The sequence below is a fragment of the Silene latifolia genome, chromosome 2, assembly GCF_048544455.1.
Source record: "Silene latifolia isolate original U9 population chromosome 2, ASM4854445v1, whole genome shotgun sequence".
In the NCBI taxonomy this organism is placed as follows: Eukaryota; Viridiplantae; Streptophyta; class Magnoliopsida; order Caryophyllales; family Caryophyllaceae; genus Silene; species Silene latifolia.
Window position 1 is genome coordinate 184,927,367 of NC_133527.1, and position 71,490 is coordinate 184,998,856.

At 38.2% G+C, this 71,490-nt stretch overlaps 6 protein-coding genes across 6 annotated transcripts; 4 read left to right on the plus strand and 2 right to left on the minus strand.

The window, feature by feature from the left end:
- The first annotated feature begins 9,413 nt into the window (after positions 1-9,413).
- On the plus strand, positions 9,414-11,805 carry LOC141643709 (F-box protein At5g07610-like). Its single transcript, XM_074452980.1, has 2 exons — positions 9,414-9,567; positions 10,576-11,805. The coding sequence occupies exon 2, from the start codon at positions 10,577-10,579 to the stop codon at positions 11,660-11,662; it is 1,086 nt and encodes a 361-aa protein (XP_074309081.1). The 5' UTR covers positions 9,414-9,567; position 10,576; the 3' UTR covers positions 11,663-11,805.
- A 1,429-nt stretch (positions 11,806-13,234) lies between these two features.
- Positions 13,235-20,006, plus strand: LOC141643710 (U1 small nuclear ribonucleoprotein 70 kDa). The gene is made up of 10 exons (XM_074452981.1): positions 13,235-13,551; positions 14,057-14,171; positions 14,281-14,360; positions 15,202-15,277; positions 15,383-15,447; positions 15,622-15,684; positions 17,593-17,674; positions 17,760-17,922; positions 18,935-18,991; positions 19,182-20,006. The coding sequence occupies exons 1-10, from the start codon at positions 13,450-13,452 to the stop codon at positions 19,735-19,737; spliced, it is 1,359 nt and encodes a 452-aa protein (XP_074309082.1). The 5' UTR covers positions 13,235-13,449; the 3' UTR covers positions 19,738-20,006.
- A 2,003-nt stretch (positions 20,007-22,009) lies between these two features.
- Positions 22,010-24,877, plus strand: LOC141643711 (sulfite exporter TauE/SafE family protein 3-like). Its single transcript, XM_074452982.1, has 11 exons — positions 22,010-22,357; positions 22,453-22,612; positions 22,855-23,055; positions 23,154-23,221; positions 23,327-23,345; positions 23,416-23,480; positions 23,575-23,661; positions 23,738-23,788; positions 23,879-24,100; positions 24,299-24,392; positions 24,481-24,877. Exons 1-11 carry the CDS (start codon positions 22,127-22,129, stop codon positions 24,693-24,695), a joined length of 1,413 nt encoding a protein of 470 aa, XP_074309083.1. The 5' UTR covers positions 22,010-22,126; the 3' UTR covers positions 24,696-24,877.
- Positions 24,878-25,275: 398 nt separating this feature from the next.
- On the plus strand, positions 25,276-32,210 carry LOC141643712 (uncharacterized). Its single transcript, XM_074452983.1, has 8 exons — positions 25,276-25,629; positions 26,496-26,705; positions 26,816-27,069; positions 27,536-27,806; positions 27,915-27,998; positions 28,102-29,891; positions 30,042-30,228; positions 31,697-32,210. The coding sequence occupies exons 1-8, from the start codon at positions 25,399-25,401 to the stop codon at positions 31,829-31,831; spliced, it is 3,162 nt and encodes a 1,053-aa protein (XP_074309084.1). The 5' UTR covers positions 25,276-25,398; the 3' UTR covers positions 31,832-32,210.
- Positions 32,211-32,464: 254 nt separating this feature from the next.
- On the minus strand, positions 32,465-34,987 carry LOC141643714 (steroid (22S)-hydroxylase-like). The gene is made up of 7 exons (XM_074452985.1): positions 34,778-34,987; positions 34,107-34,431; positions 33,800-33,952; positions 33,375-33,629; positions 33,194-33,286; positions 32,841-33,055; positions 32,465-32,727 (listed from the first exon to the last, which is right to left on the minus strand). The coding sequence occupies exons 1-7, from the start codon at positions 34,981-34,983 to the stop codon at positions 32,496-32,498; spliced, it is 1,479 nt and encodes a 492-aa protein (XP_074309086.1). The 5' UTR covers positions 34,984-34,987; the 3' UTR covers positions 32,465-32,495.
- Positions 34,988-35,911: 924 nt separating this feature from the next.
- On the minus strand, positions 35,912-41,495 carry LOC141643713 (uncharacterized). Its single transcript, XM_074452984.1, has 11 exons — positions 41,208-41,495; positions 40,322-40,464; positions 39,451-39,637; positions 38,111-38,244; positions 37,732-37,844; positions 37,515-37,638; positions 37,281-37,430; positions 37,023-37,178; positions 36,707-36,786; positions 36,564-36,613; positions 35,912-36,308 (listed from the first exon to the last, which is right to left on the minus strand). Exons 1-11 carry the CDS (start codon positions 41,416-41,418, stop codon positions 36,169-36,171), a joined length of 1,488 nt encoding a protein of 495 aa, XP_074309085.1. The 5' UTR covers positions 41,419-41,495; the 3' UTR covers positions 35,912-36,168.
- Between the last annotated feature and the right edge of the window lie 29,995 nt (positions 41,496-71,490).

The following is a 71,490-nucleotide window of genomic DNA, read 5'->3' on the forward strand; positions in this document are numbered from 1 at the left end:
TATCATGGTAAATACCTTCACTATTACGAGTTACGAATCCACTAATTAAGTACCTTTGTCATGGTAATCTACAAATCATATAGCATCATGTATGTTATTACGTGATGGGATTGACAAACGCCACATAGTAACAACGATTTGTGTAATACTCAGTCACAACTCCTTTCATCTTACACAAGACCGATCTTTTATGAAGCTTTTTTCGAGCAATTATAGAAAATTTAATGTTTTAAACTACCAAAAATAATTTTTAATGAGAAGATACCTAGAAAATATAGATAACTACGGAATACGTATTTTAGCCATGACATACTTACACTACAGTCTACGTACGTTTCATAATTGTATACTAAGTTGAGAATAAGCCAAACTCTACCGTTGATGATTCAATAACCTACGCGATCTTCTGAGATTTTTTTTGGAGTGAATTTTGCTTCCTTCTTCATTATAAAAGCCTTAACCATGCTTCTCATAATCTCATCGTTTCATATCATATTAGAATGCATCGTATATTTTATTTATTCTACAATTTATTACTATCTTTTTTGAGTTTGTGTGATCTATGTATGTCATCCCCTTAAACTAAAAGAATAAGAGATCTCTAAAGTTTTCCCGCCTAAATGAATTAGGCTATATAAATGGGCTTCATAACATCATATCTACAACTGGGTCATCTTGATTAATTTTGACTTGGGCTTCATAATATCATACCTACAACTGGACCATACTAATTAATTTCATACAATATATAATTCTATACCATTTAATAAAGGGGATAATATTCTTTTAACTTGCATCCCCCTTATACTAGAAGAATAAGAGTTCTCAGAATTTTCCCGCCTAAATTAATTTGGCTATAATTAGGCTTTTATTATAACATATCTGTTATTGGACTTTCATTATCTTATATCTACATCTGGATGATAATGAACTTTCCTTTTCCACCGATTAATACAAAATATTAATTAATTATAATAAATTTACAATTAAATTTCAAATTGAGTTAAATATCATTTTTATTATTATTTTCTTTAATGTTTCTATCTAAAATACCGCGCATTCGCGCGGGATCTATACTAGTTGTTAATACTTGACATGATTTTCTTTAAGATCTCATATAAAATCTAATCTTTCCATTGCATTATTTTTGACTTAATGACCAAGTGTAACATATTTATCACAAGCTTTATGTCCATATACGGCTCAAAGTAGAGTTTTACCCGCACAAATAACGCAAATTCTTATTTACGACGGGTACTGTTCGTCTCAAATAAGAGACGGGCCAATTGTGACCATTTTATGAGAAAATGTGACCATTTTTTCATAGGTAACATTTTATGAACAGTTTATGAGTGGTTACATTTTATCAAAAAGTGGTCACATTTGGCCGTCTCTTATTTGTGACCGTCACAAGGGAGACTTATTGCACAAATAAATACATTTGGAACTTCTATAAAAAAAGAAGCCAGTTAATTTAATGTAACTATAATGAAAAAGAAAAATTGCTATCTATAATTTAATTTAGCCCTTACCTCAAAATAAAGTGCATGCAATGATAAAAGTTGTAATAGATTATTTGTTTTCTTGCGAGGAAAATACCCCTAAAAGTCATATTTTTGAGATCATACACTTTAACCTATTTCAGTTACTACATTATAATTTATACATGATTGAACATTGCATCTAGGCATGTGCATTGCACAGACATTAAATCTAGTCTAGTATATATATAAAAGAGAGTTTTTTCGAGCGATCTGAGAGCGTCCACATCATCAAAAAATCAATTTAGGAAAGTATAATTTTTGATGTAAAAAATAAAGTGGAAAATCTTTTAATTTTTATAATATGTATATTTCCTAAATTATATTCAAGTGATATTTCCAATTTTTATATCAAACTTTTACATTTCATTTGGCAAAAAAATATCGTTAAAAAAATTATGAAAATAATATAATTAGCTTTGTGTTAAAAAATGCTATCATTAGAGTATAAATTTCATATTATTTGCACATATTAAAGATGGTGTACTTCTTAATACGTAAAATTGTATAATTTTTATATATTTTGTCCCACATTGGAAAATAAGTAGGTGTGGTGAATATACTACATATAAATACTAGAATTGTCCCACATCGAAAGATTAGTATAAGGTGATGTGATCCTATGATTATAAATAGGATGCATATTTGGAACTTATGTATCCACCAAAAAATTTTTTAGTCTCATAAATATTGTTTTAACGAGCTCTTAAGATTTTCTATCGTTATCTACGATATGATATAAAAAATAAAGTGGAAATCGTTGGGAACTACTCGGGAAAGAGTTGAGATTATGAACAAGAAAATCAAAAAATAACTAAAGGTTGAACAAGAAAATAAAAAAATAAAAGGTTTTACTAATGGTAGTCTCCTGACACATACACTACAAAACTAATGGTTGTCTTCTGAATGCAGTAATAGAGCTTTAATGAGTCGTTATATGTCCGATGTAGAGATCCATATCTAATGATCGAGACTAAGTGGTTTTTACCTTCAAAGAAAAATAATATGTATACAATAGTGGTTTTTTAAGAAGAGACATGTATTTCCTGGTATATTATATCTTTCACATTGAAAAATAATGTAGGCATTATGAACATACTACGTCTAAATAATTAAATTATGTATCTCACATTGAAATAATAGTATACAGTAGGGTGATTCTATAAATATAAATAGGAGGTATCCTTGAAACTTAGGTATTAATCCAAAATTTTTTGATATAAAAGATATGGACTTTTTAGTATGTTATATGTCTCACATTGAAAAATAATGTAGTTGTTGTGAATATATTATGTATAAATAATAGAAATGTCCCATATATATACATTTTCTATATTATATTAAAGTGATGTTTATTATTTTGATATAAAAACTTTATATTTCATTTGAAAAAAAATATCGTATGAAAATTGTATAATTAGATTGTGACAAAAAAATGCTATCATTAGAGTGTATATTGTATTGTATTGTATTGTATTTTCTCATTATTAAATCGGGTTGATGTCAAAGTAGGTACAAAAAAATGGTGTACTTAATAGTTAGTATGTTATTTGTCCTACATTGAAAAGTAACGTAAATGTGGTGAATATACTATGTATAAATATTAAAATTGTCCCACATCGGAAGATTACCGTAAGGCATGGTGATCTTATGATTATAAATAGAAGTCATAACCCAAAATCTTTTGATTCCCTTAAGTATTGTCAGAGATAACTCTTAAAAGAGTTTATATAATATATACTATGTATTTCTTATTTTATATTCAAGTGATGTTTCTAATTTTTATATAAAAACTTTTAAATTTCATTTGACAAAATAATGTCGGTAAAAAAATTATGAAAATAATATTATTAGATTCATGGTAAGAAATGCTATCATTATATATAGATTTCATATAATTTGCACATATTAAAGATGGTGTATTTCATAGTATGTTATATCCCCCACATTGAAAAATAATATAGGTGTGATAAATATACTACATATAAAAAATAGAATTTTCCCACATCAAAATATAGTATAAGGTGGGTGATTCTATGAGCATCCTTGGAACTTAGGCATCAACCCAAAATCTTTTGAGTCGCTTAAGTATTGTCTTGGAGAGCTCTTAAAAGTTTATATCATTATATTTTCTACCTATAGATTTCCCATATTGAAAAATAATGTAGGTGTGGTAAATCCGTAAATATACAATGTTTAAATAATATAATTAGAATTGTGTTAAAAAATATTCTATCATTAGAGTATAGGTTCTTATCATTTGCACATATTTTAATTATGATAAAAAAATAGAAAACAAGCGTCCATGGTAGCATGTGTAATCTATCAAAGTTCAAGGTTACCATGAGAAATTTTCAATATTATAATGATATAGTTAATTAAATTTGCATTTAAAAGAGAGATATCCGTACCAATAAAACAATAAAAAGGGTATTATTTTTTAATTGTTATTTTATTGTCACGCCATCAAATTGAACGTCCATTTAACAACCTTTACATTAGGGGGTACCATGGGCAAAAAAATAGAACCTCAAGGGTACCATAGGCAGATTTTTAAAAGTAGGGGTAACATGGAAAATCTAACAAAACTAAGGGGTACTACGGGAAATTTCCGTATCTCAATTATTTTAAATTTTTTTTTTGAAGAAAAACAACGTACAAATATTAATGGAGAGTACTTGATCATATTATTAAATTTAAATATAACTATTAGATATAATGAGTAGCAATTGTCTGTATTCGGTATTCGAGATCTGGTTGGTTGTCGAACTAAGTGCAAAAAAAATGGTGTAATTCTGAGTATGTTATTTGTCCCACATTGAAAAATAATGCAGGTTTGATAAATATATATTACGTATAAATATTAGAATTTTTCCACATAAAAAAAAAATCCAATTTTTTTGTGAATATATTACTTATAAATAGTAGAATTATCCCACATCGAAAGATTAATATAAGGTAGGGTGATTATATAATTATAAATAAGAGTTAACCCACGTATATATTAATCTTTTTTTTTGAAAGAGATATTTTAATAATATGTAAATAAATCATTAGACATATAATGTAAACATTAAACGCTTATAACTTTTTTTTTTGCATTATAAATAAGTTAATTACCCCGTTGCAACGCACGGGCATTATTTTTTAATTGTTATTTTATTGCCACGCCATCAAACTTAGCGTCCATTTAACAGCCTTTACATTAGGAGGTACCATGGGCAAAAAAATGGAATCTCAAGGATACCATAGGCAGATTCTTAAAAGTAGGAGTAACATGGAAAATCTGACAAAATTAAGAGGTACCACGGAAAATTTCCGTATCTCAACTATGATAAAAAAAATGAAGAAAAACAACGACAAATATTAATGGAGAGTACTTGATCATATTATTAAATTTAAATATAACTATTAGATACTAATGAGTAGCAATTGTCCGTATTCGGTATTCGGGATCTGGTTGAATGTCGAACTAAGTGCAAAAAAGATGGTGTAATTCTGAGTTTGTTATTCGTCCCACATTGAAAAACAATGCAGGTTTGATGATATACTACGGATAAATAGTAGAATTGTCCCACATCAGAAAAATAATCCAAGTTTGGTGAATATATTACTTATAAATAATAGAATTCTCCCACATCGAAAGATTAGTATAAGGTGGGGTAATTATACGATTATAAATAAGAGTTAACCCACGTATATATTATATCAGAAAATTATCATAAGGTGGGGTGATCCTAAAAATTAATCTAGGAAAGTATTATGAATATTATATTTCGATGTAAAAAATAAAGTGGAGAATCTTTTAATTATTATAATATTTATTTCCTATATTATATTAAAACTTTTACATAATTTGATTCTTGGTAAAAATGATATCATTAGCGTATATATTTCATATAATTTGTACATATATAAAATCATATACTTCTTAGTATGTTATATGTCCCACATTGAAAAATAATGTGGGATTATATAAAAATAATAGAATTGTCCCACATCGAAAGATTAACATCAGGCGTGGTAGTCTTATGATTATAAATATGAGGCATCATTAGAACTTAGGTATCAACCCAACATTTTTTGCGTCTCTTAAATAAGATGTTTTGACTTTTGATCATATCTAAATAAATGATTAGACATAAGATGTAAATATTAAGACCTTATAACCAATTTTTTGTTACTAAGTTAATTACCCCGTTGCAACGCACGGGCATCCAAACTAGTCTATCTATATATATATATATATATAAAAGAGAGTTTTTTCGAGCGATCTGAGAGCGTCCACATCATCAAAAATAAATTTAGGAAAGTATAATTTTTGATGTAAAAAATAAAGTGGAGAATCTTTTAATTATTATAATATATATATTTCCTAAATTATATTCAAGTGATATTTCCAATTTTTATATCAAACTTTTACATTTCATTTGTCAAAAAAAATATCGTTAAAAAATTATGAAAATAATATAATTAGCTTTGTGGTAAAAAATGCTATCATTAGAGTATAAATTTCATATTATTTGCACATATTAAAGATGGTGTACTTCTTAATATGAAAAATTGTGTACTTTTTAGTATGTTTTGTCCCACATTGAAAAATAATATAGGTGTGGTGAACATACTACATATAAATAGTAGAATTGTCCCACATCGAACAATTGGTATAAGGTGAGTGATTCTATAATTATACATAGGAGGCATACTTGGAACTTAGGCATCAACCCAAAATCTTTTGAGTCTCTTAAGTATTGTCTTGGAGAACTCTTAAAAGTTATTTTCTACCTATAGATTTTATATATCCCACATTGAAAAATAATGTAGGTGTGGTAAATATACTACGTTTAAATAATATAATTAGAATTGTGTTAAAAAAAATTATATCATTAGAGTATAAGTTCATATCATTTGCACATATTTTAATTATGATAAAAAAACAATAAAAATTAAACGTATGAATATTAATCGATAATATAGTATTTGCTTATTATTAAATCGGGTTGGATGTCGAATTAGGTTCAAAAAATATGGTGTACTTTTAAATATGTTATTCGTCTCACATTGAAAAATAATGTAGGTGTGATAAATATATACTACTTATAAATAGTTGAATTGTCCCACATCATAAGATTATCATAAGGTGGGGTGATCCCATGATTATAAATAAGATTTATCCTTGGAACTTAGGTATCACCCCAAATATATTGAATCTCTCAAAGTATATTTATTATATAAAAGACTTTAAACATAATCTTGAATTAAATGTTAAATTTTTAAGGTTGTAACATTTTTTTCGGTGGGAGAAAGATTGATAAAATGGTCAATATTATAACGGAAATTTTTCATGGTACCCTCGAACTTTGTTACATTACACATAATACCCCTAATTTTAAGTTTATACATATAATACCCTTGTGTTTACTTTTTTCATAACGCCGTTACTCCTATGAGTAACTAGATGAGTAATTGAGCATGCCATGCAATTTGTGTTTTGTTATTTAGGTATTAAATGTTAGTTTATTAAATAAAATATGGATTTAGGAATTAGATGATGAAGTGTTTGTGTAATAGATAACAAAAGAAAAAGGCGTCAAAAGTCATAGGAGCAATGACGTTATGACGGAAGTTGTCAAATGGTATTCTGGGAAAGAAAAAGGTGAACATAGGGGTACCATTTGTAGAAACTTAAAATTAGGGGTACCATGTGTAATCTATCAAAGTTCAAGGTTACCATGAGAAATTTTCAATATTATAATGATATAGTTAATTAAATTTTCATTCAAAAGAGAGATATATGTACCAATAAAACAATAAAGAGAGTATTATTTTTTAATTGTTATTTTATTGTCACGCCATCAAACTTAACGTCCATTTAACAGCCTTTACATTAGGGGGTACCATGGTCAAAAAAATGGAACTTCAAGGATACCATAGGCGGATTCTTAAAAGTAGGAGTAACATGGAAAATCTGACAAAATTAAGGGGTACCACAGAAAATTTCCGTATCTCAATTATGATAAAAAAAATGAAGAAAAACAACGACAAATATTAGTGGAGAGTACTTGATCATATTATTAAATTTAAATATAACTATTAGATATAATGAGTAACAATTAACCGTATTCGGTATTCGGGATCTGGTTGAATGTCGAACTTAGTGCAAAAAAGATGGTGTGATTCTGAGTATGTTATTTGTCCCACATTGAAAAATAATGCAGGTTTGATGAATATATATTACCTATAAATAGTAAAATTGTCCCACATCAGAAAAATAATCCAAGTTTGGTGAATATATTACTTATAAATAGTAGAATTGTCCCACATCGAAAGATTAGTATAAGGTGGAGTGATTATATGATTATAAATAAGAGTTAACCCACGTATATATTAATCTTTTATTTTTTTCGATAGAGATATTTTAATAATATGTAAACAAATCATTAGACATAGAATGTAAACATTAAACTCTTATGTTTTTTTTTGCATTATAAATAAGTTAATTACCCCGTTGCAACGCACGGGCATCCAAACTAGTTATGCAATATAATATACTATAGAATCTAACTTGAATTATTTGTAACCTACTTATATTATATTTTTGTATGTTAAATAATTAACATCTCTATACATCTAATAAACTATAAAGTTTAATAAAATTGCATAGATTATAAATTTAATATATAATTTTAGGATGATAATAATTAATATCATAATTGTACATGTTTATACTAATTAATTATTTTATTTTAAGGAAATTAACCATCTTCTAGTCTTTTATAAATATTTAGGAAAATTACCAAACATCTTCTTTCTTCTATTCTTCTTGAGATTGACCATCTTAATTAATTATTTTATTTTAAGGAGATTGACCATGTTTAGGAAAATTACCAAGCTTCTATATAATTTAATTTTAACCCAACTTATATAATATTTGCATTGAGGACCCTCAATTGGGTCTATCACACGGTGTTATTGATTTAAAACTATATAGTATAATTAATTTGTATAACTTTCTTTAATTACATTGAAGTCCCTTGGTTTCTGGATTTAATATATAGTATTGATTGATTGATTACATAATTTTTTCGATTTGATTTAATTCATATATGTAATATATTTATATATATAAATATATAATCTTCTTAAAATTGCATGTCTAAGTAGTAAAAGTAATTTCGTCAGTAAAGAAAAGAATTGTAGTAACATTGGATATAGTTATATGATAGTAATCACTCATTTGAATAGTAAAAGTAACAATATTATCAACGAGATTGGTGAGAGTGGTAGAAACAACAACGGGAGTAGTGAAATAATCAATATTAATGCGGCAATAGTGAAAGTAACAATAATTACGCCGGGAGTAGTGAAAGTAACAATGATTACGGGCAAGTAGTGAAATGTTATTACTATTGTTTCATTAATAAGAGTAAAATATTAATAGCGGGAGTATTGAATTTGTCTCAAAATTTATTTCATCGTAATTTTAGAATATGTTATAAAAAATATATTAATGATGAATTTATGGGTTATGCAACTTTAAGTAATTTTATTTAATGAAAAAAAATTGAATGGTAAGTAGAGATAGTCCGGGCGAAGCCGGACACCAATACTAGTCATATATAAAAAATGTTTGACATATTAACTCAAAACATAGTTAATTTTTAGTGAAAAAATTAGGGAAAATAATATGATAATTATTTAATATTATAGATTTAAGGGGTAAAAAAAGAAAATTAAATTAGATCAAGTATCTTATTTTTTACTCATAAATGTTACCTTGTGAGTTACTGAGTTGTGATAATATTTGGATTTGTTTTAAAGACAAAGTAGATACTCCGTCTTAAAATAGATCGGAAATCCACCAAAATTATTACACTTGGTGAGAATATTTGAATCCGTTTTAAAGATAAAACCGTATTCCATCTTATCGGAAGCCCAAATAAAAAAAATCAACAGTGTAAAAAGTATCCACTCATCCAGTAGGCAGAATTGCAGAAACCCTGAACAGTTGAGTAGCAGATTTCAGGTACGATTGGCTCTCTCTTCACTCTCAATTCCTCTTTCCCCATTCCCTTAGCTTCTGTCTTGTAATCAGTTATCACCCATTTCTTCCCGTAAGTCTTGCTTGCTTAAGACGAGTATCCGTCTTCAATCTTAAGACGAGTCAAATACTACCCTATGGCAGTAATAAAGACAACAATTTTGGCATGTCCAAGGGAACTAGTCAGAAGTCATGTGATTTGGTATATATTTGACCCGTTTTAAGCTTAAGACGGATAATGCTCGTCTTAAATGAGAATTTGTGACTTCTTTAATCTTCTATTTCAGCATATAATTGTGCCTCATGTTTTTGATATGGAATACTAATTGCTAGATTAGTAAGCATTAATTGTTAATAAACAAATTTAGTTCCCCTAATTATAATTTATCTATGACCTGGGATTTTGGTTTGTTGTTTATATCTGGGTTTCTTGTATAATGCAAATTGGTAATTCCAATTTCCGATTTGATTGGGGGAGTTTTGTCCTAATCTATACTCTCTCCGTCCCAGTCATTTTCATTTTTGGTGAGGGATAATTTGATCAAAGGAAAATAAATGATTGAGACGGAGGGAGTATTAGTCGAGGCAGACTATTGGTTCGGTGGGCATATTGGCTTCTGAAATTACGATTAGGTGATTCAGTCATGTAATGTGAAAGGGGCTTTCATTCTCCTTTGCAACTTGCTAGTGTGTTGAACTAAAGGAAATCGTTGGTCGAAGCTTTTGTGGTTGTATGATGTGATAATTGCTTCTTTTTTATTGAGAAGTAGGCGTCAATCTTAAACATTTCTGGACGCAATTTTCATCTCTCGTATAATTTGTATGGTTTGTTAGTACCGAGATTAGGCTAGTGTACGGTTATACACCCCTGCTTGCCATTTAACGGGCCGAGGGGGTCCATGAGGCACTTGGAAAAGAAGTTGGTGTAATCTTCTTCATTCTTCTGCAACATGTTTATGAATTTTACAGCTGTGTAATGTGATTTGGATATAGGATGGACAAAGAAAAGAAGCCGAGTCGTACCAAAGCCATCAACAAGTTAAACAACAACTTGTACATGACCCTGAAAGAGATAATCCGCGAGCATGCTCTTCGTTATCTCCCTGCAAAATCACTTTGCCGGTTCAAAGCTGTGTGTAAAGACTGGAAACTTCTGATTTCAAATCCTTTCTTTGAGCACAGTCAAGCCAATTTTTCCCGATCTCTGTCTGGCTTATTTGGTCAAACTCCTGAGGGGCCCATCTCCTTTATATCCCTTGACCCGATGGCATATGGTGTTCCAGATCCCGAGATGAAGTTCCTGCCCGAGCCTGTTGATTTAGTTGCCTCGTCCAATGGATTACTCTGCCTTCGAGGTCGTACTGAGGATAAGGCATATTACATATGTAACCCTGTAAATCAACAGTGGAAAAAACTCCCTAAACCTGAAGCTGACCACGGATCAATTCCTGCCGTAGTACTTGTCTTTGAGCCGTCACTTCTGAAGTTCGAGACTGATTATCAGTTAATATGTGCTTTTCCTTCTCCCGATTTTCATGATGCTTATGAGTTTGAGATGTATTCATCGACCGATAACTCATGGAAAGTTTCTCCAGAAATGCTTTTTGGTGAGCGACCAAGGGTATTGGAACGAAATGGTGTTCATCTAAATGGCGTTGTTTATTGGCTATCCGCTGACTTTTCTCTTGTTGGGTTTGATTTGAAGATAAACCGAGCAAAATGTATCCCTTGTTTTGACATGGCAGAATCCGTGGGTGTCATAGACGGGAAGATTAGTACTTCACGTAAACAGGGCCACGACTTGATTATGTGTGTTCTTTCGAATGTGTCTGGAAAAGCGACGTGGGAAAGGCGATGTTTCTTCGTAAATCAATCAAACATGTGCCCAGACTTGAGTCATGAACGACATGTTTTGACCACAGGAAGTGATTTGGCCGTGTTTCATGATGGAAAGACGATCTTCTGCTACAATCTAAAGACCAAGGAAACTAAAAGTATCGGTACTGAGTCCGACTGCAACCAATATAACTGTAATGGTTTTTACGTTCCTTGTGTTAATAGTCTTGTGAGCTTGCATTAAAAATGTTATGGATGTAGTAGTTTTTGGTACCTTGCTGATTGACCAGTGTGATTGTACATGTTCATGTCTATTGTCTGCTCTGTTGATCTATCTTAAACGACTGGATTATTAGAAACTTATTATGGTAATGTGTTATTTTGATCTTTGATCCTCTCTATGGCATTAACCACGGTAAATATGCTTTTTCACGGGTCACATCCTGTCGGTAACTTAAAAGTCCAACTAAGCCATTAAGAGTATGTTCTGATTTTAGCTCGTCTTATTTCAGTTCTGTTTAATCCATTTTTATTTTTCAGTTCCGTTTAGAGAGTTAGTGGCTTAAAGTCTTGTTCTTTAAATTATAAATCCTTTGTTTAAATGTTGAGCCGAGTTATTTTATAATGTGTTCGATAGTGATATTGATGAGCAGTGTTACAGTCCTACAATATGTTCCTGCGAAATTCACAAGTGAAGGCATGAAAAGGTTAAAATGATAAAATTTCTGATGTAAAAGGTTTGACACATAATGCAAGATTGGAGGACGGCTGTGGTGGTGGCATGGCAGTGATAGGAGGGAGAGTCGTGGTAATGGTGGTGTTCGGTGGTGGCTGTAAAGGGGTGTGGTCGCTGCGGTGATAGTGGAGGGAGTGAAGGAGAGCAATTTTTTTTTTTTTCAAATGTCTGGTCTTTACGAGATACGTATTTGACAAAGAATATATGTCGGAAAACTTAAAAGAGGTAGTAGGCCTAAAGCGTAACAAATTTTGTACCAAAGAATGACACTACTTAGGGCATCAACAATAGAGGTTTGTCAACAAAGGTTTGTGTACTTTTTAGAGGTTTGTTAACAAACCTCTCTATTGTTGGGAATGAGGTTTGAGGTTCATAGACGAGAATGGTTACATATTTGTATACGAGGTTTTGGATGGATGACGCAAGTGGTGGTCCCTAAAATATAACCAACATATGAGAGAAAAAAAAATGGATAATTTGAAGTGAGTCCTATAACATAAACCTTGAGAAGGTTTGTCTATTGTTATGTATAGGTTTGTTATTGAAGAGGTTTGTTAATTTGGTGATGTGTCAAGTGACAAACCTCTAAAGAGGTTCATCTATTGTGGATGCCCTTATTAGAAACCGAAAAACTTTATCGGTACAGTCGAAAATAGAAAAATCAAGACAGAGTTAATAATTACTAGCTTAGGGACAAGACTTTTGGTGAGTCCTAAGACAAGATCCACTAAAGACTACCAATAATCTATCATAGTCTTAATAAAGTCTTGACAAAGTCTTAAGTTGAGTCTTGTAAATCCAAGACTTAACTTAAGACTCTACATGAGTCTTGACTCCACTAATAAAAGAAGACATCCAATGAAAGAAAGGCAGGTGTTATACTTCATTTTTGTTCTTTTTTTCTTAAACCCCAACTTTTCTCATATAAAGTGAAAAAGTAGAGTTTGAGGTGAGTCTGACTGATGATGTATAAAGTCTGAGGTGAATTTAAGGTGAATTTGAACAATAAATAAATAATAAAAATGAGTGAAAGAGTCTTAAGACTTTGGAGAGTTGAATAATCATACCCTTAGTTTCAAGTTACAACGGTGGTAAGAAGACTTGTGTAGGATTTGAGGAGGTATAAAAGCCAGGCCCAAAAACCCTTCATACTCAATTATACTCCGCCTACTATCCAGAATTCCAGATGATCCAATTCTCTCTATCCAATTTCCAAACCTTCTGTTCTTCCCCAAATCACTAAACCCTAATTTCAGAAACCCGGTTTTTATCCTCGGAGTTTTCTGGGGGACGACATGGGAGACTTCAACAACGATGCCTTCTTGCGCAGTCAAAACGCCGCCGTTCAGGCTCGTCCCAAAGTCCAGAATCGTGCCAATGTTCTTCAGCTCAAAATGGTAAGATCTTCATTAATTTGTTAGATCTAATACGCTGTTAATTAGGCTTAGCTGTTATGATTTGTTGTTTGTTTAGGGTTTGATTGAAGGCTGATTGTTTCTGATTTGTTAGATTTCTTTGTTTGTGGTAAGCATGATTAAGAATTAAGATTGGATTGGGGATTTTTTTTCGGGGATTTACGAGCTGGAAATAATATACCTGAGTTAATTTTAATTCCCGTGATTTATTAGGTTAGTTGATTATGGTATATTTTTACAGTTCGTGGTAGACTGGTAGCTAAGACAGTTGTATGTGGTATGTGTCGTGATTGTAAGACGAATGTGTCTCTTTCGGATAATTAAGTGATGATCCTGTTGGTAAATGGGATGATTTGGGTTCGTTTTACAATTTAGTTACATACAATGGTTTTAAGTGGTAATTTGTAATTTTTTAGTGTTTTGAATCGATATGTAGAGTGATTGATGGGTAGTCAGGAGTAATTAATGTTTTTAAATCTCTGTGTAGATTGGGCAGTCTCACCCGACTGGTCTGACGAACAACTTGCTGAAGCTTTTTGAGCCTCGACCTCCTTTGGAGTTCAAACCGCCTCCTGAGAAGAGAAAATGTCCTCCTTACACAGGTCAATGACCACTTTTTTCGCTTGGTTTTAGCTTACCTTATATGGCAGGAAGCTGATTGGAGCTGTTTTCTGTTAGAAAGTGAAACTGATGATTTAGTTTCCGATATAGGAATGGCGCAATTTGTGAAACTTTTTGCTGAACCTGGGGATCCCGAATACGCCCCACCTGTCAAGGAGGCTGAAACTCCGGTATGTTGGCACTTGCTTATTTTGACAGCATTTTTAGATGCGTTTAAATGTTGTTTGCATCTGCCGATCGTACAATCGCCTATTTTCGTATGTTCGTGATTAAAGGAGATGATTTGTGGTGCTCATAGTCTTTCCTTGGAGCTTAAAATAATCTCATTTGAGTGCTGTCAGCATCAGTTCTAAGCTGTAACCTGTCTAGGATGATCTCTTCTCATATTGACATATATATGTTGTATAGCTTGTGTATCATACATACACCGTTGATTTCACTAGACTGTCATGCTTTTCTGCGAGGCTATGATGGAGACTATCTTTGAGGCTACGCTTTCATTTCTTATGCTTTTATTCCCCTGGATTTTACGGGATGAATAATTGATAGTATTAGATAATTATGAGGCAAAAGTGGGCATCTTACCTCTTGTGCTGAACCTTGAATCATATGTTACGGGCCTAAGCCATTATTGTCTAAGGATTTTTTTATTTACTTCTGCCCGTAGATATTAAGGATAGTGGACTCTCTTTCTTTAAAAGAATATGCATCTTTGTTGAAAGGTGGTTGTCTGTCTCAGTTGTCTGAAATATCAACTATGAACCGATCTAGATGCCATGCTTTGTCCTTGTGTCATGTTGGTTTATTACTTGGAATTGCTCTACGCTGTGCTGCTTTACCTTTTTTACAAGTATTATCGAGCGTTGTTCTTGTTGAGTGTTATGGATCCTTCTCTTTTATTAGCAGCTTTTTAAGTACTATAAGGTATAAACAGGCGTCTGGTTCTTGTTCTTTTATGGCATCCTGCATTTCTGTTTGTTTTTTGCATCTGATATATTTATCCCTGAGTAGGCACAAAAGAAGGCAAGGATTCACCAGTTACGATTAGAGAAGGGTGCCAAGAAGGTCGTGGAGGACCTAGAGAAATGTAATACCTCTTTTTGTCCTTGATATTGTAATTGCAGTAGATCAATCTATTTGTTATTAATTAATTTTTCCCTATCAAAAACTGACATACTAACTTGATCTGCAGATGATCCGCAGAATGATCCCAATGCCACTGGAGACCCATACAAGACTCTGTTTGTTGCTAGGCTGGTAAGCCTCAGTATAAACTTGTGCGTATGACTTGTTAGTTTTGGCAAAATGGAACATTATGATGTACCACATTAAAAACTTGAATAGTTAATCAAATAGCAATTTTAAAAATAGTATCCTACATGCAAAATAATCACTAAAAATAGTTGTCTTTTATGATGTTTATGCTTGCAGAATTTTGAAACTTCAGAGAGCCGACTTACCAGGGAGTTTGAGACATATGGGCCAATAAAGAGGGTAGGTATTCATGACCATCCCTTGAGTGGATGGTTATTGTGTTTTATCATCGGTAAGAAGATCATTTGTGTTTTTTGACCACTGCTCTTCTCATTTCATGACTCTCCTACTCTGTGACAGTTTTTCATCATTCTTATCCAAAACCCGAGATATATATATCTGTGTTTGACTATTTGAGATCTCCCAAGGCGATATTTGAACTTTTTTTTGTCAACTATTTGTTTTCAGTAGATTTAGTGTCAAATTTATTGAACTTTGGTTTCAAAAAGTCAAACTCAAAAGGTTATAGTGATTAGTGAAACAAAGGGAGTAGTTGATTTTGATTCCAGTAGTGGTGATAGGTGGGTTTAATTTCAGTCTCCATGGTTTTAAATTTGGAACCCCGTGCCTCCATGAACATTTTTGAAATCCCTTGTCGGGTAAACTTAATTTTCAGTCCCCGGAGTGCCCTGAGACACCAATGAATTCTTTCATTTTGTTTTGTTTGAGTCCAAAGTTGTGTTTGAGTTTCATTTCTATCTTCGAGGTGCAGTGTAAAGTGTTGATATTTAAAAATTAAAAATGCGAGTGCTAGAGTTATAACTTACAAGCTATGCTTTTCCAAATACGAGGTTGGTCAATAAATGTTTTACCTAACATTCTTGAGTTCATGATACTGCTGCATTCTGATTTTTGCTAGTGAAATAATGGGTCGGACAAGGCAGTTGTGCTGCCATTTAGTCCCTATTGTTATGAAATATATTTGCGAAATTTAACTTGTATTGGCGTTATGCAATTTATGTTTCACACCTGCTGAATAAATATGTGGTAGGGGAGTCATTAGACGATTTCTTTAAGCTTCTAGACATATTGTTATATTACTTATATATGAAGACCTGCCTTTCATTTATATCGGATTGTTTAAATTACACAAGTCACGGCGTCTGTCTTTTTCTGCATTCATTCATAATTGTAGGATCTCCTTAATGGAAACTCTGTAGTGGTTATCTGAGATTGAGTGTATCTCAAGGTAATTTTTATCTTTCTTTCAGAGCATTTACAGCACAGGTATCACATACGTACATTTATTTGTCTGTGTTGTAAATGCTTTGACGGCATTTGTTGCGTTAGAACCTGGGTGGGTCGTTGAAATTGGTTCTCCGCCTCCATTCCTAGCTCCTATGTTCTTATATTCTGATAAAATGGTAAGACCGATGTGTTAATGTTGGCACCATGGTGAACTGGTTTGGAATTTTTCCACATGGTAATGCCCCTTGTCTCTTTTCACATACCCTTTCATCATCAAGCTGGTACTTTCTCAATGGCAAAGCCGGAATAGTAAGTTTAGCGGTAACTGTAGTTCTTTGAGGAGGTTTTGTATTCGAGCTACTAAAGGAGACAGTTCCTACCTCCTTAGCTGCACAGGGTAAAACATAAGGGAGTATAAGTTCTCTGCCCTGTCCATTTTGTTTCAGTAATGCTAATACTTTACTGGCTCTTGTCTTTTTTTATCCAAAGCCACTGAAAACCTGTCTGCAGTTGAGAGAGGATCCTGGTATTTCTTTTCCTAAACACTTCCTTTTGTATTAAAATCCTTAATTCTTCCCTGGTAAGGGGTATTAGTTTTCTATGTAAATGCCATGGTAAGGGAGCATTAGTCTGTTCAAGGGCTGGTAAATTGGCTACATACATCAGTTTTCTATGGAATGGCGGTTCACCTCACATATGGAGCTTTATCGATCTAAAGGTGAGCACGGCTAGTGGGGCATAGTGCCTTTTGCCGTGCCTTTAAGGATTCTACTTTCAAAAAGATCTTTAGCTATGCTGCTCTTTATGCAAAGCAGTTAGCTTTAAAAGTTTTCCTTTAGTGTGTTACATTGTCTCCTATATTTTATTCATCAATAGTTTTCATCCGTGGTGTTTACTCAGGTGAAAATGATCCATGATAAGGAGACAAAGAAGCCAAAAGGCTATGCCTTCATAGAGTATGCTCATACAAGGGATATGAAAGGTTTGCTTACCATACAGCTTTTTTTGAGTTGATTTATTATATATGTCATTCTAACTTTTCTGTTTCCTGTCATTGGTGTCAATAGCGGCTTACAAACAAGCTGACGGAAGGAAAATTGATGGGAGAAGGGTACTGGTGGATGTAGAGCGTGGAAGAACTGTTCCAAATTGGCGGCCAAGGAGGTTGGGTGGTGGCCTAGGTACAACTAGAGTTGGAGGTGAAGAACTTACTCAGAGAAGCGCTACTAGGTAAGTGGCCTTGTTGAGATGTCCTAGATGTTTAAGAGGGCCTCTTTTCTGCTGTTAATTTTTGTTGCTGCTTTAGAAGTATCAAAGACTTGAAGAATTCAACTTTGTAGTCCTAATATAAAATGGAAGGGACCCATTTTAGCTTTCATGTTTTGGATAGGGAGGCAAAGTCTCATTATTTTCTCGTTCCGAATTATGATAAAAGTAAAACTGGTCACAGCTCACTGACCTGATTGTGTTTATTTATATTGGGTAGACCTTAGTAGCACTCATTAAATGCAATTCTTTATGCAATTTTCATTTGGGTCATCTGTGAACAACCTCTCTAAGTCTCTAGCAACACACAGGTAAGTTTGCGTACATCTGACCCTCTCAACCTTGTTATATGCGGTAGGCATTTAGGTAATGTCGTGATAGGGAGTCAATTGGGGGGGTTAGATACTTACATAGTTACATTGCTGTACCCACCTACCGGTTAGTGTTTTTTTTTTACATTCTTGTGTAATGGTAGAATATATTCAAAAGAGCGGTGCCTTGATATTATTTCAGGCGGAAATATATATTTTGACACACCTATCGGGTTTTTTTTTTTTTTTTTTTTTTTTTTTTTTTTTTGCGTTCGATGTTGCTGAAATTGTGGCTTTATCACTGATGCTATATCCCCCATCTGTTGATTAAAATTGACAGGATTTGTGTTGGTCATAACGACTGTTAATTTGTATAAACGGTTCAATAATATATTTTTTATTTGCGGTCTCTGCCTCTCAGTTATCTGATAGGTCAGTCAGTATGTTTGAAATCCTTTTGGAAAAATTTATAATTGTAGCTAAGTTGATCCTGGTTGACTTGTTTCTTCTTCGGAGATGTGATTCCTAATATAGAACAACTTACCTTTGAGTTTTGTGATTGCTTTTGTGACTATGGCTTATTCTGTAGCTGAAACATTTTATGTGGATGTGCCTGGTTTTGCTGCATTGTTTACACCTTGTCCGTTCTTACGTTTTTACCTCAGGGAGCCGCAATCAGGAGGCCCATCTCGCTCAGAGGAGCCCAGGGTTAGGGAGGATAGGTACGTATTTGTGATTATTTTGTTCTTTTTGCAGGTGTATTTCTATTTATTGTAGATATACTACCTTAGACCTCTCTTTATCCTTTGCATGTTCAATGTTTTCATTTCAAGTGAGGTTGTAAATCTTGTACATCCCTATGTTTCTATTTATTGTTCATGAACTGATCTGATAACAATGTTAAACTTTCAGAGAGAGAGAAAAATCGCGAGAGAGAGGTAGGGAAAAAGAAAGGGAGCGTGAGAAGTCTCGTGAACGATCTCATGATAGACCTAGGGATCGTGATCACCGAGATGATAGACGACATAGAGACCGTGATAGAACCAGAGACAAAGACAAGGACCGAGAGCACGGACGTGATCGTGACCGTGATAGACGTGATCGTGACAGAGGTAAAGACCGTAGCCGGGATTATGAACGAGAAAAGGGTCGTGATAGGGACCGTGAGAAAGATAAAGATTACGAAATTGGGGAAGCTGAACATCGTGGGCATTCGCGTGATAGGGACTATGACTATGACCACGTTGACACAAAACATGATCGTGATAGACATGGTGAAAGAGAAGCTGATGATGATCAAGGGTGGTATGGATCGGATCACGGCCACAAACATTCCGAGGCCGAACGTGATGACCATTATGGACATCGCCAAAGCCGGGGACGCTATGATGACAAGGATGCTGAAAATGACCGTTATCAATATGACGATGATCATAGTCGGTATGAGCAAATGGAAGACGATAACTAGTTTGAAATATGTTGGAAGTCCTAGCAGCGATAAATTTGGTAATGGTTGAAGAATGACCATTTTTCTTTCAGATTCTGTCTTGTTATGCAGGTAAGAATAGTCTGCATGCTATTTTCAACTGTTTTATCTGGTTGTTTTTGGGGTAGGATTGTTTCTGTGGTTCTTGTTCATGAGGTTTACTTTTAAGACGGTAGTAACATTTCGGCCTTTCGCCCTCTGGAGCTGTATGACATGTTATTTATATCATGATTATGTGACTGTTTCTGGTACAAGGCGTCCGTCACATGAACTATGTAGTTGTTCAATCACTTGTTTACCTTGGGTACACTAGTACTACCTTAGTACGATGTGTATTTTTATTTGTTACTTTCAGTAGTCTTTTTTCCCTTCCAGCAGTAATGTATTAATGTATTACATAGCATGGCCATGACTCATGAAGTCGGAAGCAACAGTAAAACCAGTGCAAGTGAAATTAACAAATTTAACAGCAAAGGGACGGGGAAAACGTTGCTGTGGGGCTCGACTCACTATCATGGACCTGTATTATGATTTATGATGAAATATTTTAAAATGAGTTACTACAAGAACTTGTCTCTGGTATTCAACTTAATAATAAACATCTTTTGTATACCGGTAAAAGTCTACACCGTTGTTGCATTTCTGCAGCGTCTCTCACAACACAATGCCAGACAATTTGGTCGACCTGAGTGGATCGAATGAGCTCTTAAGACCTAAAATTAAAGTTCGACCAACATGGTTCCACCCATATTTATTGGCGACCCGTAGCAGTTATTTTTGGTATGGATTGAATAACATTATGGGTGCACCTGATAAATGTACACGGTCTCCGAGTCAGAAGACCACAATTACGCTTTTTCCTTTATGGTCTTGGAATTGCGGATGGAGAAACAAGCAATCCAAAACAAATGTTGAAGCTACATAGTTGGGTTTGTTTGATCATGTATTTAGTGTACTAAATTTGTCCTACATGCAGTGTATTATAGAAGACACCTTAAACAATAATATATTCTTGCTTGAACCCAGAGAGTGTGTAGTTGTGGTGCGAAATTTCGCAGGACAAAGCGTTAGAGAGTAAGCTTCTAAGAAGCTTCAGTGGAGGCGTCCTTTGTTTTTAGGCTCATCACCTTCACCGTCACGTCTTTCTTTCTTTCTTTCTTTCTTGTTTTATTTTTCACCCTCCTTCCACTCAATTGGATTTATGTTAGTTTCCTCGATAATATAACTTCATTATCCTTGTGAAGTAAGCAGTAAGTTAAAGTATGAAGTTCGCAAATTAACAATGTAAGATAATCGAATATATGTGGACTCACCCTAAGAGATAGGTTATGGCATATTTTTTTAGATGTTAAAGCGGATAACTCGTTCTATTGTGTAAATGGACGGTAAATTTGACAAGAAGTATTTTCAAAGGACAAAAGTAAATAAGTATCTTAAACATCTTAAAATAAAATAGGTGACAAAATAACGATATGAGATGGCGTATTATTTAATTTAATGTATAGGCCAATCACTGGTTTGGCACTATCTTGCAAGCAAATTGGACAACTTGGTGATTCCTACTACACTGTACTTCCAAATACAAGGCTTGAAACTCAATATAAGAGGATTAAAGAGATTCCAGTTTAGGCCCAACGTATCTCTACTATCTATACATCACTTTAGTTCTTGATAAAGACTTTTAGATTAAAGTAGCCTTTGTAACCAATACTTTCTCTATTTCGCTCTATTAGCTTGATAGTTTAGAATTCTCCACATAAAAAAGACAGTGAAATAATTGAACGAAATGGAGTACCGTAACTACTCTCTTATCGACTAGTACTTGTATAGACAATAATTATATTCTCGAGGAAACATAAATCCAATTGACTGAAAACTTTTAATAAGGATCAACCTTATTAACAACACTAGCTTATTTCATAGATGTGAGTATGAGTTTTACCATATTCTTGGCAATATGTGAATTATTCTTATACCAAGGTCCAAGGGTGTGACGAAAACAAACCGTGACCTATTTCATGATAGGTCCATCTTAACCACTAGGTTAAGACATCTTAGTCACGGAAGATTCAACATTAGAAGACGCATAAATATTTATTTATACAACAGGCTAATTGCTAAAAGAAAAACAGATGTGCACTACCGTACTAGTACCTACATGGCTACATGTAAAAGACAAACAAATTTTGTTGTCTCCATCCCAATTACCATGTAAATAACTCTATAAATAGCCACCAAACTGTCTTAACACTTCACAAATATAGAAATCTCAAATTTACAACAAAAGTCCTCTCTAAAGGATTGAACTACCTTGAGGGCTTAAACCTAAGATTCTTTGGCTTCGAAATTTCGCTTGAAATCTGCAACAACCATGGCTAAATTACAAAACATTATTAACCAAAGAGTTCTTAAACTATGTGTGTTTATGACATGTTGCTGCTTCCTGCTTGTGACTAGTTTAGTCACTGCAGAAAGACCTTTACAAGCTAACAATGTCTATCCGCCGAGCTATCTTGATCACAAAGAGCAACCGGAACAAACCCTTATGTCTAAGTTGTATCATTTCTTGTGGGGGAAATCTACTTACCAACCTGTTTGGCCTGTTAGTTTCTTTGATATTATATCAACTCTGGTTTCTCTGTTTTATTTTCTTAGGAAACTGATATTTGTTTTCTTGATGTTGGATTGATTGAGCAGGATATGGAGTTTGGGTGGAGGATTGTAGTGGGAAGCTTAGTAGGATTCTTGGGTGCGGCCTTAGGAAGCGTTGGTGGCGTTGGAGGTGGCGGAATATTTGTTCCAATGCTTACTTTGATCATTGGTTTCGACCCCAAGTCGTCCACTGCCATCTCTAAATGTATGTGTTCAAAACTCGCCCTAAATCTTACAAAGATGATTTTTTTAACTGCCAGTCTCGTAATATGAGATTGTTTTTTTTTTTTGAGAGAAAAAAAAAAACAATCTCATATTACGAGACTGGCAGTGATATTCACATAGTCGGCTAGCTCAGCTGATAAATTCAATGAAAGTGATATTTACGAGAAAATTAGAATTATTAAACTCGGTGTTATTAATGTTTTATTACAAATGAGATTGCAGGTATGATAATGGGAGCAGCAGGATCAACAGTGTACTATAATCTTCGATTAAGGCATCCGACATTAGACATGCCAATCATAGATTATGACCTTGCTGTACTGTTACAGCCTATGTTAATGCTCGGAATCAGTATCGGAGTCACTTTCAATGTCATTTTTGCTGATTGGATGGTCACTGTTCTTCTCATCATCCTATTCTTAAGTAATTCTACTCTTTTTTCCCATGTATCCCAAAAACTTATATCAGACTGTCTTACATGTCATATTAATTTTGACACAAACTCGGTCTGTGTATGGCAGTTACATCGACCAAAGCTTTACTGAAAGGTATCGATACATGGAAGAAAGAGTCGCTCCTAAAGCTGCAGGTAAGACACGGGAACATACATTTTTTCTCGACATTTTCTTCATTAACAGTCCAACACACCTCGTTCTGTACATCCTCGTATAACATAATTTTTGTTTCATTTCAGGCAACAGCACAGCCAGAAGGTACACGACTTTCCTGTCGACACTGTACTCGTTATTTTATACAAGTCTTAAGGTTTCTTATAAATTGCAGTGGAATCTGGAGGAGAATACAAGCCTTTATCCAGTGGACCGGTTCCTGTTAAACATGATGTCACGGTACAGCTCTGCTCGACCAATTAAAACCCTTGCATTCAGACGGATTAATTTATAATTTATATCTTTAATATGTGATATCCAATTCAAAATTCAGGTTCCAATGTTAGAGAACATATACTGGAAGGAGCTATCGTTGCTTTCGTTTGTTTGGGTTGGCTTCCTTGCCGTTCAACTCCTCAAGGTATGTCGTCAATATATACACACAGTTTAACGAATCAGTTTGCTTTAAAAATGACTAATTATTTTCCTTAATTCAGCAACATACAAAGCGATGCTCCATACTGTTTTGGGTTGTAGAGGCCGTACAGGTAATAAAACTCGACTCACAAATCACAATAACCTCGGTCATATACCTTAGACTCTTAGAGGCAAAGTGTAATAATAATGTCATTTTTCAGATACCAATCGCGTTATCAGTAACGCTATATGAAGCCGTGAGCCTATACAATGGGAAGAAGGTAATTGCATCAAAGGGTAAAGACATCACAAACTACAAGGCTCATCAATTAGTTACATACTGTTTCCTAGGGATCGTGGCCGGTATGGTTGGTGGCTTGCTTGGACTTGGAGGCGGTTTCATATTAGGCCCTCTTTTCCTTGAACTTGGTATTCCTCCTCAGGTATATATTATCTCGCTGTTTTCCTCGTCGCCTTTTCGAGTTTATCATTGTGTGTGTTAGATGGAAAATGAGATGGTGCGATCAGGCTTTCTGAAAATTCTTATGATTAATGTGACAACAGAGTTTAATTAAGTTCAGCGTAACATGACATATTGACGTGTTAATAATTCTTAAGTTATGTGAATATGTGATGGACAGGTGGCGAGCGCGACATCAACATTCTCAATGGCATTCTCATCCTCAATGTCAGTTGTACAATACTACATCCTAAAACGTTTTCCGGTTCCTTATGGTAAGTTCGATTGAGTACACCCCACTCATCTAGGATTTAATATTGTTAGTTATCTCAATTGATGTATATCATTTTTTTTTTGGTGTAGCGACTTATTTCGTCCTAGTAGCGACAATAGCAGCGCTAATGGGGCAGCATGTGGTAAGGAAGGTTATAGCCATGGTAGGCAGAGCATCGCTCATCATCTTCATCCTCGCCTCGACCATTCTTATTAGTGCTGTCACACTTGGAGGTGTTGGAATTGTACACATTATAGAGAAGCTTGAGAATCATGAATACATGGGTTTTGAGAATTTCTGTTAACTACAACATTACATTTTCAAGTCTCTCTTATTACTATCGATTTTCTGATGCATCTAAATTGTAATATAATGTAATTAGCGATTTTATTCCGTATTATTAGGCATTTCATTGTTCAACACTTTCTTTTACGAAGTACTATCACTTATTCAATCTAATCAGAGACTATTATTATTATATTCCAACCCCGTCTCTCTTTTACTACTTGTTTTACTTGGGATTTTCTAACATGTGCTTACTGCGGAGTGCGGAGTATTATATCGTATTAAACTTTTTTTTTCTTTTAACTTAGTGATGGAATTTATTGTCAACGAGCAAAAAAATAACAAAAATAAATTAGTAATACAATAACGTTTATATGGAAATAAATCAAGAATCTTTTTACTAAAATTTTTAAAATATTGAAAATAAACACTTTAACTAGTTTATCTTAATTTTGAAATTCAAATTAAACCAAAATTCCACCCGTTAAAAATTAACCAAAGGCGGGATAAAGCGAAAAAACACACATGAAATACGACGTCGTTCCGTTACTAAAACTCATCCACAAAACCCCAGCAAAAAGCAAAAGAAATAAAAAAACACTTTCCTCTCAAACAGACAACACACACCCTCACTACCAAGAAAAAAAATAAAAATAAAGAATCTTTCTTTCTTTTTTACTCTCTCTCTAAAAATTGGAATTAAAGAAAACCATAAAATAATAATGGCGAGTAGTCCTGGAATTCCGTCAACTCCGGCGGCAGTGACGGCGAAGAGGATAACGATAACGCCAGGGTCAAGGATTCTAGATGTTTCTACTACGCCGTTAAGTAACGGCCGTTATGAAGATAGTGCGATCTCGAAGCGTCTTCGTGACGCTGGTTTTGATGAAGATTCCGTTCGTCGGCGTGATAAAGCTGCTCTTATTGCTTATATCGCCAAGCTTGAAGCCGAGGTACTTTTTAATTTAATTTATTTTTTTAATTTAATTAATTTGAAGTTATTAATTAGCTGAATTTGTGTAATTTAATTGAGGTTTAGAGTTGATAGGAATATCTATGCGGATTTTGTAATGAAGTAATTGTAGTATGATTGAGTTATTGTTGCGATTTTTATTTGATTTTATTTGTTTTGATTATCTATATTTAGGTATTTGGAGTTCATTATTATTATTTGAATTGAACTGTTTTGATTGTTGAAATTTCGATTATTTATTACTCGGATACTATTAATTGCAATGTAGTGTTTGTGTATACTCCGTTAATTATGTCATGAATGTTTCTACATAAGAAGCTGATCAGTTTAAATGCTAATTTTAGTTATCGAGATTTTGATTATAGAATTAGTCTTGCTTAAGATCGAATGAAGTGATTATAATTAGCGTTAAATGAAACACATAGCATAAATAAGGGTCGTCTAAGTTTAGGACGGTTACAAGTCAGATTTTGTGTTGATTGTAATTTTGTGTCGAAATGGAAAGCCTGATAGTCGAATAGAGAAGAATTAGGGACATTTATATAATTGTGTAGGAATAGCAATTACTGTTCAAGGAAAATATCTTTTTGGACGCCCGTATCTCTGGGAAAGTCCAAGGAGGGGTAGAAAAATATGTTACTTCATAATTTTTGTTTGAGATGTCGATAATTGTGTAGGAGAGGAACCTGAATATGACCGTATGAAATGAATGAAATGACTAGACCGTGATAGGCTAATATAGGTGATATGGAACAGAGAATTGGGGCACTGAATGGATTTGTCTGTGGTAGAGTATGTGACTACTGACATGTTTACTTGTGTCTTGTGTTTGTAATTTTCTTGTAGATTTATGATCTTCAACACAACATGGGGCTTCTTATCATGGAAAAGAAAGATTCTGCTTCCAATTACGATGAGGTTAGATTATCGGCTGAAAAAGCTGAAGTCAGGCATTTGCGAGAGAAAGCAACTTTATCTTCTGCTTTATCCGAAGCAAAGAAGCGAGAAGATAATCTAAAAAAGGCCCTAGGTGTAGAGAAGCAGTGTGTCACAGATGTGAGTTTTGTATCAAGTTCCCAAATATGTGATAGACTGATATCTAATAATTTCTGTCAGTTTTTAGGAATTTATTAGTTTACTCTGATAAAATAATGTGGTATTTGTAGGTTGAAAAAGCCCTTCATGAAATGCGAGCCGAATGTGCTGAAGTGAAGGTTTCAGCAGAGAGTAGAATGGCTGAAGCACGCAGTATGGTTGAAGATGCGCAACAGAAACTTGCTGAGGCTGAGGTGAAGCTGCGTGCAGCAGAATCTATGCGCGATGAAGCAAGGAGATCTGAGTCTGCTGCTGGAAGGAAACTTCTTGAAGTTGAAGCTCGTGAGGATGATCTTCGTCGGAGAATGTCATCATTTAAGTCCGAGTGAGTTTTTCTTATCCTTGGGTTGACATATGTGCATTTATTGGCTTCCCATTTTTACCCTGGTTTGTTTTTTTCGTCTTTTCTTTCTTTTTCTTTCTAATCAAATGTCAGAGATCAAGTTCTTGAGCTTAGAGTAATAGTTTGAGTTTAACCAGGGGTAAAAGATAATACAAAATTGTTTTGGACATCAAACTTTGTTTAGTTCGATGCACTATTTTTATGTTTTTATGTTCTTCCAAAGGATAGCGGGATTTATTCTTTTACCCTATCTTTTGTCTCATGGAGTATGTCTTCTCGGTATTGCTTTACATATCTAGTGGGTCAAGTGTGTACCCCTTTCCTACGAAGCTTGTGCTTTATTTTCCTTCATAAAGCTGTGGCGGGTTGTGCTTAAATGAGGAGGGTGTTTATTAAACCAACATTTCAGGAGCAAATCCTGACAGTTTTGACATTGTTTGTATGCTAGTTGTGATGCGAAGGAGAATGAGATTAAGCTTGAAAGGCAATCACTGGCCGAACGACAAAGAGTGTTAAGTGAATCACAAAATAAATTGCTTGACAGTCAAGCTCTGTTAAACCAAAGGGAAGCTGACATTTTAAGTAAATCTCAAGCACTTAAGAAGCTGGACAGAGAGCTGGAAGATAAAAAAGAGAATATTGCTGCTGAAATGAGAGTATTGATGGAGCAAAAATCTAATTTGGAGATAAATGGTCTCTCATTATCTGAAAGAGAGAAGGTTTACTGTTTTACTTATTCTTTTGATTATGCTATTTTTTTACTCTTGATATCGAACAACTTGTGTGTATGCCATTATTTATGAGGCTTCAAAATTCTGTGCTTTCAGGTTGTGATTGAGAAGGAAGTTTTATTGAATAAGAAAGAGCAAGAGTTGCTTGTTTCACAAGAAATGCTTGCTAGCAAGGAACATGTACAGCTTCTTTTTGCTCTCTTATATGCTGTGTCGATGTTATCATAAATTACTTGATGTTGATTGATGGCTTGATGAGGTGGATCTTGTGTTAATTATGCAGAAGGAACTCCAGAAAGTTTTAGCCGAGCAAGAGATTGCCCTGACACATAAGAGGGAAGAATTCGAAGCTGAGCTGATGGGGAAACAGAAAGCAGTAGATGAAGATATTGAGAAAAAAAGAAGGGCATGGGAGTTGAGGGAGTTGGATCTTCAACAGCGGGAGGACCTTGTACTTGAGAAGGAGCAGAACTTGGAAGTTCAATCTAGGGTGATAGCAGACAAGGGAAGAGACTTAGCTGAGAAAATGAAAAGTGTGCAAGAGAGGGAGTGTAATCTCGAAAAATCTGAGAATGAGGTTGCGCTAACAAAAAGCCTCTTGCAGAAAGAGAGAGAAGAGATGGATAAGGCAAAGATTGACCTAGAACGTTCATTAGTTTCTTGGGAGTTAGAAAAGAAACAGATTTCTGAGGAAAGGATGAAGTTGGAGCTCCTAAAAAGTGAGACGAGCGAGCTATTTGTCTTGGAAGGGAAATTGAAAGAGGAAATTGATAGAATCAGAGCTCAGAAACAACAACTTGATACAGAAGCTGAGAAATTGATGGTTGAGAAGGCAAAATTTGAGAGTGAGTGGGAGTTTATTGACGTAAAAAGAGATCAACTGCAGAAGGAAGAAGATCGTATAGCTGAGGAGAGAGTGTTGATTTCCGAATTCCTTAAAGAAGAACGTGATAGCCTTAATTTGGAGAAAGAGAAGCTACGCGAGCAATATAAACAAGATCTGGAATCACTTATTCATGACAGAGAAGCCTTCATGAGTGAGAGCCAGCGTGAACGGACTGACTGGTTCTCCAAGTTTCAAAAAGAACGCGCTGATTTCTTGCTAGAGATTGAGTTTCGAAAGAGAGAGTTGGATGACTGTGTTAATAAACGCCGTGATGATATTGAAGCCCTTTTAAGGGAGAAGGAGACAACCTTTGAGGAAGAGAAGAAAAGAGAGCTTCAACGTATTTCTTCTCTGAAGGAAGATCTGATAAAGGAACAAGAAAGGGTTGATGTTGCATTGAAGAAACTCGAGACAGAGAAGTTGGAAATTAAACTTGATCGCGAGCAAAGGGACCAGGCTTGGGCAGAGTTGCAGCACTTGATTGAAGAGCTTCACATGCAAAGGCTGAAGTTAAAGAAGCAGAGAGAATTGCTGCATGAGGATAGGGAAAACATACATTCTCAGATTGAACAACTGAAGAAATTGGAAGACGTGAATGTTGACTCTGATACTGTTGTCGACCTGCACATGCAGAAAGCCTGTATAGAATCTACTCCTCAAATCTTTACACCGCAAACTCATAAACTCCTTTACGAAAATGACGTACAAAATGTAGAGGGTGATTCACCACGTACTGCTAATGTTTCATGGCTTAAAAAATGTGCCTCATTAATATTTAAACATCCATCTGAAGAAAGCAAGCAAACTGAATCATCTTTGGATTCTACTCTTGAGGGTACCAAGTTGGGATCTGTTGAAAAAGAACTGTTGAGAATAGATGAGAAAATTAGAGTGCAACGGGAGAAGCAAGTTGTTGCTCCTTCATCTGAAAATGCTTGCCAGTTTGACAGGTCTAGTTTCGATGAACCAAAAGTGATTCATGAAGTTCCTTCTATAGATGAAGAAGTAACACCCTTGGAAACAGAAAAACATGAGCGCGGAAGCTCTGTTCCTTCACCCCAAATTTCTAGCGCGAGAAAAAGAAAAATGGATACTCCCTCTGCTCCCGGTACTCATGCTGAACTTCAAAATGATGCAGCATTGAACAAGAAAAGGCGGCACGAACTTGGTGATGCTCTTGATAACCGGTAATATAGTCTTTTGCTACATCATTTGAGAGGAATAAAAATTTACCTGTGCTTTTACAATCCTTTACTGGTTTGACTGAGCACCCGAGTAAATTGCTCATAAGCTCTTGATGTTGATATGTATTTTTTTTTGCCTTGGTATATATTCAGTGCGGAAATCAAACAGCCAAGTGAAATTGGGGTTCACTCTGGAATATCACACACACATGTTGAACAAAGTGAAGCTGACCAATCTGTAGAAATAGGGAATGATACAGTGACATGCATCATTAAGGAGCGAACTGTGATACAGGAAGCGTATATAGTAAATGGCATAGCGGCAAACAGGCCTAATGAGGTAATTTCCACGACTGAAGAGAAATTGTTCTGTGATCTTAACTGGTAATTTTTATCTAATGTGTTTTGAAACCTTTGCGTGTGTTTGTGTGATCTTAATTGGTAATTTTTTATCTAATGTGTTTTGACTCATAACCAAATCAAAAGTAAGAGGCTATGGAGCATACTATTCAGTTCCGTGAGATTAAAACATTTTTGTTTGCATGATACATGCTGGCTGACCCTTGAATCATTTTATTATTCTCAGACTAAGTTTGTTGTATTTTTGTCAACATTATGGATTTAGCTCTACTACATGTTTGTATTTAGGGGAAGGGACGGAGACTGTTTCGTTTATCTAGATGACAATATTGAGAGCAAAGAGTTTTTTAGGATTCATTTCCCCCCTCCCTACTGATCAAGTATTCAGCAAGTTAATCATTCCCCCCACCACCCCCCTTTTCTCCGCTCCTTGGCCTTTGCCTCTCTTTCCCTCTGATTTTTAGTCTGTACTAAGACAATCTCTCATGGTGGACTTCTAATGTTTTGGAGTGTTATATTTTAAGTTGGTAAATTCAAGTAATTAGTTAACGCCATAATGCCGAGGGTCAATAATTCTCTTCGAAGGTACTATATTATCTTACGTATTCCACACTGAAACAAACCACTGGAAAATCTTGTACCCATTTTGGTCATGGACCTACAACTCTCTTGGAAGAGTATATGTAGGTTTTGGCAATATGGCTCCCCTTAATTAAGTAGGAATCTTGCGAATGCATTATTAGGGGCTGACTTCCTTTATGGTTGGAACTTGGAAGCAAGCAATACTAATGTAGTGGAAAATAGAAGTGGTAGAAATGATTTGTATGTGCCCGAGGCTAGTATGATTGTAAACAACTAGATGTTCTCTGTAAATGATTTGTATGTGCCCGAGCCCATTATTCAATGTTATTTTAGCTATTGGTATATTTGTTGCAAATTCGGGTTTAGTTACATTACATTTTAATTTCTGTGGCTTGTTGATGTATGCCGTCACATACTAATGGAGCCAAAGATAAATTCTCTCGGCATTGTATAGTATGGACTAAATAAATACAATAATTTTATGCAATGTATTTTCACCGTGCCTCTCTATTACGAGGACATATTATGTCATTTATGCGTTAGTAGTGGTATTCGGTATTCTGCAAAAAAGTTTTCTTCTATTCTCTTCGTTTGCTTATAGATTCAAAATTTTATGAGATAAAAAATATGTGAGAAGATTGGGACCTTTATGAGTGTGTTTTGGTGGGTTACTGTATTTCTTAGCCTATGTAGCCAACTTATTTGAACGCCAATTTTTCCCGTTTTTGTGAAGTCAAATGCATAGAGGAAGAATGAAAATCTATCTAGGTTATTGTCGCTGGTAATCAAACCACAAAATTGTTGACTGGAAAAAAAGTTTGTGATGTCTTTTATTGACATGGCGGTTCTCCCTCTGTTTAACACAGAAAGCACATTGTGAGGAGGAAGCGGGAAGTGAGCTTGCCCAGCAAGATGCTGATCCTTCTGAAGCCAAGGTAGATAAGCCTGAGGCCGTTAAGCAGAGGGGTAAGCGACGATCAAAGTCCAAGGCGAAAATTTAACGTCGAGCATCATCAACTGCTCATCAGTTAGGCCCATCGGTGGATGATAATGATTATGCTCTGTCCTTTCCTCCTTATTTTAGTCGATTTGTGTGTCATACTAGAAATGCATATGCTGGTTTGACCGATTTTTCTTTTTTTTTTTTTCGTTAGCTTTAGTGCCTGATTGATTTCAGAGCATGTGTATGCTATATTAGGTCCAGGCGAATTGCTTTGACATAGGTTTTCATATATGTGGTGACACATAGTCACATACATGTACATGAGTTAGACGATCATGATAGCGTGATATAGGATGTACGAAGTAATTTTTATTTTTTAGGTGACGGGTGTGATAGTATGATGCTTTGTAATATTTCTGGTATTCTTAGTTTTTCCTGCTGATCTCGGGTTTGCATTTATTTGGAAACGCCCAGGTCCACTTTTAGGGCATTTTCTGGTTTATTATGGACTTATAGTTCGAGAATTTTCCTTCCGCTTCTCAATTGTGATTGACCGCCTATTTATATGAATTATATCCATTCGTAACGATGTCGTCTTAGAAATAAACGAGTAAAGCATTGGTAAATGAAGTTCTCCGTCACATTGTCGTTCCATCATTATTACATTTAGTTGTATTACTGTTTGTGTCATGTGTACTATGCAGAGAGTATATATAGTCAGATCATATCCCAGAAGCGAGGCGTTGAACTTTGATTGGAAGGCCTTTAGGAAACTCGACGTATGGGTAAGCCATAGCTTGGTCGTTATCAGTAAATTCCCAAGTGAAGTTAAGCACCAAATGTCTGATAAATATCGCCATCTCTAATTTAGCCAGCTCCATTCCTGCGCATAGCCTCGACCCTCCTCCAAATGGCAGTAGGTTCATTGTTGAACTTGGTGTCCCTCCTCCGTTACTTCCATTCTAAGTACGATAATTATTCATAAAATAAACATTAATTCCGAGTTCAGACATAAATGCCCAGGTACATTTTGAGACGCGCTTTTTAACTATTTAAGATAAACTAACCTGTTGCCACCTCCATGGGTTGAAGACGGAAGCCACCTCCATGGGTTGAAGACGGAAGGCTTGTCAAAATATGTAGGGTCTATATGCGCAGCTGAAACCACCGGCAACACTTGCCATCCCTTTGGAATATCAAAACCTTTGTATTGAACGTCTTTAATCGCCTTCCTGTGCAGATATCTTATTATGTTACCGAGCCTTAGTGTTTCAGTGATAACCTAACAGAGAGACAACGCATACGTAACTTGTATCAGTTGTATGATTCTTGAACAATCGACATTTTATGTAAACGTCTGAGAAACATAAAGTACGATTGAAAGTTTTGAGGCGGAAGAAAAAGCGAGAAAAGGGCTTACACATTGAGTGAATTCCATTTTCTTGTAGTCTTCCCAATTCAACTCTTTTTCATTTGATTCTTGTTTAGCTCTGGAAATCGAAAGGTGTTCCTCCTGAATATTTAATACAAAATGAGCATCTGGTTCTTTACGTTTCTATTCTTTAAAGATGAAAAAAAGAAGCATGTATATACATATATACCCTTAATTGCTGAAGAACAGCAGGGGAATCCTGCAGGAAAAAGATGGCTAAAGAAATGGAAATGGACGAAGTCTCATGACCAGCAAAGAGCATGCTCAATATCAAGTCAAGTATTTGCTCTGTTGTTAGATTTGTATGCTTCATCACCCATCCAAGTAAATCGTCGTCATTCAAACTCTCTTTTCCATGCTTCTTCATCTTCTCTAATCTTTCACTCATTTTCGCCTCTATCAGTTTTAGTATCGTCGATCTTGACTGTTCATCAAAATTTGCAAAACATGAATAAACTATCAGTTGTGTATTGTCCATATTGCCTCCGTCTTGATTAATTTTTTTACGTTTGATTACTGATTGAGACACTTAAATAAGAAAAACGTAAAGAATTGACCAGAATAGAGAGTACAATATTTATTGAATGCAGAAACCTTTAGAGCCCTTCTGTAATTAGTCCCTGGCAAGTTCAACGGCGCTGATACGATACCCTTGAAGAAACTACTGTACTTATTTTTAAGCAACTCTGTGTCTTTATCCCCTGGATTCAAACTCAGTATTTGCTTCGCCATCAAATTGAACGTAAACTACAAAATAAAACGCGGAGAATTTTGTTACAAAACAAAATGACTTGACTTGCGAGTATATATATATTGATTAATAACTGTGAGTCTATATGAGACAGTCTCATATATAAATCTTTAGGACCGTTTTTGTGAAAGCGACTCAAAAGGTACGTACCTTCCTTGATTCGTCCTGGGCGGAAAAAGAGCAATTTTGTTTCCAAGAATTGAGTACAAGTAAAGTGTGATTCTCAGCTTCTTTGAGAAAAATAGATTTAAGTCTAGATTGGGTCATGAAATTAAGAGCAATTTGTCTCATTTCTTTGTGCATATCTCCCACCACAACTAACATTGACCATTTCCCAAATATTCCAGCTAGGCTTTTTGGGTAACAACATTCAAATTGTGTCCCTTCATTTTGTAGGATGTATCGGTTTAGACCCGGATCTGCTGATACAATTGTCGGTAACCCGAACATGTTTGATTTGTAGATTTTCCCATATCTGTAAGCATTTTATGAGATTAGGTTAAAATAATCCTATGAGTTACACAACAAGATTAATGAGTTATGACATGTATAAATATTAATTTTGGTCGCGACATTGCATCGTGCTGTTACAATGTTATGACCTATGTAATCACATACGTACGCGTCTTTTTTACGGACTACTAGATTGAATATGGAGTACTCCGTAGTTGTCATGGCTCTTAAAACAAACAACAAAGATTATGTGACGTAATCAGGTAAAAAAAACTGCAGAAACTTTTTCATCGCTTAACAACAATGAAGGAATGTACAAAATTATGAAACATAAAAATGGGACAGAGAATCCAGTCTCACTCTGATACCTTGCAATGTGCTCCTCCATGAAGTTGCCTAAGGTGGTGGTAGGGTAAGGCTTCACCAAACCAATTGTTTCACCAATAAAAGGCAAACCCATTTTGCCTGGTGGGAGATTTAGAGTGGATTTCTTTGTTTTAAATGAGTTGATTATTATCCAATACAAACCTAAAAACAATGGAATAATGTACAACAAAAATTCCAAGATAGACATTGTTTTTGAGTAGTTTATGAGTTCTAGACTAGTTGGAAGAAAGTTGGAATATGAATTAAATGTAGAAAAATTCACTTTTTTGCTTTTCTGTTTGAGACTATCATAATTCAGAACATTTTATAGGATTTTTTTCCCTTTTTTCAATAATTACCGTGTAATAGTGTCTTACAGTTTAAGACAGTCTTTCTATTGGTAGTAGTAAATGAGTAATTAACTAATAAAATGATCGTTTTACACTGTAAACGGTATTACTCGATAATTTGTGCTGTGTTGTTTGTAAGGGTCCATTGGACCATTAGCCTAAATTAAGTAGAGGATTCCAAGTGAGATGATTTACTAACAAATCTTGGTTTTTGATTTTATGTTTTTTCAGGATGATTTGATAACTATAGCAAATATATAAAATCTCTAATATATTTTTCTTAATTAGTTTGCTTTTCTGTTAAATTGTTAATGTAGAAATATGATCCGATGGTGTTAAGAATTAGGCTCAAGCCTCTAAAGTTTATATTTTGTAGAGTTGATAAAGTTTGTTATAAATGGAAAAAGATTAATATAGAAGTGCACTTAGTACGCATTAAAAAAAAAAAAAAATTCTTAAATATTTTCGTAAACTCTACCTATTTGAATATTTGATGATGTAGGTTATCTTAACAAGCAAAGTCATTATATAATGTATAACATTGTTCTTAAAGTCGTAACCTTAGCTCAAAATTGTCCAAATTATAATTATTTTTTACTTTCAAAAAAAATATATCGCGTTGCACCCTATTTTTAAAGGTTGATTTATACTCCGTACTACATTATTACTGACAATCTATAATACTACCTTCCTGAAAAAATTATGCTCCAATGTAGTTGATATTTCGTGTGCATATTCGGTTAAAGTTTCCGATAATATGCTATCCTACAAATCACGCATGCTAAGTTAACCTTCCAAAGCGACATTATTTATGTCATTGTCGGAGGAGACAAAATTACAAACGTTGAATCCAAATACGTATTCGTATACATAATTCTTCAAAGTTAAACAAAATAAAGAAAGATGTTCGCGGTCATTGGTAAACCTGTCACAAATGCTGTCATCATTCAGAAAACAGAACAGAGACCGCCGAAATTTATAAGTCTGAGTTGAATGTTGTGTTGTGTATTAAGTGGAATCTGTAAGCATCAGCACTTCACAATTTACATACGGAAAGCCGATGACTTTTCTTGATTGTAATCGTCTATCCAACCTTGAATCAACCGTACCTCAGATGCCCTTTGTTGCATTAGCCAGTCTGGATCGTTGGGAGTTGAGGATCGCAAATCTAGGTGATGTGCTCCTGGATAATATTCACAAGTAATTTACTATTAGAAGATCAATTTTAGCATTTCTAGCCAAATTTTAGCATATAATCGTTACAACTTCTTTATTTCCTATCTGGTTAACCGTTTAAATCAAGCATTCACCGAGTGTTTCAGACGAATAACTGTCTACGTCAAAGGACTGTCATAGATGCTAGCAGAGCGACAGTGCATTCTAAGCAATTTTGCAAGCGTAAGTGTAAGAGAGACGGAAAAGATAGAAAAAGAGGTACCTTCTTCTGTAACAAGTGCAACGATAGTCTCTGAGATATTCTGAAGAACACTGCAAGAGTGTAAAAAGTCATGAAACTGGATAAAGAGAAACATAAAAATGTGTTCACGAATTCACGTCTAATTTCATTGACGGCTGGCTTACCTGCCACCACTCCAAGGATCCAGTAAACCATTTGCAAAAATAATGTTACTCGCGCTTCTACTCCATGTTGTCTTATAATCCTTCAAATAGTGGAATCAAAGTCAATACTCTACCGAAAACTTTCAGACATTCACATAAATCTATCATCCCATTATTAGAACTTCCTATGAGTTGCATGCTCATAAGTGTTCAGACATTCACAAGATGCAGAGGTTCATAGGATTTTTTGAGTGCGCGTAATTTTTTCCATGACAACCATTTAGAGAAGAAGTATTCATTCGCGCATAATAAAACAAGAAATCTAGAAGCATCATACGTGTCCACCAAATTCTGTAGTTATCCATCTTCCCCGTGGAACCACTCCATACGATTTCCTGCAGCGCTCTTGCTCGTAAGTGTAGTTAAATTGCCATGCTGGAAACATGCTGGTGTCTGGATTACTAGACATTGGCATTACCATCTCAGTGCATGCCTGAATAAAAATGGTATTTAATCACTAACTAGGGCTAACAGATTTTCGTTTTTTGTCCGAAGATATTACTGTCTTACAAGTTACGACATGATTCAGTAGTACCTGCCATTGCCAACCACCCATTCCATGAGGGTCATCATCCAAGTCAAAGCATTTGACATCTCCAGTGTAGTTGTAGTAAACACTTACTCCGGCGAATATACGATCTAAAACACCAGAACCATCAGCAGCATTGTCAATCCGTCTACAAACCTAAAATGCAGACATCAGCAGTTGAATAATTTTCAGGTGGAAGGGTTGGGAAAATAATTGAAACATAATAGAAAGCCGGCTAACCTCTCTGATAGGATGTCCAGGCAAAGCCATTAGAAAATCTGAAGGATATGGGTAGTCTACCATGGCCAAATAACTATAAGCTGACGATAACCAATCAGAAAGAGGCGTAATACTTTTTAATTCCCTGTCCCATTATTGAAACATTATATATCAGAAGCAAACAACTATAAGATGTTCGAAAATATACAAATTTAAATGCCGTAAATGGAAGTTTTACTTGCAAAGGTGAAACTTTTTGGAGAGCTGACTCAGGCCATTTGCATTCTGACCTTCAGATACCAATGCATTCCAAGACTCCTTTATTGTGCTGAAACAGCTAGTGCTTTCACGCTGTAACGAAAATTTAGCTCATCATATGAAAGACAGACCCTCATTTAGTGGCCTAAATGACTCGATTTTAATTCACGTAAAGCATGTGTACTCGTATCCACAAGGGGGAGATAGGAGAAAGTCCGTTTCCTAAAACTAATTGTCAATGGAAGTAGCTCCTTGGTTTATTGAAAAACCAACTCACTCATGCGTCATCAATGTAGGACTCTCACATGTCATTTTTGACATAGAAGTTAGTGGATATTAACAAAGCTGAAAGTACACACCCGAAAATCATTGGACACTATGTCATAGAAAGTCCCATATGGCACAATATCATCAAACTGAAGTACTGGTGCAGAAGAAGCAAGAGCGCCAATTGCCATATGTGGGTACTTGAGCCTCATCCATGCTGCTAGCACTGTCATTCATTTAGAAAATAAAAGATTAGTGTTAGCTGTAATATAGTTGTTACATAAGATATCATATAAAATTCCTATAGTTGGTTTCTTGAGTAGGTCTTCTGTACAACAAGCAATAAAATGAGTATGAATACAATAAAATGAGGTACTAATAAAAATGGTATAATAAAATAGGTACGATAATAATGAAAACATGTACTAAATTAAGGAGACATTTTGAATCACAATCAATGATAAAAAGGGTACGAAAAAAGTACATAAATGGGTACGACAAAAGTGCTCTCTCATAACTTAGTGAGAGACCGTCTCTACAAAATTTTAGTGTAACATGGTATCAAAGTAGATAATTACTATTACATTATAGGCCAAACATTTCTCACTGTTATCCGACAACTGAAAGGTAGACAAACAAAAGAACGCATAATCCTACACAGAACCAGATCTAAAAGGAAATGGAGAGGATAGGATCCTAATTGGATACTCCCTCTGTCTCGGTCATTTGTTGTCATTTTCCATTTGTTGTCCTTTCTATTTTAAGATTGAACTTGATGAGTAATTTGATCATTCTCATTCAATTTGTTCCACTTGTCATTTAGTTATTGGCCTTTTCCTTTTTCCTTGGTTTTTGTGTCAAAACAAAAAGACAACAATTGACCAGGACAGAGGGAGTATTAATCATGTGATAGGGTTGGAGGATAGGAGTCATGGCTAATTGGCTATGAACTCTCAATGCTTCTTGTATTGTGAAATAAGCGTAAAGGCACTTCATTTCACAAGCAATTTTCATTATGGGTCATTGGGAAACCCTTTAAAACACAATGGTAATGCTACATTGCTACATACATCCAACCGCCTCACCCTACCATAAGCGTGAGCCATTGAGGCTTTAGGGTAATGTTGGTTGCACAAAGAGTTACTCCCTCTATCCCATTTACATTGTCCCTATTTCCTTTTAGTTCCGTTCCCAAATTATTGTCTCATTTTTATATCAGGTAAATATAAAATTGGAAAGTTCTACTACTATCCCTAGTCAGGAAACTTAATGGAAAGGGTAATGTGATACTTTTCTTGTAACTGTTTCAAGTCCAGGAATACTAATGCTACTAATACAAAATTTTAACTATGATGTCTATTCAAATGGGGACGATGGAAAGAATATACGAGTATATATTTAGCATGGACAAAGATAGATAGTAACATCTTACTTCCGCCATAAGATCCACCAAATAATACAACAGGCGAAGCTTCAGCAGACAAATTCCGCTTCAAATCCCTGAGCAAGACAGCATAGTCTGCAATTGCTTGCTCAGCTGTGAGATAAGATAAGGTGGTGTGATTTTTATATGCTCGGTCTTTACTTCCATAAGGCATCGACTCTCCGTAATACCGATGCTGTTACAACAATTTGTCAAGTAAATGATGAGCATAACTTAAGCTATATACCAAACTAGTGCATACAAAGGTCTTAGGCTCTTATCTAACCAATTCTTCAGTACCAGTCTAGAAAAATCAATTACAACTAACTAGCCACATTGTGCAATACACATCCAAATAGTTCATGAAATCCAAGTACCAGTCTAGAAAATACTATGTCCGTCTCAATCATTTACTTACCTTCAATTACAACACGTAAAAGGTAAACAAATAATCAATGCAAACTAAACTAATGATTAAGAAACAAGGAAGAATGCTTAAAGGAACGGTCTAATAGAACAATAAGACTGCGTACATCCGACCCTCTACGTATCCACTAACTAAAGATAATGATTAACATCTCAACCAAAACTGACTATATATGAGTCTGTCAAGAAACCATCTCAACCAAAATCTTCTTAAGCTGATGGTTGGACCCAAGATCGGTTTTATACTTTAACAGAGACCAACAAGCTCTTAAGTACAAAAAGAAAAAAACACAAACCCATCAAACTACTTATGATCAAATTGAAAATAGTACTCCCTCCATCTCAATCATTTGCTTACCTTGTTTATTTTATGAAGGGTATTTTAATCAAACGTAAACAAAATGATTGAGACGGAGGGAGTAATGAATAAGCAAAGAAAAGGGAAGAGTTATACTTCAGGGAAGAGAAGCAAAGCACCAAAACGAGGAGCAATCTCCCAAATAAAGCCGGAATTAGAAGCAAACCATTCAATATCACCTTCATTACCACAATACATAAAGATGGGTCCTTTACGTTTTGCACCAACCCAATTTTGTGTGTTTATAAGCAGTGGCGGATGCAGGATTTGACTAAAGGGGGGGCACACCCAAAAAAAAAAAAATTGCGGACAACTTTTATACATTAAAATTTTTTCATCGTCAATACATAATAATATAATCGTAAAGAAAAAATATATCAACAAACCCTAAACGGCTAAACCAAATACCAACAAGCCTAAGTGCATTATTTTAGAGGGAATATCCATTTTCGGCGGTAGAATTGGGTGTCCTGTGTAAAAAAAATTCGAGAGACCCCTTCAATTTCATATATTATCGTCATGAAAATAGTAAAAATATTAACCAAAGAGTACCATAATCTTTATTTATAAGACATGTTTTGGGAAATTTTTATTTAACTACTTCTAAAAGTGTATAATTCTATAGATATAAAAATATATATGCTTAACAAACAATATTAGTATGCAATTGGTGTGTTGGACAATCATTGAATAGACTAGCCTAACGTCCCAGGTTCGAACCCTTGTAGCATCATTTTGAAATTCAATTAATTAAATCTAACTTTGAACATACAAAAAAAAATAAAACAAACATAACCATAGTGAGATTTGAACACGAGACCATCAGGGAAGTTTATAAGCCTCTTACCACCAGACCAAGAGCATCATCATGTTAAAAATAGGCGCTCTAAATATGTAAACATAGATTTCAGTTTTTTTTTTCTTTTTTTTTTTCGTCACGTGAGGGCACGTGCCCTCACTTTCCCCTCCCCAAATCCGCCGCTGTTTATAAGAAACCTTTGTGAAAAAGTTCCCACATCGGAGAAACTGAAGTGATCAAGTTGTTGTGTAAAGTATTTAATTTCATATTTGAACTGTAATTTGTTTGGTTTTTTGGCATATTTTCCCAATAATTGGGGGGTTGACTCAGAGAGTGTGGAGAAGGAGATGAGTATAAGGAGGACGAGTGAGAGTGGTAGAGTTGAGAGGGCCATTGTTTTGTTTTGGAGGGTAGTGTTCCAAGATTTGTGGGACAGTTATTCATTTAAGAGTGAAATATAAGGTGGATTCTTGTAGATTTGGTGAAATGTGATTATTTGACTGGTGCTTTAAGCAACATCTATGTTCTTTTTTGATAAGTTGAGAAAGGTCGATTGAAATGAAAGGTAAAAGTATCCGAATTTCTCTGAGACCGGAATATTCATCCAATTAGTTTTGGTGAAGACGGGTCGGAGCAAGTGACGGATAATGTCACTCACAAAACGAATAGGGGGATAAGGTGGGGGCACTCCCATGTGATTCCCTCTCTCCTCTATTTGGGTCATTTGTGAGGGAAAATGGTATCCGTCACTCCCGTCACTCCAAAGTGACGGATACGTGCCGTCACAAATGAGATTTTGTGATATTCATCTTAGATAATAAAATAGGGTTATGTTATGAGACGAAAAAAACAAAATGTTTAAGGAATGACAAATTCTTGTCTAATCTATTTATATGGTATAGTATTTGATCCGTTTTTATACTTGATAGTTGATATGACCGTTTTAAGGGAAACCAACTGGTAAAACTAATACTCGTCATTTTGATCATTTCTTTCACGTTTGCTTTTGGCAGAATGCGGAGAAAAAGAAAGAGTTACACTGTAAGACCATCCCCAAGCAAGGTCAATTGTTTGGTCGTGACCTTGCTTGGTCACGGTTAATCAAGTAATTAGTGTTCCGGGTGTAATTTCGGAGCAGGATTATGACCACTTAAGCTTGTAGGATGACGTCGTTTTGCTTGTCTCTTCCTTTCGCTCTCTCCTGTAAAGATGAACAAACTGAGGGCTCGGCTTGGTACCGAGCGTACTCACTCCGACGCTCAAGTCAGTAAACTTAAAGAGATAAGTTGTGTGTTAACTTGGCAAATTATATTGTAGAGAGATAAGGGAGTTTATACCAGATTTTCGGTTAGTTTTTGGGATCCTTTTCTCAATGAGAGAAGTGGAGTATTTATAGACTTTCACCTTTTGTCACGTAGTGGCCAAGTGGCCAAGTGGCTAGCAGATGGAAAGACTGTTTTACCCTCGGCCGAGGGACCCGTGACAGGCCGGCAGGCCTGGTTGACTCCATGTCGATGGGACTGGATGTGAGTACGTGGATATGCCTCTCGGCCGGCTAGTTGCCGAGACCGAGACCCAAGTGACAGGCCGACAGGCTTCGTCGGCTAGGCTGTCCAATACGTTTACTTGCTTTGTCTTTTGGCTTTGACCTTGCTCAATGTGTTGACTCGGTCGTGGTGCGAGAATATGCCCCATCAATTTGCCCCAGCGTAGTCTATGCCGTGGTATGGACCTTCGATGAGTGTTGAGCGTATTCTGCGCATGTTGAACTTCTTCCTCGGCTTGGTTCTCGTTGGGCCGTACCATATCCCCCTCCACATGGTTGTGTAATAGACATCCAATGTGGAAAAGAAAATGGCGCTGGCCGAGACCAAGGTTGAGAGTGCCGTGTGCTTTTGATTGCCCCCGGCCGGTGCTGCCAAGCTTGGTTGATCAGCTGGCCGTTAGCAAGTATCACCAAGGAGCAAGTCGAAGAAGATTTGTTACTGTATGTCGATTGACATTCCGTGGCTGCATGCTTGACACGTGGCTTGGTGCTGATTGGTGGACGCTTCATGGGCTTTGCTCTGATTGGTCCACTGAATGGGCTTTGCTCTATAAATAGAGCAGTTATCCCCTCATTTTGGCCATCAAACTTCATTTTCTCCAAAAATTTTCTCTCTCTTAGCTTTTCGAAGAAATTTCTCTCTAGTCTTCAAAGCGTTACTCGGCGTAACACTTTCTTCCAAGGTAAACAAACAAATTTTTTCCCAACTTTTTACTTGTTTAAATAATTGTTGTCACCATGTCTTCTGCTGATGCTCAACCCAGTACGGGGGAGGCGAACCATCGCGTCCTGATGAACAGGAGCCACTGGTTGTCACCCCGATAGGGTTTGGGGGTCCCAAGTCGCCTTCTCCTGAAGTTGATGAGAAATATTTGGAGGGTTTTGATGATGATGATGATGAAAAGACCCAATCCGACTCAGAGAGGCCGCATTATTCGTGGCACGGCGAAGCCTGTTCGATCAATCCTGATCGTGTTTGGACGAACAAGTTCGCTAGTTGTTCCGGGCCTGATCTTTTTGAAGACCATTACTCCTTCGGCGGGGGGTATAGAATCGTTATCCCTGGGGGTGATCAGGTGGTCTGTTGCCCTCCGAAGGTCAGATCGGCGTGTACATCAGACATCTGGAGTATGGGCTCCGATTTCCTCTTAATGAACACGTCGCCGCCATAATCAAAGCTATGAACGTCGCTGTGGCACAACTGCATCCGTTAGCCATTAGGACTATTATTGGCTTTGTATGGTTATGTCTTTTTAAGGGGGAGGCCCCAACGGTGAACCTCTTCCGCCGGCTTCACCATCTTCGGCAGACTACCCTAGGAGGCTCGGGGTGGTACAGCATACAGACTGAGCCGGGTTACGTCACTATTTCCAAGCTGACATCTTGCAAGGACTGGAAGGGTCGGTGGGTATATGTTGAGGTGCCGGAGGACTATCCACTGCCCCGGTCCTTTCAGAGCCGCGTCAACTTGCGGTGTGAGAATCAGGGGGAGCATGATAGATATGTCTCCCGGAATAAGCTTAAGATGGACGCCAAGAAGGTCTATCTTAAGGAGGACGAAGAGCGGGCAATGAGGCTGTTTGAGGCTGAAAAGGATGGCACGCCGAAAGGATGGATGCCCCCGACGCAGATCGTTCTTCAGGACGAGCCGCTTTGCCACGTCGGCCTCATACCGGCCCTCGGCCAGGGTGAGTGGGGCTGGTATGAGGCCCACCTTTGCTTTTTATGCTTCCGTTTTTGAGCCTTGGTTTACTTCTTTTACTTAACTCTTGCTTTGTTTCTCGCAGATCGATTTGGCCGTGATCTCCCCGTCTCTATTCTAAAGAAGTTGGGACTCGGCCAGGACAGGAGAGTTGTTGAGCTGCATCCTAAGGCCGGGCCACGTGATCGCAGACCGGCCCCTCACGAACTTATGGAGCAGGCGACGAAGGCAATGGATGTGGCGGCGACTCAAGCGGAGATCGGCGGTAACGTGCCGCGCCGGAGACCAAAACCAACGTCTACGGCGGCTACGACTTCGACCCCAACTCAATCTTCAATCCCCGCAGTCCAAAAGGAGACGGTGGTCGTCAATGTCGACGAGGACGTCACCGTTCTGGAGGGTCCTCCTCCTTCAAATAAGAGGAAGGAAACGACGCCTGCTGCTGCTATTACCGAGGCAGCGAAAGAGAAGGGGTCAGCTGGCCCTCTGCCCAAGAAGGCTAGGACCGGTACGGATCTAACCCATGGCTCGGATTTAGCAGGTTCCCTAGGCATTCCTGATGACAGGCTCTCTGATATGTCGATGAATGTTGACATGGATGCTTTGTCTGGATTTTTTTTAGATCAGCCGCCGCCGGCTGTCGTTCTCACTGAACGGCAATTGGAGAAGCAGCCTGTGCAGACGGGCGATCAAAATGTCACCGTCGACTCCTCATCCCAGAAGGTTTCCCCCGCTCAGCTTAGGGCGGAAGGCATAAGGTTGTCCAAGAGGTGGTGAAGTGGTCGAACTAGCAAGCAATCATATTATGGAGCAAGAAAAGGTCATGGCTCAAGCTGCCCCTGCGCTTGAACGGCTTAGGCTCGAGCTTGTTGCTTCTAAGAAGGAGGCCGAGAGGACGAAGAAGGAGTTCCAGGCCTCCATGAAGGACTTCCTTGCTGAGCGAAAGCTTAAGGAGGAAGCCGAGAAGCTGGTCCTAGCCGAGAGAGCCAAGGTTGAGGCTGCATTGGCTGATGCCGCTAAGCTGCGGGAGGAGTGGGACAAATTTGAGGGCGGCTATAAGGCCGTGGTTGAGCAGAAGGAGAGATGGAAGACCTTGCATTCGGCTGAGGCGAAGGAGCATAAGAGCACAAAGGCTATCCTTGCTCAGAGGGAGAAGGATATTGAGACGCTGAAAACCGTCATCATCCCTGACATGTGTGCCCGGTACCGGGACCAAGCTGAAGATGCTACCAGGGATGCAATTAAAGAGCTCGTTCCTGAAGGCTTCTTCCCGTGGCAAGATTTTGATCGGCTTCTTGATGAGAAGGCGGCTGCTGCGGAGGCCAAGGCCGCGGATGAGGCGAAGGCGGCGAAGGCCACTCAGGAGGCTGCGGAGAAGGCGGCCCGGGATGCTAAGGTGAAGGAGGCCAGAGAGGAGGCTGAGAGGGCAAAGGCAAGTGAAGCTGCCAAGCTTTCCTCTGGGCCGCCCACCGTTGGTGATGTCTCGCTGTAGGTGGTGGCGAGCAAAGAACAAGCATAGGGAGACGGGCGGTCGTCACCGATTCACCCGGTCCTTCCGACAAAGATCACTGTTCGGGGCCAACTATTGAGCCTTTCCTCCCTGCCATCCTTTTGGCGCTTCAAGTCTTATGTTTGTAACCTTTTGTTGTTCTGCTTTTTTGTTAAACTTTGGTAGGTTGTGTTTAGGCTATCCCTATGGGGACGGCCGTCGACTTTGTTTTGCTCCACCTGTAAACATTTTTAATAAAGTTTGTCTATTTGTCTTTGGCTTGGCCGAGGCTTTGCTCTCATTCTCCATTGAGTTGTCTTCTTACTTTTTTAACATATTGAGCGCTTTTTCGTTTTTACCTTCGGCCTGGCCGAGCCAGTTAGATTGCGTATCTCAACTGTACTTAAACGTTTTTAAACATGTTGGCATGTCGGTCGCTTCCTCCTCCACTCCCGGTCTTAGCCGAGGCGGTCAGATTTGCGCTTCCCAACTGCTGTTGTGAACATGTTAGCGTATCGGTCGTTTCCTCGTCACTCCCGGCTTTAGCCGAGGCAATCGAGGTTACGGCTCGACAGCGTTCGTATCTATAGACATATTGATCGCTTCCTCTGCCACTCCAGGATTGGCCGGGGCAGTCAGATTTGCGTTCTCAACTGTACTCATACGTTCTTAAGCATGTTGGTCGCTTTTGCGAGTATCAACTGCATTTGTAGTGACTGTCCGGCTGGCGTCTACTAAGCATGTTGGTCGCTTTCGCGAGTATCAACTGTCATTGCGGTGACTGCCCGGCTTTGGCCGTGGCGTCTACCTTGGTACGACTACGGAGGGGACTCTTCACTTTGATGGAAAACTTGGACCACTCTTCATTAGATATAATCACGCGTTGGGGTGCCCACAACGGTCTCGGACACCTCCGCCGCTATATGAAGTATTTTCTAAGGTTGTCTGTGTTCCAGTGGCTCATTAGAGGCACTCCCTCCATGTCTGTCAGCCGGTATGTCCCCGGCCTCATTTCTTCAACCACTTTGTAGGGTCCTTCCCAGTTGAACGTCATTTTAGCATGGATGTTTCCTTTGTTTGTCGCGGCCGACTTTCTAAAGACTGGATCTCCTACTCTTAAGTCCCTTTTGTGGACCCTACAGTTGTATGCTCTTCTCATTCGGTTTTGATATACTGCCAAGTTGAGCCGTGCCGTGTCTCGACTTTCTTCGACCAGGTCTAGGGAGGCTCTCAGGCCTTCCTCATTTTCGACTGGGTCAAAGGTTTGCGTTCTGAATGTCGGCACCGCTGCTTCAATTGGCGGGACGGCTTGGACCCATAGACTAGATGGAATGGATGCACTCGTTGCTTCCTTTTCCGTGGTTGAAGTGACCACAGGACGCCGGGTAGTTCATCAGCCTATCTTCCTTTTAGATCTTCAACCTTCTTTTTCAACCTGTTCAATATTGTTTTATTAGCTGCCTCCGCCTGCCCGTTGCTCTGAGGGTGGCAGACGGAGGAGTATGCGAATTTGATACCGAGCTCTTCCAGCCAATTTATCACCATGTAACTCCAAAACTCTCGGCCGTGGTCAAATACCATGACTTGGGGTAACCCGAAACGAGTTATGATGTTCTCCCAAATCACCTTTCTTACGGCCGTCGTGGTCTTGGCAGGTACCGCGACAGCCTCGACCCATTTGGTGAAGTAGTCAACGGCGACGATCAGGTACTTCCTTCCTCTGGAGGCCGTCGGAAATGGTCCTAGTAAATCCATCCCCCATTGTGCAAATGGTAGGGGACTAAGTACCGGTTGCAGGTCTCGGGAAAGTGCATGTATTACCAGAGCATGCATCTGACAATTCTTGCACTTCTTGGTCTTTGCTCTGGAATCTTTCAGCATGGTAGGCCAGAAGTAGCCGGCTCGGAGAGCTTTGTGGGCTAGCGTTCTCGCCCCTATGTGTTGTCCGTAGATGCCTTCGTGAATCTCTGTCTGTATAAACTCCGCGTCGGCTGGGCCGACACATTTCAAGAGTGGTCTTATCACGGACCTTCTGTATAATTCTCCTTTGAACACCAAGTACCTGGCGGCGATCCTCCTTATCTTCTGAGAGAGACTGCGGTCCTCCGGTAACTCTTTTGTCATTTTGTATTTCATTATCGAAGTCATCTACGTCGTCTCGGCTTCGATGTCGCCCACCATGCCTGTAACACCCCCATACTCCAAGTGCCTTACCAGGACCACTCAGGTATAAGGATGCTACCATCTCGGTTACCCGAGGCATGATAATCATAAGACAATGAAGAAACATACTTTATTAAATAAGTTTAAGTGATTACATTACAAAACCAACTGTAAGCGAAATGCAACTGTCCTCAAACTATAAACCGACTGAAAGGAACTGTTCTAATAAACACAGCGGAAGACTAAAGACTATGATATGTGATGACTCCATCCCAGCCTAGATCCCACGCGTATCCAGGATATACCGCAAGCAATCGCTCACCACCCCGAATGGATCACCACAGTTTTTAAAACATTTAAACGGGGTCGGTACTAATCACACAATTCAATATATCAACAACAAGATAAAAGATGACTTAACCATCACACACACACACATCCACACCAATCCAACAATCTCAATCACCGATCGTCCACCGGACTGCCCGCCGCGATGGGGGACCGCAGCCGTTCCCACCTAAGCCCCGCTCATCATACGAGCGATAACCCTGTCCCATTAATGTGCACATCCCCTTCCGTGGCGGGTTCCACGAAGGGCGAAACTAGGGCGTGAGATCACTCCCGCAAGTGACCCCACTCAGCCGAGAACGCATCTCGAGAACCATCAACAAACACAACCACAATCACAATTACAATCATCACATCAATCAACTAACTACAGCACATCACCAATATCCCATTATGGGACTAATACTGAGTAGGAAATCCTACCTGGAAAGCATAACACGCAGACGGTATCTACAGCTGTATCAAAACGGCTCCTCTACGAATTCTCCTCCTATCATACAGCACATAAAGACTACCAATCACTCACTATTCATAAAACCCCCAAACCCTAAATTAGGGTTTAATCAATCCCAACAAAACATTATAAAGATTGTATTAAAAGCTTACCCTCGACGCAAGGAATCCAACGACACAAAAACCAGCAAGAACCGACCGTCTGAACTCCGGGAATTGTTAAGGATGCGATTAGGAAGATGACTGACTGCTTTCTCTCTTAAACAGGTTTTAGGTTTTGGTAAAAGTGTTTTAAAACAATGACGATTATGTTTAAATACCTTAATCGCATAATTAACAAAACCCGCGAAAAACACCCCGTAAACCGGACACTCGATCGAGTACCCAAGGTACTCGATCGAGTACCCCCTTACTCGATCGAGTACCCCAGCTACTCGATCGAGTACCCAACAGGTCAGAAACTATTTTATTTCGCAACTTGCCCTTACTCGACAGAGTAAGGGCTACTCGATAGAGTACCCCAAGACTTATAAATACGGAGTATTACAGTCTTCCCTCCTTAAAAGGAACTTCGTCCCCGAAGTTCAACCCATACATAAAAACAACCATACTGACTCGACCAAGACACAACAACTTAGCTAAGGACTCAAGAACTCGACCGAACATAGAACATGAACTCTTAACCCCCATTCTACCAACTATGTTTACTTCCACAACATGACTCACTATATCGTATCTACCACATATATATCTCTCACGACACCAACTCCACACATAATCAACTACCATCCTCTAATGCTGCTAGCTCCATAATATCATCAACTATCAACATCAACTATCAAACCCAATTCCAAGACACTCATAGACCTCAAACGGAATGTTACATTCCACCACCCTTAAAAGGAACTTCGTCCTCGAAGTTTACTCACACTCATAACATCATCCTCCAACTGTCAACATTATATAAAATATTCCCACACTCTGAAGCATCACACTACTACGAGCACGGCCATGGCCTTTTATAAGTATTGTCCACAAAACAAATCCCTCCTTTACGCTACGCTAACACTCTACTTCCAATTATATTACCGCATGCACCACCATGAAACTCTCTTTTATTGTATCCTACTCCTCTTAAGACGAATGTTACGTCCTCGTAACTCGCTAATACTAAACCCTTAGCTATATTATCTCATTATCCTCATCACCACCCTATGTCAAAGATAACTGCCTATAACCTCATTTCCATAATCACTCCTATTTCTCAAGGCTCTCTTACTTCAACAGTTCTCATACTTCAAATCAATCTGCACACCCCTAACCTATACCATAAGGCTCGTAGCAAAATCACCATACAAACTCTCCATTATCACTGCAAACCAACATACCTCGCTATGTAAAGCACTTATCTTCCAGAAGCATAACTCCCGATCCACACTCGTTACTTATACTCACACTAGATCCTCAAGTTCTTTCCTTCATTACCGCAAAACTCATACATAACTTAATATGACACTAATTCCCCCAACACCCTACACTCACTGTCCCAACAAAAGATTATGGACTACCTGCCGCTTTCAGATCATTACAACACATGTTCCACGAATCATTTTCCATTACCATGTCTACTAAAGCCTTATCTAGAACAAGATCAAAATTACTGTAACAACCTCTCACCACCGTGTCCCATCAATAGAACATCACTATACCATGACAACAACGAAAACATATTCAACTCTATTTCATATCATACTCTACCTCATTCTTAACTTAACCTGGTAAAGAAAACATCAATAAGCAAGACAACTGTCTACATGTTCAACCAAAACTCACAAAGAACAGTAGCAAACAAAACAACAATCTATGTATAACTGGTATGCACTTTCGAAAACTCGTATCATAAACATCCCGCCTACTCCACCACAACCGGTGACGGCATCACAACACCGCCACCAACAGCCACACCGTAGTGCGAAAATACCCGCATCACAACACTAAATATCGAGCCCGGATCACCACCCGAGGCACCACAACCACATCGATAGACATCACAACTACATACGATTCCATAAATACTGACTCGGAAATAACCTTTCGGACAAGGAAACTTACTCCAATCCACTTTACTCTATCACAACGCAACATATTATATGAATAAATGGATAAGCACCTCATGAGCATCATTTCCACCATTTCACGGAATACATATGTATTATTAATACACATAAAATTATAACTAGCCATGTCAAATTAATCAAATTATTACCTTTTTGGATATCATTCAATTAAACTACCGTGTCCAACATATATATATTACAGAACATTCATAAAATAGCTTTATAATTATCACACCGTACCACTTCTTGTGAGGTCAGAACCTCACACAAACATTTACACATATCATAGACCCGTAATCACAACCAACTAGTCAATCCTGACCACGTAAGTTACCACTCAACAAAGGTTACCTGCTGTCCGAGCTTAACTCGCATGCCCCTCATCACATTCTTCCATTCGCATCACCAGCACCTTCTGCCATACATAACCATACAGCTAACACTCATTATGAGAAACCACCTCCTAAGACTATGTCTTATACTTCCTGACAACCATACTTTTATCAATTCGGTCTTTACAAAATCACCTCTTTAGAATTGCCACTTTTCTAATATACCCTTACCCTTAACCACTAGTCAAAGACCATAACACTACCACCTTTGTCCTGGGACATCAAACCTCTTCACTCATCTCTAAATATCATGATTTCTTTTCTATCTTTGGTTAACATCCCAAACAACGAACATCGAATCCATGAACAAAATTATCTCAACATTCTTCCCAATATTTTCCTTAATTGAATCATCATCCATTTCTCCACCAAAATCTCATATCATGCAGATATTCTTCTAACTTCTTACTTTCCTTAATTCCTCGAAACTCATCATCAATCATGTTGTCCTGAAACTCCTATATAACCTTCAGCTAACATCTTCGTGATACTATCAAACATTTCGATGATTCCTTACCTTTACATCACATAACTCCGGTGAACATTTTCCTCAACTTACTTTTATCCTTGTTTTCTCTTTACACTCAATAATACCAATTTAATAGCTCAACTCCTTATTACTTCTATCTAACCCTTTAGTGCACCAATTACCTTCTCATCGCTCCAAAACTCAAATCCCATTATTTTATATCGATATCATCTCCCTCTTTCTTACCACAAATATTCTCTTATTATGTCATCAATCACCCTTACCACTAATACATCCATAGAATCAACGTTTACTGTTCAACAATTGCATCTCCCTTCTTACATCTCTAGAAATCAAAATTCCTTTCATACCGCCAATTGCCCAAGGAAAACCCACAATAGTTTCATCTCCTAAAAAGCCAAATCTCCACCCCACGACATGTCTCCACAAAGTTCACTATATACCACTCTTCTCAACCCCTTTAAAACGAACTTTCATTATGTATATTCTTAACCCACACGGCTCTTAACTACCTCCCTCCATAATTCTTTACACATCTCAAGTTGTCACTATCCATATCCTTACTCTCAATCCTTTCATTCTCACGCTCCTTACACTCACATCATCCATTGCCCACATTCACCTACTTTTACGTTACTCAACACACACTCATATCACTCATCTCATTTCATCTCAGAAAACATGCTCTATGTCTCAATTAAGCCATAACAATCTTCCTTTTCTTTTTCCACTATCTATTACAACCACGTATAACTCATGTCCTCCCACCGAACTCATACTCACCACAGGTGCCACTCACTACACCACAAGATTGGGTAACTTACGCGTCAAGACCACATACATGTAAAATAATGCATAAAGAAGCAAAATAATAACTTTGAATTAAACATAATATGCAACGAAGTTAAAAGATAAGTATATGACCCAAAACAAGGGTCACTAGATCGAGTACAGGCCACTCGATCGAGTAAGGGACTTACTCGATCGAGTAGGTCAAGATCAGAAGCACGTAAAACAAATCACCAGGGCTACTCGATCGAGTAACTAACGTACTCGATCGAGTGCCCCTTACTCGATCGAGTACCAAGGATACTCGATCGAGTGCCCCAATTCTCAGCACTGTCCAGTTTTCGTAAAACAGTCATAACTCACTCATTTCTTGGTCGTTTTGGGCGTGTGACCTATCGTTAGAATCGTAAAAGAACAAGCTATCACCTCCAATTGGAATCACATCAAAATCATTTATGCATCTCAAGTTATAACAGTTTAAAGACAACTTTGCTGTAATCAGACGACATAACTATTTGATTTTTACTTCCTAACAGCTTAAACAACAACCAAGCAAACAAAACCAGTCCAAACTCATAAAACCAGTATTCATAATCATATGTTACTATTTTCAAAAGCCAAACAACAACATTCATCATGCACATAATTTATCTAACTTGCCAATTATGACTTACCCCATGTTTTCATTCTATTACCTTTCGTAAACAAAGTCACAAATACATGACATCAAGTCCCCTATTCACATGTTACTAGCATAACAACATTATAAAATAACTTTCATTATATAACATGCTTAATCGGAACCATGTTACCATACCACGATGATCCATCTTTTCCCACTAATTCATCCATCATACCACATATTTACCCACCATATTCGTTCAACACATTCACCCAGCACATGTTCAATTCACACTCCCAACTTTCTGTACTTTTACTCAATACGACAACAACAACATGTATACTTACACATCGCTTTATATATATATATATACAAAACACTTTTCCTTACATAACTATAACATGCCAAATTACACGTATCAATCATTATACTTTCATGCCTTACAATCCACCAACATATAATTCACGTCATCAACATCAATTCATGCAACATACTACTACATAGATACACACAGCACACAATATGCACATAACGATCCCGACACATATCCCATGGTGACCGGTTCAAAATTGTAGGGCGAGTTCGCGACTTTAGGACGTCTCCCAAGTCTTTGCATTAGCTCCTACAACCTTTATCCCGGGTTCATTTTAATTGACTCCCTAGATTCGTTAGATTCATTGGTTACAGGTTTCAGGATCGTCGCTCTGATACCATTTGTAACACCCCCATACTCCAAGTGCCTTACCAGGACCACTCAGGTATAAGGATGCTACCATCTCGGTTACCCGAGGCATGATAATCATAAGACAATGAAGAAACATACTTTATTAAATAAGTTTAAGTGATTACATTACAAAACCAACTGTAAGCGAAATGCAACTGTCCTCAAACTATAAACCGACTGAAAGGAACTGTTCTAATAAACACAGCGGAAGACTAAAGACTCTGATATGTGATGACTCCATCCCCAGCTAGATCCCACGCGTATCCAGGATATACCGCAAGCAATCGCTCACCACCCCGAATGGATCACCACATTTTTAAAACATTTAAACGGGTCAAGATACTAATCACACAATTCAATATATCAACAACAAGATAAATGATGACTTAACCATCACACACACACACACATCCACACCAATCCAACAATCTCAATCACCGACTGTCCACTGGACCAGCCCTGCCAGTGGGGGACCGCAGCCGTTCCCACCTAAGCCCCGCTCATCATACGAGCGATAACCTTGTCCCATTAATGTGCACATCCCTTTCCGTGGCGGGTTCCACGAAGGGCGAAACTAGGGCGTGAGATCACTCCCGCAAGTGACCCCACTCAGCCGAGAACGCATCTCGAGAACCATCAACAAACACAACCACAATCACAATTACAATCATCACATCAATCAACTAACTACAGCACATCACCAATATCCCATTATGGGACTAATACTGAGTAGGAAATCCTACCTGGAAAGCATAACACGCAGACGGTATCTACAGCTGTATCAAAACGGCTCCTCTACGAATTCTCCTCCTATCATACAGCACATAAAGACTACCAATCACTCACTATTCATAAAACCCCCAAACCCTAAATTAGGGTTTAATCAATCCCAACAAAACATTATAAAGATTGTATTAAAAGCTTACCCTCGACGCAAGGAATCCAACGACACAAAAACCAGCAAGAACCGACCGTCTGAACTCCGGGAATTGTTAAGGATGCGATTAGGAAGATGACTGACTGCTTTCTCTCTTAAACAGGTTTTAGGTTTTGGTAAAAGTGTTTTAAAACAATGACGATTATGTTTAAATACCTTAATCGCATAATTAACAAAACCCGCAAAAAACACCCGTAAAAGGACACTCGATCGAGTACCCAAGGTACTCGATCGAGTACCCCTTACTCGATCGAGTACCCCGACTACTCGATCGAGTACCCAACAGTCGAAACTATTTTATTTCGCAACTTGCCCTTACTCGACAGAGTAAGGGCTACTCGATAGAGTACCCCAAGACTTATAAATACGGAGTATTACAGTCTTCCCTCCTTAAAAGGAACTTCGTCCCCGAAGTTCAACCCATACATAAAAACAACCATACTGACTCGACCAAGACACAACAACTTAGCTAAGGACTCAAGAACTCGACCGAACATAGAACATGAACTCTTAACCCCCATTCTACCAACTATGTTTACTTCCACAACATGACTCACTATATCGTATCTACCACATATATATCTCTCACGACACCAACTCCACACATAATCAACTACCATCCTCTAATGCTGCTAGCTCCATAATATCATCAACTATCAACATCAACTATCAAACCCAATTCCAAGACACTCATAGACCTCAAACGGAATGTTACAATGCCGACGGTCTCAGTGATGCTTTTAGCATTCCTGATATCCACCAGCACGGTTCGACTGACATTCTTGATGCTTGAACTGGCAATTTTTGAGAGAGCGTCGGCTCGGTTGTTCTCAGACCTGGGGATGCACTGTATTTGGAAAGATTTCACTTTTGCGGTGTCAGCTTTTACCCTTTCCAGGTACCTTACCATCCCATCGTCTCGAGCCTCATACTCTCCTCGGATTTGATTAGTTACTAAGAGCGAGTCTGTCTTCAACACAATATGCTCCGCCCCGGCAGCTCTAGCTAACTCGACTCCAGTTATCACCGCCTCATATTTGGATTCGTTATTTGAGGCCGAGAAGGTAAACTTCAAGGCGTACTCAAACTCGTCTCCGTTAGGGCTGGTGATAAGGATGCCGGCTCTTGAGCTGTTCGCCGTGGAGGACCCGTCGGTATACACTTCCCATACGCCGGGATGTGATTCTTCTTGATATGTGCACTCAGCCAGGAAGTCTGCAAGTGCTTCCCCCTTTATCGAAGGTCTCGGCTTGTACTGAATGCCAAAGCCGGAGAGCTCCACTGCCCATTTGATAAGTCTGCCGGATTTTTCGAATTTTTCTAACGCTTTCTCCAATGGCTGGTCGGTTAAGACCGTCACGGGATGCGCGTCGAAGTAGGGTTTCAGTTTCCTTGCGGCAACGACGACGACGAGGGCTGCTTTTTTGATTAGCGGGTAATTTCTTTCGGCGGCCAGCAGTGTATGGTAGATAAAGTAAATTGGGTGTTGCTGCTTGTTTTCTTCCCTGACGATTACAAGACCGACCGTGGGCAAGGTAATCGCTAAGTATAGATATAGCGTCTCCCCCAGCGTCGGCCTGGACAGGGTCGGTAGTGTCAGAAGGTGAGCTTTCAGTTGCCTGAAAGCTGTGCTCTATTCCTCCCCCCAGCTGAAGTCTTTATTCCCTTTTAGCACTTTAAAGAACGGAGTGCTCTTGTCGGCCGACCGAGAGATGAAGCGGGCGAGAGCGCCATCCCTGGCCAAGCATCATAACCTCTTTTCGATTTCTCGGCTCCGATGTGTCTAGTATTGCTTGGACTTTCTCTCGGATTGGCATCAATTCCCCGGCCCCGACAAGCACGCCGAGGAACTTGCCGCCCGGACATCGAAGTTGCATTTCATTGGGTTAAGCTTCATCTTATATTTCCTTAGTGAACAAAATGTCTCGCTCAAATCGGTCAAGTGCTCATTTGTCGACTTGCTTTTTACAATAGCATCGTCGACGTAAGCCTCGATGTTTCGCCCTTTTTGATCTTGAAACACTTTGTCCACCAGCCTAGTGTAAGTTGCGCCAGCGTTCTTCAAACCGAACGACATCATTTTATACATGTATATGCCGTTACCGGTGATGAATGCGCACTTAGGCATGTCTTCTTCGGCCATAAACACCTGATGATACCCTGAGAAGGCGTCTAGCAGGCTTAGCATGGTGTAGCCTGCCGTTGCGTCAATTAAACTATTTATTCGAGGCAAGGGATAACAATCTTTAGGGCACGCTTTATTAAGATTGGTAAAATCAACACACATCCTCCACGCCCCTGACGATTTCCTCACCATTACAACATTGGCTAGCCACTCAGGGTAAGTACAAGGCATGATAAAGCCCGCCGCTAATAGTTTATCTACTTCAGCTTCGATGGCCTCATCCTTCTCGGCCGAGGAGTTCCTCATCTTCTGCTTGACAGGGCGAGCGGTGGAGAGTACGTTCAGCTTGTGAACGATCACCTCCCGGCTCACGCCTGGCATCTCGGCGGTTGAGTATGCGAAGACATCTTTGTTCTTCCTCAGCAGGTCTAGGAGATCGGCTCTGAATTTTGGCTCCAGGCCGACACCGACAATTACGGTGCGCCCTGGGTCAATTTCCACTTCCTCGGTCTCGGCTCCTTCGACCATGCCGACATTGGTATGCATCGGGTCGCCCTCCTGCTGTAAGGATGGGCTCTTCCCCTTCTCCGATTTCTTCGCCACTTTGAGGGATTGCATGTTGCACCCCCTGGCAGATACTTGGACATTGACTATTTCGTCTCTTTCGTCCTTTGAGACGAGCTTTTGTGCTTCCCCCCGGTCCGAGACATACATCAAGGTTAGGGCCCGGATGGACATCACTGCATCGGCCTCGCTCAAAGTGACTCGGCCTATGACAACATTGTAGGCAGACGAACCATCAATAACCACGAACTCAGACAAAACATTTTTGGCCGCATCTGCTTGGCCGAACATCACCGGCAGTCTGATTGACCCCAGGGATACCAGGCCGGCCCCGGAGAAGCTGTATAGCGGGTTGGTGCAGGGGCTCAGGTCTTCAATATTTAGACCGAGATTGAGAAAGCACTCCCTGAACATGATGTTCGTGTAGGCGCCTGTGTCAATCAGGCACCTCTTGACCAAGTGGTTGGCTATGTCTAGGTGGACTACGAGCGGGTCGCTGTGCGGGGCAACGACTCCTTCGTAGTCCTTCTTTCCGATGGTTATATCGGGGACGGTGGAAGCGGGGATCGCTGTTTTGGGCACAAAGTTGATGGCTTGGTATAACTCATTTAGGTGTCGTTTGTGCCCATTAGCTGACCCACCATTCTCGTTTCCTCCGATGACAACCTGGATCACTCCCATCCGCTGGAATATTGATTTTCTATTCGCCCCGTCGGAGCTTGTTTCTGGGCCCCCAGCTACATACTTGCTGAGGGCCCCCTTTCGGATCAGCTCCTCGATGGCGTTCCTCAGATGCCGACAGTTGTCGGTCTTATGGCCGGTCTGGCTGTGGTACTCGCAAAACTGGCTTGTGTCACCGTCCCCCCTCGCCTTGGGGGGGCCTCGCCCATTTCTGCCCTTCAGTCTTGCTTAGGGTAAAGACCTCGGCTGGTGATTTGACCAGGGGGGTGAGACTACTGTACCGCTTCTGGGTGTATGGTCCCGAACTCCCCCCGGCGCCCGCCGAGTTCTGTTTCCTATTAAATCTCTCAGGCCGTGACCTATTCACGTCACGGCGACCTTCATCAACATTGTCCCGGCGGCTCCTCCTCTCTGGGTGCCCAGCTTCACTGTGGCCTACCCAGGTCTTGTGATAGTCCTCCACCTTTACGGCTCGGTCGACCATCTTTCTGGCGGTGTCTAGGTTGAGATCTTCACACTTGATCAGCTCCTTTTTGAACTCGCCTTTCGGGAGGCCTTTCATCAGTGCGAAGGCCGCCAGTTCGGTGTTTAGCTCTCGGATCTGCTGAACCTTTGCGTCGAACCTCTTAACATAGCTTCGGAGGGACTCGTCCTCCCCCCGTCGGATAGTCAGTAGATCCGATGTCTCCAAGACCCTTCTCTTGTTGCAAGCATACTGGGCTATGAAGTTGTCCCTCAGGTCGGCATAACAGTATACCGAGCCATTAGGTAGCCCCTTGTACCAACTCTGGGCCATCCCATGCAGAGTCGTTGGGAAGACTCGGCACCATACCTCATCAGGCTGCTCCCATACCGACATGTTCGACTCAAAAGCCTCGACATGGTCGGTTGGGTCGCTATCCCCTTTGTATGATAGGGGCGGCAGCTTCAGTTTAGTCGGCACAGAGACTTCGAGGACATAGGCACTGAGGGGCTGTCTGACCACGTGTCGAATGACACGCGACGATCGGCTCCTCGCAACCTTAGTCCGGCTTCTCTCCATCTGGCGGGAAGGGCTTCTTGTTGTCCGACTTTGGAGAGTCGGACTTCTTTCATTTCTTCGGGGCGGGCCTCGTTGTTGCCGCGGCGACGCTGTCCTCCCGCGAGTGGGGGAAGGACTTTGGTCTGCCACTGGCACCACGGGCTCCGCCGGCGTCCTAGCATGCCCAGCTCCTTGTATTACTTCGGTCATGTTGTTCGGAGTCACTTTATGGGCCCTGGTCACCTGTGGAGGCGCTGCCGCCCCTGTCGTCGTGACAGGGGTAACCGGCGTACCACCCATCAGGTCCAGAAATAGCTTCAATGTGGCCGCATCGACCACATGTCCCATGTGATGACTTGGCGGTCGGCGGCGGTGTTTACGGCTCTCTTGGCATCCCGTACTTCACCGGCTCAATGACTCGGCCGGTGGGGGACTGCCCGATCTCAGAATTAGGGAACGCGTCATCCTGGTAGAATGCAGTTTCGTCACTCACAATTATTTCTTATTGTTTTGACATCCTCTTAGCTTGCTGAGTGGGTTTTGTTTTTGTTTTTTTTTTTTTTTGTTTTTTTTTTTTTTTTTTGTAAGGGAGGTGACTAGCTTTTAGTATCTATTTCCACAGACGGCGCCAATTGTTCCGGGTGTAATTTCGGAGCAGGATTATGACCACTTAAGCTTGTAGGATGACGTCGTTTTGCTTGTCTCTTCCTTTCGCTCTCTCCTGTAAAGATGAACAAACTGAGGGCTCGGCTTGGTACCGAGCGTACTCACTCTGACGCTCAAGTCAGTAAACTTAAAGAGATAAGTTGTGTGTTAACTTGGCAAAGTATATTGTAGAGAGATAAGGGAGTTTATACCAGATTTTCGGTTAGTTTTTGGGATCCTTTTCTCAATGAGAGAAGTGGAGTATTTATAGACTTTCACCTTTTGTCACGTAGTGGCCAAGTGACCAAATGACTAGCAGGTGGAAAGACTGTTTTACCCTCGGCCGAGGGACCCGTGACAGGCCGGCAGGCCTGGTTGACTCCATGCCGAGGGGACTGGATGTGAGTACGTGGATATGCCTCTCGGCCGCCGCCGATTCGAGACCGAGACCCAGTGACAGCCGATGTGCTTCGTGGCTAATTTGTCCAATACGTTGACTTGCTGTCTTTTGGCTTTGACCTTGCTCAATGTGTTGACTCGGTCAACGGGTGCAGAATATGCCTCATCAATTAGTATTGTTAATATGTGACCAAGGGTGGTTAATTTGTGACCAAAAACAAGGTTGGTCAATTTGTGACCAAGGTTGATCAAAAAAGGGGTCTTATTGACCTTCTACGTGTCAATTTCTTATTGGTTGAACAATTATAAAATAATAAAAAACAATGATTGGGAATGTTGTAAAGTGGATAATGATTGGGTTGATGACCTAGGTCGCGACCTTCTGCTTGGGAGGGTGAAAATAGGTCAAGGTTAATAAGTTAGGATTAAGAGTAAAATCGGGCCGCGACCTAGTTAGCGCGACCACTGCTTGGGGATGGTCTAAAAAATACCAAAGATGAAAAAGTAGCTTGTATTGTTGCACACTTACAGATGGTAAGCATTGGCAACTACTGTATACTTCATATTAAAAACATAAACGGAAATAAATGGCTAAGACATCTAAATAATTATAATGTATCGAACTAATCAAAACAACAGAATTTGTGTCAAAACAAATAGAGTAGGAAGATTTAGATGAGAGAGGTTAAAAGAATATGGTTAAAAGAATTTTTTTTTTTTAAAGATATAAATTATCAGAGTTAAATGTGTGTAACTTAAAATTTTATTTTACCATCGTTATTCTTTATAATGATAACCGATCTAGTTAATTAAATAAATGGATTAACTAATAGGGATAATTATAATAGATGAACTATCTCAACCAAAACCTTAAGTGAAGAGCCATTAATTATGATATACGGAGTATACCAGTATAAGATCAACTTGTGGAAAATAAAAGTGAGGAGCCATTAATTTTTTACAATTGGGCGTTTGGTAGTCCTAGTGTTTACCCTGACTATAATTTGGGCCTGAAACCCATCTGAGCACTTAAAAGGCCAAATTTGAGGCGACAAATAGTGCACACTCGTAGCCCAACCTTGCCTAACACCCAGTTCACAAAGGGTCCTGCTATACGTCGTCGACAAATTACTAAATATCGTCGACAATTAACGTAAATTTCCAAGTTTGCCCTCCATATCATAACTCCATATCCGTCTCACCAAAATGCAATTTCCGTCTCAAAACACAAATGCAAATTCCGTCTCACTAAAACACAAGTCACCGTCTCACTAAAATATTTCAAACAAAAAAAAGAAGTCGGGTTTTGTAATTAACAACATGAACGGGAACGATTTTAACAACGATTTCAACAATGAAGCTAGTAACGAGGTTAGTTTACGATTTAGTTTTGTTAAAAATTTATGTTTTATTATCGTTTGAATCCCGAATTAGGATAGATGCCATGAATGTAGACGGAATTATGATAGAATTTGTGACGGATTTATATGAAAAAGCAATTGAAAAAAAAAATGCACGGACTGGGCCTGGACGAAGAAATTTTTCGTCCAGCCCAGGTCTTGGACGAAAAATTCCTTCGTCCATAATGGGCCTTGGACGAAGGAATTTTTCGTCAAGACTGGGGCTGGACGAAAAATTCCTTCGTCCAAGGCCCATTATGGACGAAGGAATTCTTCGTCCAGGCCCAACCGTGTATATTTTTTTTTTTTTTTTCATTTTTTTTTGTTTCCGACTCGTTTTGTATAAAATAATTAATTTCCGTCTTTGTATTAATTTTTTTTATTTTTTATAGTTTCCGACAATTCAAATAATTAATTTCCGTTATTTCCGACTCGTTGTGTATAAAATAATTAAATACCGTTATTGTATTATAAAACAATTGAATTAATTAATTACCGTCTTTATATGAAATTTTTATCTTTAACATTTCCGACTCGTTTTGTATAAAATAACTTATTACCGTGTTTGTATTATTTTTATATTATTTTTTATTTACTTCGACTCGTTCCGTAGCAAATAATTAATTAATAACTAATTTATTGAAATGCGTGCGCAGGTGATTAACGATGGAGACGGTGTTGATTACTCAGATCATTTTACGACTACCAGATTTTTTGCATCTAGTATTCAAGCGTTTAATTGGGCATATGAGATCGGACTCTGACTCGGGTTTGGTATAAAAAGAGCAAGTAACAAGAAAGTTGGTCGTAAAACGAATTTGAGACAACGTTATTTTGTTTGTCGGATGGGTGGAAAAGGTCCCGTAAATAAGGATGCCGATTCTTTAATGAGGGGTAACACGGCTACCGCGTGGTGCAATTGCAAATTTTCAATGAAAGTTGTTGAATTAGAAGAGAATAAGTGGCAGCTTGTGATGAGATCCGGGTTTCATAATCATGGTTTAACGTTGTATTGTGACGGCGACAGATACTTTGCAAAGTTTGATGACGAGGAGTTGGCTTATATCGATGCCCAAGTTAGAGCTCACGTTAGACCGGCAATTATTAGTGCGGGTTTGCATCAGCGGAATCCGGAAAAGTCAAGACCTAATCGGCGACAAATCTACAATCGTTCTCAGAAAGTAAGGGCCGAGGAAAGAGATGGGAGAAACCCAAGACAATGAGATGTTAGCACTTGCGGTTCAAAGATAAGTACGTTCATTATTGGGTCACTGATCAGGAGACCGATGAGCTAACCCACGTGTTCATGGCTCATCCAGAAGCCGTTAAGATGTTTCGATCATACTATTATGTGGTACAGATCGATTCCACGTACAAAACAAATGAATTGCGTGAAGAATTCGAACGGGGTGCCAAGATGACGGAAGATGCCTTGATGATCGATTGCGGTTGTGTAAAGGCTACTACACTTGGTTTGTTATGTGCTTATTCACTTCATCGCATTTCTAGAAACGGATCTCGGGTTCCTGTTGATGTGTTACATGCATTTTGGAGGAAGTTGGAGTACGATGGTTCGGAGGCAATGCCGACTTGTGACGATGATCGATTGGAGGAGTTATTCGATGAAATTCGGAATGCAGATCCGAGTATGAGATCATCCATGTTCGATGCCCTTTACTCTCAGATACATCCGCAAGAGGAGGATGTAAACGAGCCTCGGGTGAACGAGAACCCTAGAGGACGTCCGAGTAGGGGAACTCGTAGAAATCCGTCCGCCGTTGAGCATGCACGGGTTCGTGTTCGAGTAGGTACTCCGTCTTCCCAACGTACTCCGTCTAGTACCCCCCGTTCTACTCCGACGGTTCCTGTTACTCCGTCGTCTACTCCCCGTTCTACTCCGACGGTTCGTTTTACTCCGTATAGTACCCCCCGGTCCACTCAAACGGGCTCCGGTACACCGTCTACCACTGCTACCACGACTACGGGGAGTTCGGCACATCGCATTGCGCACCTCTTGAGGTCGACTACACCATTGGTCATGTGAGGTACTTTCCTTATCGCGACTTTTTGCCTTCATGGTTTCACGAGCATTTAGAAGCATGGTTTAATCCTTCCGGAGACGGTCATTGTGGTTTTCGAGTTATCTCACATGCTGTTCGGGGTGACCCATCTCATTTCACGATGGCTAGAACAGATTTACTTAGGGAAATCTGTAATCCCCTTTACCGTGAACATATTTATGGGCCAGGGAGATTTGATGAGGAGGTAGCTAGAATTACATTTATGGATCAGATACCGTGTGGCTCGGGTCATTGGATGGACGGTTTCGATCTATATGGTTATGCTACGATGTACAATTGGGTGATATGTTGTATTTCTGCATTTGACGATCGAGAAAGTCAGCGACATTGGAATGGTAGTTTTACTTATCTGCCTTTACAAACCCCCCCCCCCCCCCCGGAGTACGTACCCCATATGGTGTCTTATGGGTATTACATGTGTGAAACCACTATTTGCGGCTCCGGGTACGCCCCTTGTCACCTATGCCTCCAGTAGCCCCTTGTTGGGTACATGATGGAAGCGTAGCTCATTATAATGGCCTGTATCGACATCAGTTTCGTGTATGGCGCGATTTCGCGAGTTCATCTTAGCTTTTATTTGTCCGATTATTGTATCTTTTATATTATATATCCGAATATTGTACCTTATATTTTATTTTATTTATCCGATTATTGTAGTTTATTATCTTCTGCATCCGATTAAATGACTTAAAACGTAATTTAATTAAAACAATCCTTAAAACACAATTTGACATATTTTAATTAAAACATTCCTTAAAACACGTTTTGACATAATTAAAACATAAACCAATAAAAACATAATTAAAACATAGCATACCCCAAATACCAAACCCTAAATAGCAAACCCTAAACCCTAAACCCCAAACCCCAAATCCCAAACCCTAAACCCTAAACCCCAAATCCCAAACCCCAAACCCCAAACCCTAAACCCCAAACCCCAAACCCCAAACCCCAAACCCTAAACCCTAACCCCAAACCCATACCATAAACGATTATTACTTAAAACATAACATAATTAAATAACTACCGAACTTAATTATCTTCCGATGATGAAGATGACGATTCCTTATCTTCTTCATGATCTTGAATCTCAATTTCTTCAGGTTGGGTAGACATATATTGAGTCAACAAATCATTCAAGTAGAGATAAAGAATTCCTTGCCCCGACACTCTACCAGCACATAAGTCTGATAGTCTTGGGTAATCGATCACGGTGAGAATGCGCTCAAAATATGTAAAGATATCACTTTTCAACCTACGAAACTCCCACATCTTCTCGTTTAGTACTTCATCAGAAACAACCTCATCTCTAACTGCTGGAGTTAGAACATGATCCGGGTTTCCTTGTAAAATTATACAAAGGGTCCCAATTGGAGGTTCTTCAAGCATGTGCCATACAGTGTCACTGGGAACCATTGATTCAAGACGCTCAATTAGAATTGGTAAATTTTGAACAATTAAATCGATTCTAATTTGATAAACTCTGATTTTTTGAGCATTTGTGAGAACCATTTTAGGATTGGATGTTGTGAGTGAATAATTAGTATTGTAGTGAGTGAAGATGATTTGGATGTTGTGATTGAAATTGACATAGAATGGCCTATTTATAACCTATTAATTGTAACGGTTATTTTTGAATTATAACGGTTATTTTGAATTATAACGGTAACATTTGAATTATAACGGCTATTTTTGAATTATAACGGCTTTTTTGAATTATAACGGTTATTTTGAATTATAACGGTCACATTTGAATTATAACGGTTATTTTTGAATTATAACGGTTATTTTGAATTATAACGGTAACATTTGAATTATAACAGCTATTTTTGAATTGTAACGGTTATTTTGAATTATAACGGTCACATTAGAATTATAACGGCTATTTTTGAATTATAACGGCTATTTTGAATTATAACGGTCACATTTTTCCCTATATAAACATCTACATAATGTTGTAATTCTGCACTCATCTTCAACCTTTTCTATTTTCCAATCATCTTCATCATCTTCCATTTTCTTCTTCAAATCTTTACTTATGTCAACATCATCCTCAATGTGGGGAACCCGACCAATTGAAGGCCTTGATTTTAAGAATCAAATTTGCAATCGTTGTCAAAGAAACGCTATCATCAAGATTTAAGATTGACTACTAATCCAGAAGAAAGCTTTTTTAAGTGCGTACCTTGCGATCATTTTGTGTCGTGGTTGACTGAAGATCATTTAACAATAACAAAAAAGTTGAATATAGCATGTCAAGATGAAGGTGATGATGCATCAAGTGGAAATGTCATGAAAGAGTAAGTGATAGGTATAAAAAAGGAGATTTCGGAAATGACAAGGATGATGAAGTTTTATTTCAAGTGTATCTTGTATTTGTTTGTTTTCATTATGTTGGCCATTGTCATGAAGTAGTTACTATTTCCAGAAATGTATGAATTTGCATAAGTTGCTATGTATTCAAGTAATTTAAGAAATTTAAGAAATTTAAGAAATTTCAGAATTTAAAACCGTCATGTTTTTTGAAATAAACAACGTTCAAATAGTCAACTAACATAATCATCCAACATAAAAAATGTCTTCAAAAACGTACAACATAAATGAAAACAAACACAAACTAGTCTCCCGACTACTTATCATCCTCTTGCTCGCTATCAGTGTACACACCATCTGATCTACGCTGAACAACATCACCGGGTGTTTGACGAGGTCCTCGCTGACATATGATATCCCCAGCCCTCGCAATCAATGGGTCGATGTTCTTCATCATCTTGCGGAAGAAGGCAAGCTGTTTCTTGTCATCCTTAATTCTTTTGGCCTCGAAAAACTGAAACACTAAAGCACGTGCAGTCTGCAAATTGACAAAAACAACTAAAACATTATAAACATTATCGAGGAACAGTAAGAAAGTTAAACAATTATTACAACAACTGTAAGTAATATTATTACCTCAAACAGAATATCAAAATCATCATGTGGCGCGGGGGCATCATGGTGGTCGGGATCAATGATGAACGGGTGAGAATTCCCATTATACCAAGCCTCATAACTGCCCGTCTCACCCGGAAAACTAATCGATCTCGATTTACGAGAAAGTCGAACCACGTGATCCCGCCAAAGCAATCCCAAAGATGATCGGTCTCCGCAACCCCAACCCTAACCTCGTACCCTATCCCCGAAGCGGGGACGATGCGCTGTCAATCTCATAATGGGATTGGGTATGATCTCGCACATACCAAACCGTCGTAAACACCGATCGGGCTGGTACGGCTCCGCTATGTCCATGAAACGAATACAACCGGCATACAAAGTACGAGGATGATACTCCTCTCCCGACGCGCCCGTACGGATCCCACCTAATGGAAGCACAAGTAAGCCCATCTAACAACCTCCGATACTCCAACAATTTCTCCGCATTTTGAGCGAAGGGACCAACGGATCTCCAAGAACACGACCGAGGCTGAGTAGGGTCAATTGCCGAAGGTGGACCGGGTCTGAACATAGGAAAATACTCATAGATCCACGATTGCAACAAAGTCAAGCAGCCACCAATAGTCTTCACACCAGCACGTGAAGCCACCCCCAACTGTCGGTACATGAAGGCAAGTACACCGGCTCCCCAAGCGTAGTCGTGTACACCATCAGCATCATACACTAAAGGAAACAACTTCACAATTAGCTCTCGCCGTTTCACAAACTGCATCTACCAATATACCCCCACTCTTGTAAATAGGGACCTTCTTACTAGAGTTTAACGGCAACCTCAACTGGTCTGATGAAATCACAAAAAAGCCACAAACATACATAAGGGGATCCGCCAACGTCCCGTCATTACTCTCCACCTTACAACAGTTACCATCAACCCGAACGCCTAAGATCTGCGCAACATCGTGAAGGAGTATGGACATCTCCCCAAAAGGCATGTGAAAACTGTTGGTGTCGAGTTACCATCTCTCAACAAAAGCAGAAATAAGGGGCATGTTATAATACTCGGCCATGGAATCTAATAGGTGAGAAAGATCGATGCGAAGTCATAAATAGTCCGAACGCAGTGGGAGGGAGTTGCCAACAACTCAACAACCTCGTCTTACCAAACCGGTGGTAACCGTCAAACCGGTCGACCAACCTCATTAGGAGTCGCCCATAAGGTGTTGGCAATGTGGCCCCCGAAGCTAGGAATCACGTGGGGAAAGTCAGGACCACCAGGAACACGATGATCGATCAACCAAGAGACATCCTTACCCGACTTCTTCTTCGGAGCCACCACACTACTAGAACTACCATCCGACCTCCGCAGGAAACGCCCCTCCTCATTCCGTCTACGTGGCACCCTACGCACTCGCTCATAACCCGTCTCCTCCTCACCTATCACATCACCAGACCGAACCAGCTCCTCCTCCAACCGCTCATCAGTCCACGAATCGGTACTACCATCTCTAACCTCAGACTCAAACTGGAGCCCCTTTCGAGCTCGAACGTGACTGTCATTTCCTCCACCGGCCATCTATTCAAAAAATAAAACAAAGAATTTATAACTATAAGTTTAAGTAAATTAAAAATTTAAAAAAAAAACAAAACAACCCGGAACGGGGTTTATTAATAATAATTAATTAATATTTTACGTAAACTAAACGAGACGCAACAAAAATATATTTACAATAACTTGATTACTTAAATTAATAAAACAAAGAATTTATAAATATTAAAAAATAAATAAAAAAACAAAATATCCCCAAAAGAAGTTTATTAGTAATAATTAATTTATATTTTACGTCGACAAAACGAGACGGAAAAAATATATATTTACAACGACTTCGCCACGGACGACAATTATTATTATTAATTTATTACTTTATAGCGATAACAAAACAAGACGGAAAAAATTTTATTTTAAAAGAAAAAAAAAAAAGTAACGAGAAATTCTAAAACAAAAAGAAAAAAAAAAAAAAAAACCACGCAAATCTGGGCTGAGACGAAGAATTCCTTCGTCCAACACCAAGCCCAGACGAAGGAATCCTTCGTCCAAAGCCCATATGAGACGAACAATTCCTTCGTCTGGGCCTGGTCATCCTTCGTCTCAGCCCAGATTTGCGTCTTTCTTTTTTTTTTCTTTTTTTTTTTCGATTAATTGTTTCGATTATTCCGTTTGATTTTCGCGTAACACGACTAAATCCAATTGAAATCAAAGCATCTATCCTAATTCCGTCACTAATTTGACATCTATCCTAATTCCGTCACACATTTACAAACTAAGCAAAATACTACAAAAAATTTTTAATCCCGAATCACATACCTTGTTGAATGTTTGAATTCGTGACGGAATTGATGCGGTCGATACGTTTGTGTCGGGTTTTTTTTTCTTCAAAATCTGAGTCGGGTTTTTTTTTTCAAATTTTGGAATGTGATAGGTAGTTTTTGAATAAAAAGGAAAATATTAGGGGGAGTGTGAGAAAGGGGCAAATTTGGAAGTTCGACGATATTTAGTAATTTGTCGACGACCTTTAGCAGCTAGGTTCACAAATATTACCAACTTTGACCCAACAGTCCAACACTTGCGGCTGGTATTATTTCTTACACCAACAATTTACTCCTCCGGTTATCGAATGATTTTGTTGCGAAACCTTCTTAAACTTATAAAATGGACTCTTTCATCGTATAAGAGTACACAAAATCTCACTTTAGACGGACATTATTCATCTAAAGTTGTAGACGGATCAAGTATGTCAGTCATCACTTTCATAATAAGGCAAACAACAAGTGGGATGATAGAGGTTGTCTTATTATGAAAGTGGTGACATATTTGACTCGTCTACATTTAAACGGATATACTCGTCTACAATGAGACTAATTGATAAGAATATTATACTCTTTTATTTTTATGGTTTAATATGATATCAGAGCCTAATGTTTCTTCCTCTGTTTGACGAATTTAAACCGGGCCATTGGGCCAAAGTTATTGTCATTTGGAAAAGGGTCTCTATTCTAAATTTGTTAATACTGATAAAGTGAGAATCTTAAATGTGAGAGAAGCATTAATTAAGATTTAAAAGGTCATACTACGTGATTTACCTACATGTGAGTCTGGATTCTGAAGTACTTCTATTATATGGTTTACCCGTATATGAGTGTCCTACAAAATTTCAATATTTTATAAATTTTAGAGGCAAAGATCGAGCTACTCATCTTGTCATCAAGATGAAACTTATTGATTATAAATAGAGTCTCTCCTTATAAATGCAGTCAAATTCGTCTTCATAAAATCATAAATAATACTACTACACAAAATATTTTGTTTAAGACGCCAACATTTGTGATAAAACGGATTTAAATATGTATCTTTAATAAGAGTAATTGACGATTAGATATAAAATAGCAAAAAGTTCAAAGAAAAAGAAAACCATTACGCATATATTGATTGCAAATCGTCTTGCTTGTGACGGCTAATCTCATCAAAGTAAAAAACACTCACAAAAGAGAGAGAGGACAAGGTGACACACACGCGTGCTTCCCACTCACCTCTCAATGAGTATTTTGTGAGAGAAAACGGTATCCGTCACAAACTTGTGACGGATATCGCCCGTCTTCAATGAGATTTTGTGTATTGACAATGCTTTTTTTTGGTACATTATTCATTTATTTATATACACACAGAGAATGTGAAGTACGAGTAATTCGTGCCTGAATCTAGTACACTGTACAACTGTACAAACAAATATCGTTATCCGTTTCTATTAATTTTGTATTTTAGGAAAGCACATTCACGCAATCTCGTCGGACTAATTGTTTGACGAGCTTCTTCTGAGAGCGGATTCTCTGTCACATCTCATGTCTCACTATACTTTTCTAGTAACACATTATTAACTTAAGAGAAATTGTTATTAATTTTATTACGTGAAGGATGATGTTTTGCAAGATAAAAGCAACAGGACACAAAAACGGAACAGGTGATCTCAACTACTTCTAATGACGCAAAGATATTGACACCATCCCAGGAGAAGCAGCCATATTGTTGATTAGTTGTTGGCCTCAATTCAATATTTGTCCTTTGAACGGTTTTCTTAAAATGCCTAATGAAAAATCAATCATCAAAGAGTAAGCTTCTTTAAAACGATATTACAATAAAATATTATACTCCCTCCTATTCACTATTTTCTTCCCTATTTCCTTAAACAGATTATTCACGTTTTCTTCCCTATTTCCTTTTTTGGTTTGATTTGTGTGGTCCAAATTCAATAGCATGTGTGGTAGTGTGTTTTATGTGGTTCAAATTCAATTTCTTATTTCTTGTGCAGAAAGGAAAGGGGAAGAAAATGGTGAATAGGAGGGAGTATTATAAAATCGTAACTTTGAATTAGCCATAATTGGTGCTTTTATATTATTTATTTTTTTGTTAAAAGATAACTGTGGGCTTTTAAAAATTATTTGTTACCTCCCAAAAAATATGTGTTGGACCTAGTTAGCTTTTAATAACTAAAAACACTTCTAAAAATAAGGTCAAACACAGACGCAGTAGTTATGCCATGTTCTTTACAGCTTAATTTCAACTCTCATTCGGTTCACGTTAGCTCATTTCAGTTCAGCTCAATTTATTTCAACTCTATACATCTCAGCAAATTTTTATTCAGTTTAGCTCCCTTTATCTCACTTCAGCTCAATTTATCAATTTAGTTTTATTCAGTCCAAACGAACAGGTCCTTAATATCGTAATCAACTAGAACAAGCAGGGGCAAAGCCACTTAGTAGCAAGGGGTGGCGGTCGCTACCCCAAACTTTTAAAA

What these genes read in the sequence shown, in the direction of transcription:
- LOC141643713 (XM_074452984.1), bottom strand. Translation starts at nt 41,418, where the DNA reads ATGGCCCTCTCAACTCTACCACTCTCACTCGTCCTCCTTATACTCATC. An exon ending in ACAAAGGTTTCTTATAAACA is followed by an intron (nt 40,465 to 41,207) that starts GCGGCGGATTTG and finishes TGCTTATAAACA; the next exon opens with CACAAAATTGGGTTGGTGCA. An exon ending in CTGGACATCCTATCAGAGAG is followed by an intron (nt 37,431 to 37,514) that starts GTTAGCCGGCTT and finishes TCTGCATTTTAG; the next exon opens with GTTTGTAGACGGATTGACAA.
- LOC141643711 (XM_074452982.1), top strand. Translation starts at nt 22,127, where the DNA reads ATGGCTAAATTACAAAACATTATTAACCAAAGAGTTCTTAAACTATGT. An exon ending in GTCCACTGCCATCTCTAAAT is followed by an intron (nt 22,613 to 22,854) that starts GTATGTGTTCAA and finishes ATGAGATTGCAG; the next exon opens with GTATGATAATGGGAGCAGCA. An exon ending in AACTTGGTATTCCTCCTCAG is followed by an intron (nt 24,101 to 24,298) that starts GTATATATTATC and finishes TGTGATGGACAG; the next exon opens with GTGGCGAGCGCGACATCAAC.
- LOC141643712 (XM_074452983.1), top strand. Translation starts at nt 25,399, where the DNA reads ATGGCGAGTAGTCCTGGAATTCCGTCAACTCCGGCGGCAGTGACGGCG. An exon ending in TCGCCAAGCTTGAAGCCGAG is followed by an intron (nt 25,630 to 26,495) that starts GTACTTTTTAAT and finishes ATTTTCTTGTAG; the next exon opens with ATTTATGATCTTCAACACAA. An exon ending in CATTATCTGAAAGAGAGAAG is followed by an intron (nt 27,807 to 27,914) that starts GTTTACTGTTTT and finishes CTGTGCTTTCAG; the next exon opens with GTTGTGATTGAGAAGGAAGT.
- LOC141643714 (XM_074452985.1), bottom strand. Translation starts at nt 34,983, where the DNA reads ATGTCTATCTTGGAATTTTTGTTGTACATTATTCCATTGTTTTTAGGT. An exon ending in ATGGAGGAGCACATTGCAAG is followed by an intron (nt 34,432 to 34,777) that starts GTATCAGAGTGA and finishes AAATGCTTACAG; the next exon opens with ATATGGGAAAATCTACAAAT. An exon ending in CCCAGGACGAATCAAGGAAG is followed by an intron (nt 33,953 to 34,106) that starts GTACGTACCTTT and finishes TTTATTTTGTAG; the next exon opens with TTTACGTTCAATTTGATGGC.
- LOC141643709 (XM_074452980.1), top strand. Translation starts at nt 10,577, where the DNA reads ATGGACAAAGAAAAGAAGCCGAGTCGTACCAAAGCCATCAACAAGTTA.
- LOC141643710 (XM_074452981.1), top strand. Translation starts at nt 13,450, where the DNA reads ATGGGAGACTTCAACAACGATGCCTTCTTGCGCAGTCAAAACGCCGCC. An exon ending in TCAAGGAGGCTGAAACTCCG is followed by an intron (nt 14,361 to 15,201) that starts GTATGTTGGCAC and finishes ATCCCTGAGTAG; the next exon opens with GCACAAAAGAAGGCAAGGAT. An exon ending in TCATACAAGGGATATGAAAG is followed by an intron (nt 17,675 to 17,759) that starts GTTTGCTTACCA and finishes TGGTGTCAATAG; the next exon opens with CGGCTTACAAACAAGCTGAC.